This window comes from Phocoena phocoena, chromosome 2 (genome assembly GCF_963924675.1).
Source record: "Phocoena phocoena chromosome 2, mPhoPho1.1, whole genome shotgun sequence".
Classification (NCBI taxonomy): Eukaryota; Metazoa; Chordata; class Mammalia; order Artiodactyla; family Phocoenidae; genus Phocoena; species Phocoena phocoena.
In genome coordinates, this window is record NC_089220.1 from 1640675 (window position 1) to 1698190 (window position 57516).

The window sequence follows — 57516 nt, forward strand, 5'->3', positions numbered from 1 at the left end:
AAATCTTCACAAGCCAGTGCCCCCAGCTGTCTGCTCATTCGTCCGGCTGTGGCTGGTGGGCCCCGGGTGCGTGTGCCTGCGTGCGCACAAACAAGCAAGCAAGCAGCGCCTCAAGGGCCTCTCCACCACAGCTCTGGCTTCCTTTGTGTTTATCTTCCCACCCTGCACCACACTGTGGATCTGTCTGGACGGTAAACTCAAGTCTTCGGGTGTGTGTGCTGGGGTGAGGGGAAGCGGGGATGGGCCTGGGGGAGCTTAGAGCCCCCAGTTACCTGGATAGAAACCACCTCGAGACACCTACCGACCTCGTCCGTCCATCTCATCCCCTCCTCCTGCAGCTCTTCCGGCACTTTTTCCACCCAAGGACCGACTCGGACTCAGTGAAGAGAATCATCACCGCAAATCAATAGCCAAGCAGCTCCAAACGCAGCCTGAACATTTCTGGAAGATTCATCAACTCATTTTCAATGGCACGAAAAGAAATGACTTTCCTGGAAGACCAGTGAGGTGAGCTGAGTGTCAGCAACGAGGGTGGCTGTCCTCACCATGTGGGCACAGGGCACTGGGGCCATAAGGTGGGCAGGGCGGCCCATGCGGGCTGCTCCATCCCCAGGGCTGAGAGCAGGGCCTGGCGCGCAGCAGGTGCTTCTGAGCATTTGTTGAGTGAATGAATGAATGAATGAGCAAGGACCCCGCTGTCTTCACAGGACCCCAAACGGAACACCATCACGTGCCCTTTGCTGGAGGGCTCACCATTCTCGGTCTACAGTGCATTTGAGGCTCAGAGGGCTTAGATGCCAGAGCTGAGATGGCAAACAAAACCGTCTTCACTTGCTACAACATGGATGAGCCTTAAGGATGTCACGCTAACGGAAATAAGCCAATCACAAAAGGTCAAATACGGATGAGGCCCCCAGGGCAGTCAGACTGTGTCACAGACTGCTGGGGGCCAGGGGCTGGGGGTGGAGGCGCAGAGTTAGTGTTTCCTGCAGACAGAGTTTCAGATGAAAAAGTCCTGGAGACGGATGGTGGCGATGTGAATGTACCTTATGCCACTGAACTGTTCACTTAAAAAATGGTTAACTTAATGTTATGTGTATTTTACCACACATACTCACACAAAATTACTCTTCATTCCGTTTGGCCTCCGGGCCTTGTGGTATCTCTGAGGTGAGGCTCGTCCACTCCGAGAGGAGGGCACCCCGCACAGGGATCAGGCTTCCTAAGAGGGATGCCATAGAGGTGCGCCTCCCAGCAAGGGGTAGCGGGCACGTCCAGAGTCACCAGCACCCCAGCCTGACCCAACTCGCCTCTGCTCAGGTACAAGGGCTGCTTCCACGGAAGGTAAATGAGTGACAGGCCCTCTCTGGGCCTGGCCTGTAAACCCTTTGCTGCTCCTCCAGCCTCCCTCCTTTCCTGCGGGCACGGGGGGCAGTGCCCTGGGCCACTCGCCAGCCATGGACACGGCAAAGCTCCGTTCAGGTGGGCCAGTCTCCTGAGCAAAGCTGAGGGGCAGGCCCCCTGGGAAGTTTTTCTGGGGAGCCAAGTCTTGTAACACAAGCAAGTCTGCCAGCCAATCGGGGGGGTGAGGGCATTGTAGGCTGCGCCTGAGGCCCCTGAGGTCAGGACACGGACCGGGAGTGGGAGGTGCCTTCCTCGGCGAGCAGATGCAAGGTGTGGAGGGGACAGTGCCCTAGAAGGGCTCGCGCAGTTGTCTGTACATCCCCACTTGAAGTCCCGTGTTTTAACATTTGGCTATCCACTTTGCTGTACACTTGAAACTAACACAGCGTTGTTTATCAACGGTACTCCAACATAAAACAAAAAGTTAAAAAATAAAAAGATAAAAATTTGGCTATCAACTTTACGATGCTATTTCTTTGTGATACCAGCAAGAAAATATGTTAATTAACTAGCACTTAGATATAATTGCATTTTAAGGAGAGATGCTTCTGCAATGAAAGGAATGTAATTAAAATCTGTGGTTAACCTGGAATATAAACATGCAAATCAGATCAGGTGATTCCATTAAATATTCTTCACAGGTTCTTCATCACGTGACTAATTTTTTCTCCCACCTTACATCCTGCTAGTCTGTAAGCGCTGCAGCGGAAGCAACAAGTCCTCACCATCACAGCCCCTGTGCCTGGCACGGACAGGCACTCAGTATCTGTGGGATGAACGAGCGCTCCCACTCACCCACAGCCTTCGTGGGTGGGCAGCGTGCAGCTGGCCAAGAGCAGGCGACGTACGCCCGGGGCCCATGGGAAGCCCTGGGCTTTCCCAGCTGTGGCACATGCGACGCCACGATGCAAAAACCTTGGGAAGAAAGGGAGGCGCCAGAGCATGTATTCAGAAGGCCTGGAAGTCGTTAAAAGGCAATTACTTTGAAATAAGAATAACATGGGTGCAATGGAGTCTGAGAGGGAATCTAACAGGACTGAGGCCTCCCCAGTGGGCTTGGCCGCACCCCAGAGGAGGAGAAAGCACGGCCGGCGCCAAAACCCCAGCTCTCACCGGCCCCCCAGTCGGGCGGCCTTGCTGAACAAGAACGCACAGCCTCCCCTTTGGGAAACTGATTCCCCGTAAAGGAAGGCTGTTCCTTTGCTGTCTGCTCCTCCCTGCACCGTCCCAACTTTCTAACCAGAGGCATTCTTAAATTTTTAACTTAAAAATTGTCAACAGAATATGCCTATTTGTTGTTCTGTTTTCAGAAGCAGAATAAAAGCAATGCTAGTAGGAGAAAAAAAATCAACACACACAAAACTTTATCATACAAGTTCCCATGAGTTCTATGATCTCCCCACTAATCAGAAGTGTAAAATAGTCTTTGCAAACGTGCAGAAGAGGCCTGTTGTGCAGGCGCCTCCGTGGCTGTGCGCCCTCCTCCGGCGTGGAAGCCCTGCGCCGTGGAAGTGGCCTGAAGGGCTGGCTGGAAAAGGGCCCGCCAAGCCTGCGTCCTCGGGGGAGGGACGGAGGATCAGAACACAGCACAGAGCTTCTTGGCAGCCGATGCTGCGATGTTTCCTCCAGAGCCCGTGTGAGGTTGCCGGCCACAGGAGTGGTGTGCGGGCTCATTCGGGAGAGGCAATCCCCGAAGACCCCGTGTGCCAACTCCACCTACAGGCATCCCGCTTAAACTCCCACTGGTGCAGATGCTCAGCTCCCACTCATGACGGGCTGGCTTCCAGTCACCCCTCCCCCACAGAGGCCTTGAGGTGCTTGGGAACCAGACCCTTTGAATGTTATTAGTCACTAATTTCCCCATTTGTGAGGAGCCTGTTAAGTGCCGGACACTATCCGCGACGGGCACGTGGAATGCGCCCAGGGGTTCTGTCAGGTGTCATTGCGGCCAAGGAAGCCGAGGCCAGGAGATGGGCTTGGGTAGACCGGTCTGCTCTGGAAGGCTCCTCTGTGCAGGTCTGTCATAAAGACGCTCCTCTGGACCTCCCAGAGGCAGACTTTCCAATATGCTATTAGGGTTAAACAGCGAAAGAGGACTTCCCTGGTGGCATGGCGGTTAAGAATCCACCTGCCAGTGCAGGGGACACAGGTTTAAGTCCTGGTCTGGGAAGATCCCACATGCTGCAGAGCAACTACTGAGCCTGCACTCTAGAGCCCACGAGCCACAACTACTGAGCCCGTGTGCCGCAATTACTAAAGCCTGCGCAGCTAGAGCCCGTGCTCCGCAACAAGAGACGCCATCGCAATGAGAAGCCCACGCACTGCAACGAAGAGTAGCCCCGCTCGCCGCAACTAGAGAAAGCCCGCTCGCCGCAACTAGAGAAAGACGGCGTGCAGCAACGAAGACCCAAAGCAGCCAAAAATAAATAAATAAAATAAATAAATTTTTTTTTTTTAAAAAAGGGAGGGCTTCCCTGGTGGCACAGTGGTTAAGAATCCGCCTGCCAATGCAGGGGACACAGGCTCGATCCCTGGTCCAGGAAGATACCGCATGCCGCGGAGCAACTAAGCCCGTGCGTCACAACTACTGAGCCTGTGCTCTAGAGCCCAGGAGCCACAACTACTGAAGCCTGCGTGCCTAGAGCCCATGCTCCACAACAAGAGAAGCCACCGCAATGAGAAGCCCACACACTGCAACAAAGAGTAACCCCCGCTCACCGCAACTAGAGAAAGCCTGCGCACAGCAATGAAGACCCAATGCAGCCAGAAATAATAAATAAATAAATACATTTTTAAAAAAAGAGCTAGAAGGACTTCCCCGGTGATCCAGTGGTAAAGAATCCTCCTTACAATGCAGGGAATGTGGGTTCGATCCCTGGTCGGGGAACTAAGATCCCCCATGCTGCAGGGCAACTGAGCTCTCGAGCCTCAACTAGAGCCCACATGTTGCAAACTACAGAGCCCACGTGCTCTGGAACCCATGCGCCATAACTAGAGAGAGAAAACCCGCATGCCACAACATGTGCCGCGTCTAAGACCCGATGCAGCCAAAAATAAAATAATTAATTTTAAAAAAAAAGAAAAGCTAGAGAACTGTTCATGCCTCCGGGATCACTCATATGGAACCGGGGCCCAACCTGGTCCCCTAACTCTGCTGGCGTTCCTTTGCAGACGCACACAATGTCACATGTGCTGGTGACACGTTGTGTTTAGCAGAGGCAGTGGCATGACGCGTGAGATGGGGTTATTTCTGTGAAGCCTCGTGTCCCACGCTGCTTGGTGCACGCACTCCACTCCCTGGGGACCTCCATGGACACCTGGGTTAACAGCCCACGGAGCTGATGGACCGCACAGTGTTCGCCAGGAATCACGGCGCTCAGTGGCGCCCAGCGCTCGGCTTTCCTCTTCAGCATCACCCTCGTCCATCCGCGTGGCCCTGAAGAGCCTGGGGTGGGGTGGGGTGGGATGATGTGCTTCCTCTGGTCTCTGGAATTTCTCCTTGGAGATCATCTTCGGTGGTAGCAGTTTACAAGCCACAGAAAAACTCCAGCCTTTCGACTCTACTGTCACATCCCGTTTTGGAATAAAAACTGCTTGCCAAGCGGCTTTTGATAAAATCTAGATGTCTCATCTGTCCTCAGAGGACACCTTGTGCCCTGGCTCTGAAGGCCACTTCCCCGCTGCTCAGGCAGGTCCCCCCACCCCTTCCCCACCACGGCTCCAGGACACAGTACAAAGTGAGCCTCATCATTTTATAACCACGTAATCCTATTTCAAACAACGCTGATTTTATAAGAATTGAAGCAGAGGGACACGAGCCACAGCAAGCTGTCCTGGAAAACCCTGGAAACAGGCTCTGCCTCCCCGGAATAAATGGAGAGAAGTCCCCTGGGGCCTGTTGGAGGAGCCGCACCTGCTTCCGGGTCTGTGTCCGGACGCCTCCCAGGACAGCCGCGCTTCATCAGGGCCTGGACCCGGGGCCCTCCAATAACCAGGGCCCACTGGTCAGGCGAGGCCGTGGCAACACTCCAAAACATTCCTATCAGTAGAGTCCATTTTTTCAAGTGAAATTTTATTAATATCTTTATACTGTTCTCTTTCAAACTGGTATAATTCACAACAACAGGAAACAGGCACACAGTGCTTGGGTTTCATTTATTAACATCACTTCCATGACCAAGAGCCAGCGTGGAATCCACAGTCAGGACGGAGCCACATGGGCCACAGCGCACCAGGACCCGCATCCTCCCAGACTGCCCTGCACACACAGCTCTTAGAGCCCTCGTAAAACGAGTTCCTATAAGCAGCTGCTTCTCGTGGAAACTTAGACGCTGGGCGGGTGGGTCAGGGTGGGCTCCTAATTGCTGGTCTTCTTTCGTTTCAGTCTAAGCTTGTTCCAAATCCTCTCCAGGGCCACTTTTCCCATGAAGAAGGTGATGGCAAAATTACGCTTGTACCAGTCCCTGAAGAAGAACAGCACAAGCACACGTGACCCACGCTCAGGCATCCGACTGTCTCCTCTTCCACCCTTCCCCACCATCTCTGCCATTCCCCGCCCTCTTTAAAGGTAGACTGCCCATAAAAGCCTGCCTGCCTTCCACCTGGATTTTCATCAGGCTGATGTGCCCAGGGCCCCCCGACCCCGCTTTTCCCACTCCTGGAAGCTGCTGCAGCCTTCCTCAGTTTTTGCTAGAAGACACAGAAAGAGCTCTCGGAAGCCTTGGGGCCCCCAGAGCCCAGCGGCATTCTCTCGGAGACACAACTGTAGAGCGATGGGGGCGTAACCTCTCAGAAAAGGACTGGAGGCACTGCAAGAACTCAGTGGGGACCCTCCAGGCTTTGGCACCTTAATTGCATAAGAAGCACATGAAAGTACTCCATCTTGAGAAGCTAACTTATGGCAAGTGCCAACATCATCAAGTTTCATATCTTCTTTTTCTTGATGATCTGAACTTCTAGGTGACTTGTGTCTCGAAAGGGATATTCCAGAACTTCTCATACAAATACTGGGATGGAGTTACATGCTGTCATAGGCTCATTTGCCTGTGAATTACTCTACAGGACATGTCAGAACTTGCAAATTCACCACATTGTCAGCAGCTGAATGGGCAAAACTTGGCAAGTTTCCACAATGGAAAGCACACATTCCAGACTCTCAGTGCTGAGCCCCTGGAAGCTGAAATGCCAGCAAGTGTCAGTGCTTTTCGTCCAAATGAGCTAATGAGGGAACATGGAACTGCTATTCCAGACTGGACTCAAATGGTTGACTGGATCTCAGCATAGAAGAATGGAGAATAACCAAGGGCTTGAGTGAAGCAGTAGCAAGAGGCAAAAATGCCCGTTTCCTGGAGCCTTTGCACAGCTGGACAGAAAACCCCTCTCCACACGAGAACGATCCTTACGTTTCTATCCACTTCAATGATGCTATAAATGGGAAGCAATGCCCTAATAAAAAAGGCTTCCAGAAAAAAGAAAACTGGTATCCCACCGAGATTAAAGTTCTTAGGTTACTAGGGAAAAGCCAGATTCCACTCCACCAATACAGACAACCTGAACTGGGAGAGTGGAAAAGACAAACTAAGCTGTTCCCGCTTCCATAAGGAAAGCAGGGGCAGGAGGTGGTGCGGGCGCAGAGGGGGAGCGCGCAGGCTCCACTGCTGTCCGACCCTCTCTCTACTCTGAGTGCCACACGGAAAACATCAAGCTCACCGGAGAGGAAGCAAGATGCAAACATGCCGCGTCCACGCCAGAAATCAAAGGTCCAGGGAAAGCTAACTAATACTGGCCTGACTGAATAACTCAGCTAGCTCAGAGTGACACGTGACAGCATTAGCAACAGACTCTGGGCGCTGCAGGACTGGGCTTCATGCCTGAGTGTCACTCAAGAGCTCCTCCAGACTCCACGATCACCCCACTGTCTAGACCCTGCCCCACCCGCCCATCCGGCGTGGCCATTGCCCTATGAATGTCACAGCAAATCTCAAACGCCACGTCCTATCGTCACACCTAGGAATACACATCACTATGTATCGTCAAAACCTTTTTTAAAAACACCTAACCACAATACCATCATTGTATCTGATAAAGTGAACAATAACTTATCTATACAACCTAATATACAGTCACTGTTCAGTTTTCTTTGACTGATTGTCAAAAATACCTTTTTATAGGTGGTTTGTCTGTATTAGGATCCAAACATTGTCTACACACTGCATGAAGCCTCTTTTATCCTATAATATTAGCTCCCCCTGTGTAGAACCCACTGTCTACGCACTAGGGGTGCAAGCTGCTTTAGGGCTGCCATGCAAATAACTTTAAGCTGTCCTTTTTTTTTTTTTAATCCTAGTTACTGGTTGAAACTGGATCGTCTGTCTTACAGAATTTCCAACATCTGGGACTGTATCTTCAGGCTACGATTTAAGCACAGTCTCTGTGACCTGCTCTCTCCACCCCCCCAACACACCCTTTTATCTTGTTCCTGTAACCTGGTATTAGACCCGGAGGACTGCCAGACTGCAGTCCCCTTGTTTGGTGAGGACACCTCACAGAGGTGCAGGCAGGCCGCTGCCCACTCCGCACGGTGCGAAGAGGAACCAGGGGTTCAGGTGCGATCAGCCCAACCCGTCCATTATGAAGCGCCCATCAGCCCTGCTGCCGAGCGGTTAGCAGCTGCGGGGTGATGAGGCCCGGATCTAACTCCAGCACTCCCACGTCAGCTGTCATTCTTCTACCAAGAAAAATGCTCCTTCGTTTGGCTACCCTGGAATCCAGTCGGTGCAGGAAAGGCAGGAGAGGTGACTGTTCTTTGGAGGCGCTCCTTCACTAATGGATTTTCAGAACAATGGGTTGGCTGCCTAGCAATACCCCGCGGTGCCTGTGAGCCACTCAGTGTCATGATCGCAAAGATGTTAGTGTATTTGATAGATTTTTAATCCACAGCCGTCATTTTCTTTGTGTGGCTGCAATGGCTTCGCCTCTGGCCTACGGGAGCCCCGTGAGTCGCCTTCTGTGCTGTTCTCACACGACCCCGCTGGGCTCCGAGCTTCCTCTCTTTCAAACACAAGATGTCTCGACTCCTCTCCTGCTGCTCCTGCCCCAGACTGTGCTTCTCCGTGGAGTCCAGGCTCCTTTCAGCGGGAAGTGCTGTGTAGAACCCACTGTCTACGCACTAGGGGTGCAAGCTGCTTTAGGGCTGCCATGCAAGTAACTTGAAGCTGTCATTTTTATTTAAAAGTGCAAACACTAAGCTGATAGCAACTTCTACCTTTAATATAAACACAAATGTTAAATTCAGATAGACAATATGGTTGTGATATTCAAACTTTCAGGAAAAAAGCAGACACCCACCTGTTGTAATACATGTGCTTCTGAAAATTTTTACTTAAAAATTCCTTGTAAAAGTCAGCCATTTCTTCTGCATTCAATGTTGCTTTTTGACCTGAAAATTAATTTCAACTTAAACATTAAGACTTAAGGGGAAGGGTTCTCCAAACAATTATTAGAGTTAACAAATGAGTTCGGCAGGGTTGCAGGACACAAGATCAATATACAAATATCAACTGTATTTCTATACACTTGCAATAAACAATCTGAAAACAAAATTAAGAAAACAATTTCATTTACAACAGCATCAAAAAGAATGCAAGACAGGATAAATTTAAGACAGGAAGTATAAGACTTACACACTAAAAACTACAAAACATAGAAGTGAAGGACCTAAATAAATGGAAAGACATCCCATGTTCATGGTTTCAAAGACCTAATACCGTTAAGGTGGCAACACTCTCCCATAATGACATATAGATTCAACACAAACCCTACCAAAACCCCAGCTGGCTTTTTTTTTTCTCGCCCCAGAAATTGACAGGGAATTCCCTGGTGGGCCAGTGGTTAGGACTCTGCGCTCTCATTGCCGAGGGCCCAGGTTCAATCCCTGGTTGGGGAACTAATATCCCACAAGCTGCGTGGTGCAGCCAAAAAAACCCAAAAAACAAACAAAAAAGAAATTGGTTAAGTGGATCCTAAAATTTATATAAAAATGCAAGGAAACCCAGTAGCCAAAGCGACCTTGGAAAAGGAAATCATAGTTGAAGGATTCACACTTCTTATATTCAAAACTTACTACAAAGCTACAGTAATCAAGACAGTGTGATACCAGCAGAAGAACAGGCTTACAGATCAATAGAACAAAGCTAAACCCAAACATTTATGGGCAAGTGATTTTCGACAAGGGTACCAAGACAATTCAATGGGGACAAATAGTCTTTTCAACAAACGATGCTTAGGACAACTGGATATCTACATGTAAAAAAAAAACCAAGCTGAATCCCATCTCACACCATAAACAAAAATAATCTAAAGACCTAAGTGTAAGAGATAAAACTATACAATTCTTGGAAGAAAACACGTGCAAATCTTCATCACCTTGAATTAAGCAATGCATTTTAGATATGACACCTAAAGCACAGGCAAACAAAGAAAAAAATAGATAAATTGGATTCATCCAAAAAACTTTTTTTTTAATTTTATTTATTTATTTTTGGCTGTGTTGGGTCTTCACTGCTGCGCACAGGCTTTCTCTAGTTATGGTGAGTGGGGGCTACTCTTTGTTGTGGTGTGTGGGCTTCTCATTGCACTGGCTTCTCTTGTTGCAGAGCACAGGCTCTAGGCGCACAGGCTTCAGTAGTTGTGGCACATGGGCTCAGTAGTTGTGGCCCACAGGCTTAGTTGCTCCGTGGCATGTGAGATCTTCCCGGACCAGGGATTGAACCCATGTCCTCTGGGTTGGCAGGCAGATTCTTAACCACTGCACCACGAGGGAAGTCCAGATTTCATCAAAATTTAAACTTTTTGTGCTTCAAAGGGCACTACTGAAAAAGTGAAAAGACAACTTATAGAATGGGAGAAAATATTTGCAAATCATCCTTCTAATACCGGTCTAATATCCAGAGTATGTAAAGAACTCTTACAACTCAACAATAAAAAGAGAAATAACCCAATTAAATCCTTTAAAATAACCCGATTTTAAAGGATTTGAATAAACATTTCTCCAAAGGAGATATAAAAATGATAAATAATGGGCTTCCCTGGTGGTGCAGTGGTTGAGAGTCCGCCTGCCGATGCAGGGGACACGGGTTCGTGACCCGGTCTGAGAGGATCCCACGTGCCGCGGAGCGGCTGGGCCCGTGAGCCATGGCCGCTGAGCCTGCGCGTCCGGAGCCTGTGCTCCGCAACGGGAGAGGCCACAGCAGTGAGAGGCCCGCGTACCGCAAAAAAAAAAAAAAAAAGTGTGAATTTTACAGTACGTGAATTATATCTCAGTAAAGAAAAAGAGATTTAAGGGGGAAAAATACCTTCCTCTACCGTTGGACCCTAATGGTTACAGTGTAACTAGTTTTCTTCACAATTGATATACACATAGGTGTGGGATGTGTTTCAGCACACACAGGCCAATGGTTTCTGAAGTTTCTGAGTGGAGACTGTGAGCTACCAGTATATCAGCATAAGGGAAACGACGTGCTTTCTAAGTAGAACGCAGCCCGGGGCAGACAGCAGCCTAACCATGCCACTCCGCGTCAGTGCGCACACACTGAACCCGGTAACACACTAGGTGCTGGTGGGGACTGGCGACACACACGGACTGACCTGGTAGCCTCTGTGGTAGGAGATGCCAAACGTGACGCCCACCCTCAGGGCTGCCCCTGCCCTCCACACTCTCACGAGACTTGAAAGGCCACACAGGACAGGAACCACAGCGTGCCAAGCAGGCAGTAGGGCCCCTGTGACTCAGGATGGTACAGCAGGCCAGGGGCCAGCCTCAGGACACCCTGCAGCGGCTCAGGGGCGAATGAGACCACGGGGAGAGAGCCCTCTGGCTTAGAAGCCCCAAGCTCCAAACAGGCATCGCACCCAGAGTCCCTGCACTTGCAGAGCACCCCCATCCAGAGAGGCCCCCGCTCTGGCTCCCCCCGGGGTTAGTCCACTCTCTAGGACTCCAGACAGGGGCCACGTTTCCTGGCTGCAAAGCTGATGCTGGCACTTCAACCACACCAGGATTTTGGGGAGACAGAGACAGAGCTGGGAAGGTAACCCCAGGGCACATTTTTACAGAAACAGGAGGGAAAGTGGCCAACCCTGAACCCACACAGCACAAAGGCAAACGAGACCGCACAGTACAAGCGTGGCTGTCCCCCACGAAGACAGAAGGGCCACCTCCCAGCCAGCCTGAGCAGGGCCCCACGGGTCACCTGGACCCCCAGCGCCTGAGTGAAGAGCAGTCGATTCCACGTGTCCTCACTCCTCTGACCCGGCCTCCTGCTGGCCCTCGAGACCTCCATCTGCAAGACCCTCTCCCAACCTCCCCCGATGCCCCCGCTCTGCGAAAACGCCGCTCCTCCCCTCCCCCCGGTCGACACCCCGGGAGTGCAGAGTGCGTTCACCGAGCTGCTTGTCTGCTGGTCACCCTCCCGGCCCACGCAAGGAGGTCTGCTCCACAAAGGCGAGGCCGTGGCTCTGTCTCGTCCCCAGCTGGTCCCCAGGACTAGCCTGGGATGTGGCAGGTGTTCAATAAATACCTGGAATCAATCAAGGGGTGGATGCCGATCGGGGAAAGAGAGGGACAACCAGCTGCCTGCGGCGGGGAGGGAAGCCGAAGGCTCCCAGGGAAGGTGACAGCCAGCTAGGATTCCACAGGGCGGAGAAGGGGAGCAGCATGGGCAGAGCAAATGAAGGGTGTGGAGAGGCAGAGACATGGCTGAACAGAGTGAGGGAGGAGAGGGGCAGGCAGGGCTGGAGCGCGATGAGGGCGCCACAAACAGAGCTCTCGCTTCAGGGAGCGGGGCCAGCATGCTGGCCCCAGAGCACGGCGTCTCCTAAGCTGCAAGCAGGTTCCGCCGGTCCTCCAGGGAGAGGCGTGTGTGCACCCTCCAGCCGGCCTCCCCTGCCTCTCACACTGACGAGAGGAGCTGAGCAGGTGGGCTGTGTCCTCCTGGCCCCGCAGGCAGCGGTTCCACGGGCCGCGCTTCCGTCCCTCGCCGGCCCTGTGGCCGGGCTGTGGCTTCTCCGGGCTCCAGGACGCAGATCACAACAGCACACCTCGTAAGGCTGCTCTGAGACAAACCGAGTCGCGGTCAGGGCGGCAGGTGGGACGGGCCTGGCACAGAGAGGCGCACTCGTCACCGCTGCTGGCAGAACAGCAGGCGCCCCAGGGTTCTACGGACAGGTCGGGGTGCCACCTTCAGCTACTGGTCTAGTTTGGTGTCCTGCCTAAACATTCCCAGGTGGCGCTCAGCGTAAAGCAGACGCACCATAAACGTCTGCTCAGTAATTCAGGTCCCACACCTGTCGACACTGCAATGTGACACTGAACTTTAGTAACACGAAGAACGACAGGCAGAACAATCTAATCTGCTACACATTTACCGAAAAGCGAGTGGGTGCTTCTTAAATACCAGCTGACTTAAAGTAAATCCATCCTGATGGCACCCCACTCCAGCTGCATAAACACTTCAGCAGTAAAAGAAACTAGAGGCAAGAACCCTCCCACAGCACTGCCTGCCTTACACGAGATTTAATCTGGGGGCAGACAGCGCTGACGTCATGGCATTCTACCTTTCGCACTTGAAATTAAGTCAATAATGTCCCTAGACCGCTGCAGAATATTCCGGTGAACATCCAGCGCGCAGTGGGCCACCACAGCCTTATCTAATCTGAAGTGACCGGACATTTAGATACTTTCCACCGTTTGGCAATGGAAGACAACGCTGCAAGGAGCACAGAGTGAAGTCTTCCCATGTTTTCCTATAGGATGAATTCTTAGATATTCAGTGGTCATAATTTCCCCGCTTCTTGGCATATGCGTCCTTCATGTGACTGAATCCTTCTGGAAAAGGAGCTGGGAAAGCACCCTGAGCTCAGTGAGCATGAAACAAGGCCTAGGCGCCGCTCTAATACTCTGTGAAATTCAGCTGGAGGAGTTTTTTTCTTGTAGTCACATTATTCCTCTGCAGGTGTTTTGCTATTTCTACAAATTTGTTAAGGCTTTTCATAAAGTCCACACGCCTCTTCATCTCTGCCACAAACGCCTCCCGCCACCTGCCATTTACGTTTAATGTGTTTCCTGGACGCGGACCCCTTTGCCTGGCCCTCGGGTTTGCTGGGCACTGTCTGTGGAGCAGCCTCACTCCTTCAACAGAACCCCGCCTGGGCAGAGCCTCAGTCTGGCTACTTCCTTGGACCTGGGAGGTATAAACTGAGAGGTGGAAAAAGCCTGTTTACAGCAAGAGAAGGCTGAAGCAGTGGGGTAGAGAGGAGGTGAAATGAGAGGAGGGAGGATGTCCTGGGTTCCCTCTAGTGCCGGCGTCTGAGTGCAGGCCATGCCTGGGCCAGGCTCTCCCCTGGTCCTGGGTCTGAGCCACTTCGTGTCCCCTCAGCAAACTCTCCTTTCCAGGAGGACAGATCAAAGGGAGTCCTGACTAATCCAGACATTGTCAGTTTTCACGTTCCTGAATCTTTCTACCCTTACTGTCAAGCTCAGGGAATCATCACTCCTCCAGATAATGGAGGGTCACTTTTATTGTTAGACTTTCTACAACTAGGAGCGATGTACTTAACTTTTTACTCCATAAACAACTGATTTTTAATAATTAACTTTTTCACCCGTTTGGAATACATTTGTATTACAGGGAGCATGAATCTAAATTTATCCTTTTGGGCCTAAAATAATTAGTTTCTCCAACATCATTTATTAAATGAAACTCCTCTTTCCTGGGTTCTGTGAGACCCCTGCACTCAGGTATTACACATGCGTGCTCTGGCCCATGGGGGTGACACACCTGTCCCCCCCCGCATTTCCATCACTGCAGCCTGGTAACTGTTTAAACAGCTGACAGAGCGGGCACCTCCCTTCACAAGTCTTTTCCTCAGGATACTCTTTCCTGTTTTCTTACCAAACTAATCTGAAATCTAATTAAGGCCCATCTTTCAACACTCAGTAACGCCATCAGTAGGAACCCATGATACTCACAGAAGACAGTGGCCTGTGGGCCTCCCTGAGAACCCACTCTCCAGGTCAGGACCTAGGCCCCTCCACTTACTCACTCTGTGATTTTGGTCAAACAACTTGCCCTCAGGATCCTCATCTACAAAATGGTAAAAGTAACAGTACCTACCTCATTGGTTCACCATGGGAAATAAAACAGAACATATGTGCAAAGGGCACAGTCCTGAAGTCAGGGCTCTCATTCGGTGCTTCGGGATGAGAGCCTGTCCTCACCTCGATGCCCCGGCCCCCGGCCTAAGGACGGTGCTACCTAAGAAAGTCTTCCCCTCACCCCACACTTGCCTGCTCAGCGGCCAGCCAATTGGAGGAGGATTCAATGGGAGTGTGTAAATGGGAGATAAAATGTCTTGGTTGTACCTGTTTGTGGTTTAGCTTTGTATATAAAAAAAAAAAAAAAAAAAAAGGAAATAAACTTGAAAATTGTCTGTCACCATAAAAATAAAACAAAAATTAAAATATTTACTGCTCCCCCCAAAAAAACAAACAAAAAACAAACAAAAACTGATAGGACATAGCACCTTTTCCTGCTCACTCCTGCCCTCCCAGACCCTCAGTGGGGCCATGCAGCAGACAGCACACGACTGGGCCCAGCATGGGACTAACTCCATCCTCCCCAGACCTCTATTCTAATGAGCCCAGGCAAGGCTACCACGAGCAGGTAGAGTCACAGTGCTTTAGCCCAACAAAGACCTGGCTTTGGGGGTCAACGATGTCAGATTTTCCATCAGAATGTTCTGAAGTAGACGCCTGTTTAACCAACAGGACAAAATCTAATTCAGGCCAAACATCAACAGCGAGAGAAAATGATTAAAGGTTATTCTGAGCACTAGATTCTCCATCCAAAAGAAAGGACAGCACGGTAGGCAGAGGGAACTGAATGCAGTCTGCATCCCTGACACATGAAGCGCGTAGCCTGGGGAACAAGACACAAAACAGGTAAAACAAGTAAAACAGGCAGGGGCCGGGCAGGCCTCCAATCCAGAAGGAGGAGCACAGCTGTCACTCTGTCGTCACAGGAAATCTAAAAACCTAAGCTGAGTGGCAACTGTCAGAACTGCATTTGGGGTAGAACAGGCTGGCTACACTGCAAAGAATGGTTTTTAGGCATGAGTTGCTAAACTACAGCCTGTAGGCCAAATCTGGCCTACCAGCTGATTTTGTAAATACAGTTTTATTGGGACAAGTTCACGCCCATTAATTTATGTATTTTCTATGGCTGCTTTCACAGAACAACAGCAGAGCTGACCAGTTGAAGGAGAGACCCATATGGCCCAGAGAGACTAAACTATTTACTATCTAGCCCTTTACAGAAAGTCTAATGACCCCTGATTTAAAGATTGGGGGCCAGGGAACCAATTAGGAAGATACTGCAATAGGCAGAGAATTAACAAGAGCCTGAATTAAAGCCATGTTTAAAGAACAGGGAGTAGGGACTGCCCTGCTGGCACAGTGGTTAAGAATCTGCCTGCCAATGCAGAGAACACGGGTTCAAGCCCTGGGCCAGGAAGATCCCACATGCCACCAAGCAACTAAGCCCATGCGCCACAACTACTGAGCCTGTGTTCTAAATCCCACAAGCCACAACTAGAGGAAGCCTGTGCACAGCAACAAAGACCCAACGCACCCAAAAATAAATAAATAAAAATAAATTTATTAAAAAAAAAAAAAAAAAAGGACAGGGAGTAGCAAAGGTGCTGAGAAACACCTAAGAGGTAAATCTGAAGGATGAAGAGATGAAGGATGAAGGGGTGGGGAGGGGCTTCCAGGATGACTCTGCAGTTTCTGGCTCATGGCCAGTGGGACCATGAACTGCCATCAGGAAGCAGGGAAGAGAAGCCAGGGCAGAAGAGACAGAGGCTGCTGAAGCCATGGGACCTCGGATATAAGTCCAAAGGTCAGAAAGAGGTCATCGATCAGAATGACCCAAAATGACGAGAGGGCTGACCTCACCCGAAGACAGGAGAGGGAGCGGGAGGAGGACAGACGTGCGTCCCACCGAGGACACAGCCTCAGAGCGCCTGCCCCTGGAGCCACGTCCCACCGAGGACACGGCCTCACAGCGCCTGCCCCTGGAGCCATGGCCTGCCCCCTGAGCTTCTCTACTTCATTCAACATCCTTTCGTTTCTTTTTTTGGGGCTGTGCCGAGAGGCACATGGGATCTAGTTCCCTGACCAGGGGTGGAACCTGCGCCCCATGCAGTGGGAGTGTGGGTCTTAACCGCTGGACGGCCAGGGAGGCCCTAATACTCTTTCTTCACACCTTCTCGTATAGTTACTCAAACAAAACCAGTGTTGGCAGAAAAAGAACTCACTCACCTGATTCAGCTCTCAGTTCCAGGCCTTTGGCTTTTAGTCTTGAGTCAATAAATTTTTCTTTTTCCTAAAAGAAGACAGCTATCAGAATTCCCTTTCTTCATCTTTCCGTTTTTCCTTGGCTAGGACACAGCTCTCGTGTTCTGGAGAAATCTGGATGTGGATTTCCTGAGAAGTGGCCCATCTCAAAGCCTGTTTTAAACCATCTGAACTTAGTTAAAAGTTTCATGCTTGAAATAGGATTTGAAAATGAGATGTTTAATAACCTTTGGGAGGCACTGTTTGTTTATAAATCCACAGAATAAGATAAATGCAACTCCATTTGACTTAGCCTGCCCAAATGGATAAACATGTATCGCCTAAGTCTTTCTTCTGGATTAGAATATTTATACTCCTTTCTCGGAGTTTATTGATGAGTATGCTATTAAGAATCCTGAATTCTCAGGAAGAATGACAACACATCCCAGACACGCATAATTTCATAAACATACACACACACACACAAGTGTATATACATGTGGAACCTGCAGTTCTGGTTCTGGCTCTGCTACTCTCTTTACTTCCTTGAACGTCTCAAGATCCGTGATTCTGTGAATGATCAATATCTCTTCTTTACAGTTACATACTGACTTTAAAATTCTATGCATACATACACATATACATATGTATGGCGCAGAGGCAATGAGATGCTGCCAAATAACTGCAAGGCAAAGCAGATGCTAAAGATTCAGCACCCCCAAGTGGCCAACTGTATTATTTCTCATTCTGACCCGAAACCTAAACTTACCTTAAGAAAAGTCAAATTCTGGTTTGCCCAGAACTGTTGGTTCCATTCTTGTGTTTCTTGTCTTAATTCTCTTAACTTTTGTTCCAATGGTGATTCATTTTCAGGGATGTAGAAATGAACAGGTCGAAGGTTTGAATATTTATCTGGGGGTCCTATCCAATCATGGCAAGATTTTCTTGGAGGGCAGAATCTTGAGACCTTTAACAAAACGCATGGCGTTACTATACAACTTAACAAATCTCTAGTATTATAAAATGAACAGTCCAGATCTATTAAAGACCCTTGTCAGCTTCCTCTTTTTAAGACTATGTGCCAGGGAATATCCAAATTAAAAGAACTATAATAAATAGCATTCACGTTAATACCACACCAAACATGTTCAACAATGGTGCTGGAATAATTCAACATCATAAGGCGAAAAAGAATGTCAACCTGTGCTTTGTATCATATACAAAAATTAACGCAAAATGGATCAAAGACGTAAAATGTAAAATCTAAAACTATAAAACTTCTAAAACACTAAAAATTCTACAAGCTTGGATTAGGCAAAGATTTCTTACGTACACCACCAAAAGCACAATCCACAAAATAAGAAGTAGATGAACTGGACTACACCAAAGTTAAACTCTTCTGTTCTCCTAAAGACACTATTAAGAAAATGAAAAGACAAGCCACAGACTGGGAAAAAATACATGCAAATCTGTAAAAGGACTTGTTTCTAGAATATATATAGACTTTTCAAAACTCCATAATAAGAAAACACACAACCCAATATAAAAATGGGCAAAGGGCTTCCCTGATGGAGCAGTGGTTAAGAATCTGCCTGCCAATGCAGGGGACACAGGTTCGAGCCCTGGTCTGGGAAGAGCCCACGTGCCGTGGAGCAACTAAGCCCGTGCTCCACAACTACTGAGCCTGCGCTCTAGAGCCTGCAAGCCACAACTACTGAAGCCCGTGCGCCTAGAGCTTGTGCTCTGCAACAAGAGAAGCCACCACAATGAGAAGCCCACGCACTGCAACAAAGAGTAGCCCCTGCTCTCCGCAACTAGAGAAAGCTCGCACACAGCAACAAAGACCCAACGCAGCCAAAAATAAATAAATAAAATTAATTAAAAAAAAAAAAAAAAGGGCAAAATATTTAAATAAAAGTTTCCGAAGAAGATATATAGATGACAAATAAAAGCACATAAAAAATGCTCAACATCGGGCTTCCCTGGTGGCGCAGTGGTTGTCGATGCAGGGGACGCAGGTTCATGTCCCGGTCCAGGAAGATCCCACATGCTGCGGAGCGGCTGGGCCCGTGAGCCATGGCCGCTGAGCCTGCGCGTCCGGAGCCTGTGCTCCGCAACGGGAGAGGCCACAACACTGAGAGGCCCGTGTACCGCAAAAAAAAAAAAAAAAAAAAAAAAAGCTCAACATCATTAGTCATTAGAGAAATGCAAATCAAAACCACAATGGGATATCACTACACATCTGTTAATATGGCTAAAAAAAAATCTGCCAAAACAAGTGCTGTCAAGGACATAAAACAATCGAGTTCTTAAATATTGCTCATGGCAATGCAAAATGATACAACCACTTGGGAAAAAAGTCAGCAGTCCATTATAAAATTAAACACACACCTAACATACAACCCAGCAACCCCTTCCCAGGTTATTTATCCAAGATGCATGAGTTCACATGTTCGCACAAAAACCTGGATATGACTGTTTAAAGTGGCTTTATGTATAACTGCCAAAATCTGGAATTAGCCGAAATACCCTTCCACTGATGAACAGAAAAACACAGCACGGCATATACATGTGACGGACACTACTCGACAACAGAGGAGACTACAGGTAACACAGATGAATCTCAAAGGCACTATGCGGATTGAAGAGGCCACACCAAAGAGGCTGCACACTGGATGGTTCTATTCCCAAGACATCCTGGAAAAGACACGTGCTAGGGTAGAGGAAGGGGGTGACTACAAAGGAATTTTCTGGGGTGGTGAAAGTGATTGATACCTTGAATTGTGGCGCACATGTCTGCCAGGAGTGAATTTTCCTATATGTGAACTGGACTTCAATAAACCTGATATTAAAATAAAGAGATCAGCTGAGTGAGTAAAAGACTATCCATTTGTCTGTTAAAAGGTCAATGTAACCACAATCCATGGGGGGAAATAACATTCAGTTTGGAAATCTCTTATACCCTATTTTTAAAAAAGAAAGCTCTACCTATAATGGAAAATGTATAACTAAATCACTTTGCTGTACACCCGAAGGTAACACAACACTGTAAATTAACTGTCCTCCGATTTTAAAAGAGCAAAAGCTCTACTGAGCACGACTTCTACCTCCGGAACATCGGAGTGCCTCCCGCCAGTCCTCCCTCCAGAAACAACCAGAAAACTACTCAGCAGCACAGAAGAGTGAGCCACTGACAGGTGGAACACGGACAGATCTCAAAACTACAGAGCGAAAGAGCCAGGCACCAAAGAGGACGTTCTATGTGATTCCACTTATGTGACATTCTAGAAAAACTAACCAGATCAATGGTAGCCTAGAGTGAGGGGTGGAGGGGATTGGAGTGATGTTCTGGATCTTATTGGGGTGGTGATTGCACAGATTTACACATTTGTCACAACTCATCAAACTCGAAATGGGTGCACTCATTTTACTATATATAAATTATACCTCAATAAAGTCAATTAAAAGAGTGGTAAAGGGTTTCCCTGGTGGCGCAGTGGTTGAGAGACCGCCTGCCGATGCAGGGGACACGGGTTCGTGCCCCGGTCCCGGAGGATCCCACATGCCGCGGAGCGGCTGGGCCCGTGAGCCATGGCCACTGAGCCTGTGCGTCCGGAGCCTGTGCTCCGCAACGGGAGAGGCCGCAACAGTGAGAGGCCCGTGTACCGCAAAAAAAAAAAAAGAGTGGTAAAACTTACAAAGATAAAGAATTACTATATTGAACATAATTAACAGTTCTTCTGCATTTAGAAGGCCCTTCATTTAGGATACTTCAGTACTTCACTATCACCATTGTAAGCTGCAACTTCCAAGGAACTAAAAATAGAGATGCAGGGTTTGCAAAGTTTAAGATAAAGCAGCTCTTTTTCTATCAGGAAGCAGCTTACTTATAATTTCATTTGAAAAACGTAGCTTTACTAGCTAATCATTTCTCAAATTAATGCAGATAACCAGGTGCAGCTGTGTGCTTTGCAATGGCTCACTTGGCAGGAGCACCACGGGAGGAAAGGAGAGGCCAAGCAGAAGCTCAGCTTGGTGTACAATCCTCAGCGTTCCTCTCCCTGGTGTGGGTCTGACCATCTTCTGGTCCCTGGACTCAACCCTGGACAATTAGAGTAAAGAGCCAAGTGTAGACTGAGAAAGGAAACCAAGTCACTCTTCAGGAAACACAGTCAGTTAGTTTTCGCTCTGACGGCTGCCACTAAGCACCACCCACCTACACCAAGCATCCCAAGAACTTGGCGTTAACCGAAGGAGAAGGCTAAATGCAGCACAACCCGTCGGCCCTCTCCTTGTCTTGGATGCTATGACCTTCCTAAGTCTTCTAAATTCCCAGGCAGTCTAAAAATAGGAAGAATTTAAAACGTGACAAGGATAGCAGCGGGTTTGGTCGGGAAGTGGGTTACAAAGCTCGGTGTGGCCACCTAGCGGGGACAGTTCAGACCACAGAGAACACCTGAGGAGGTTACATCAGCTCTGCCATCACCGCTCAGAGCTCAGCAGGTCAAGTTATATTACAAAATATGCAGGGACATCCACTCATGCAAAAAGCTTCTCCTTACACCTGAGAACACAGAGTTTCTGAGTTATAACACGTTACAGCTCTGCCTTTAGGACAACACTGGCGTTTATAATATTTTATTAAAAATCTGGGGCATGTTCAGCTCAGCGTTAGAATGCTTACTATTTGGGGGCTTCCCTGGTGGCCCAGTGGTTAAGACTCCACGCTCCCAATGCAGGGGGCCTGGGTTCGATCCCAGGGTCAATTCCTGGAACTAAGATCCCACATACCTCAACTAAGCGCCACAACCAGAGGAGCCCAAGGGCCGCAACAAAGACCCAGCGCAGCCAAAAATAAATAAATATTTTTTTTAAAAAAGGAATGCTTACTATTTAGAAAATTATTTTGAGTCTAGAATAAGTGAATGAGCAGGAAATGCTGAAAAGTACATGTGATTCCCTCAGACTCTCAAAACATTTCTAGAAAAGTATCTTCTAAAAAAAATTTCAAAATTTTAAGGACCCTTGACAGATTAGGTAAAAGAATACAGCATTTTTTTTTTTTTTTTTTTGGTACGCAGGCCTCTCACTGTTGTGGCCTCTCCCGTTGTGGAGCACAGGCTCCGGATGCGCAGGTTCAGCGGCCATGGCTCACGGGCCCAGCCGCTCCGTGGCATGTGGGATCTTCCCAGACCGGGGCACTGAACCTGTATCCTCTGCATCGGCAGGCGGACTCTCAACCACTGCGCCACCAGGGAAGCCCAGAACACAGCATTTGACTGGGGAGAAAAAAAGACTGATAGAGGCCTTCCCTGGTGGCGCAGTGGTTAAGAATCCACCTGCCAATGCAGGGGACACGGGTTCGACCCTGGTCCGGGAAGATCCCACGTACCGCGGAGCAACTAAGCCCGTGAGCCACAACTACCAAGCCTGGGCTCTAGAGCCTGTGAGCCACAACTACCGAGCCCACGAGCCACAACTACTGAAGCCCGCACGCCTAGAGCCCATGCTCCGCAACGAGAAGCCACCGCAATGAGAAGCCCGCGCACCGCAACAAAGACTAGCCCCCGCTCACCGCAACTAGAGAAAAGCCTGCGCACAGCAACAAAGACCCAATGCAGCCAAAAAAAAAAAAAAAAAAATTGATAGAAAATGTCCAATCACTAAAAAGAACCTATGTAGTAATAATGACTTAAAGATTTGGTGACAAGTAGAATATGCCCTAAAATTCACTCAAATTTACACATCAGTAATGGAGCTTAAGAAACTGGAGGAGGTCCCAGGGGAATGCAAGGAAGGGTCCTTCAGGCCTGTTCTGGGGGGACATGACCACTCTGAGGGGGTGGAGAGGAAGAGCCATTCTCTGAGGCTGTGGCGGTATGGGGGCTGCAGGGACAGAGGAACGGGAGGAGGCCTGGGGACAGAGCCGCCCCCTGGGCAGTGGTGTGCCCATAAATGTTTAATATGGCTGGGGGACGCATGTGGTTATAACTTCACTGATATAAGGATGTGCGGCACACACTTTACAAATAATAAAACATACGATACCTTTCCTCATAAATTTTACATAGCCGATTGATTCTCACAAACTGCTTTCATTAATTTTTAACAACTTTAGTGATATATAATTCACATACTACAGGGACTTCCCTGGTGGCGCAGTGGCTAAGACTCCGCGCTCCCAATGCAGGGGTCTGGGTTTGATCCCTGGTCAGGGAACTAGATCCCACATGCCGCAACTAAGATCCTACACAGCCAAATAAATAAATATTTTTTTAAAAAACAGTATTACTATAAAATTAACCCTTTTGATGTATACAATTCAGTGTTTTTAGCATGTTCACAGTGCTGGGCAACTATTATTACTAATTCCGGAACATTTTCATCACCCCCGAAAGAAACCCCGTACCCAAGAGCAGTCACTCCCCATTCTTCCCCTCCCCCAGTCCCTGGCAACCACGACTCCATGCATTTGCCTGTTCTATATATTTCATGTAAATGGAATCATACAACGTGCTCTTTTGTGACTGGCTTCTTTCACTGAACATGTTTTCCAGGTTCATCCAAGCTGTAGTATGTGTTGCCAATACTTCACTTCTTTTTATGGCTGAGTGACAGTCCATAGTGTGGGTATAAACACATTTTGTTTATCCAATTATCAGCTGAGAACATTTGGGTTGTTTCCACTTTTTGGCTATTATAAATAATGCTGCTATGAACACTTGTGTACAGATTTTTGTGTGGACATGTGTTTTCAATTCTCTTGGGTGTATATACAGGAGTAGCATTGCTGGGTCATATGGTGACTCTGATTAACACTTTGAGGAACTGCAAACTGTTTTCCGAAGTGGCTGTATCATTTTACATTCCTCACCAACACCTGCTATTGTCCATTTTTTAAAATGACAGCCATCCTAGCGGGTACGAAGTGGTATCTCATTGCAGTTCCTTCACTGATTTTTGCTAAATTTGGTATTAATAGCCAAACCCTGGTTGCAGGTGACTAATTAGTAAGCGTATAATACTTAGGACACAAAGGTGATTTGATATTAAGAAGTAGGGTGGGGGCTTCCCTGGTGGCACAGGGGTTGAGAATCCGCCTACCAATGCAGGGGACACGGGTTCGAGCCCTGGTCAGGGAAGATCCCACATGCCACGGAGCAACTAAGCCTGTCTGCCACAACTACTGAGCCTGTGCTCTAGAGCCCGTGAGCCACAACTACTGAGCCGGCGTGCCGCAACTACTGAAGCCCGCGCGCCTAGAGCCCGTGCTCCGCAACAAGAGAAGCCACCTCAATGAGAAGCCCGCGCACCGCAACAAAGGGTAGCCCCCGCTCGCTGCAACTAGAGAAAGCCCGCGCGCAGCAACGAAGGCCCAACGCAGCCAAAAATAAATTATTTAAAAAAAAAAAAGAAGTAGGGTGAACAAGACCTACTGACCTCACCTATTTGTCAAGGACACAAATGATTTTCTTTTGTTATTTATTTATTTATTTTTGGCTGCGTTGGGTCTCCGTTGCTGCACGCTGGCTTTCTCTAGTTGTGGCGAGCTTGCCACAACTTCCCGGACCAGGGCTTGAACCCATGTCTCCTGCATTGGCAGGCGGACTCTTAACCACTGTGCCACCAGGGAAGTCCACAAATGATTTCTTTGATGAAATGGATAACAGCTTTCAAATACTGGAAGAATATTTTCTCAATTTGGTTTATTCACAATATGATGTCAACCGACAAGATACACTTTTTTTTTTTTTTTTTTTTTACTATTTATTTATTTATTTGGCTGTGCCGGGTCTTAGCTGCGGCACACGGGATCTAGTTCCCTGACCAGGGAGCGAACCCGGGCCCCTGCATTGTAAGCATGGAGTCTCAACCACTTGACCACCAGGAAGTCCCAAGATATACTTCTTTTTTTTTTTTTTTTTAAGATATACTTCTTAATTTAATCCACATTACAGTTGACCCTCAAACAACTTAGGGGTCGGGGTGCCGACCCTCCATACACTCAAAAATCTGCATACAACTTTACAGTCAGCCCTCCATATCAGAGGTGCCACATCTGCAGACTGAACCAACCTGAGAGTATACAGTACTACAGAAAAAAATCTGAGCGTAAGTGGATCTGCGAAGTTCAAACACGCATTGTTCAAGGGTCAAGTGTACTAACATTTCATCCTTCACTTTCCTAAGTCTGGACAATCAACAAAACAGTAAGTCAAGCCCTGATTTGGAAATTTTGCCAATTTCCATAGTGCAATGACTTCCACCATGGACAACTTCAAGCTAGCAACGTGATGTTACTGAACAAGGAGTTAGGAAAAGATGTGCAGAAATACCATTATATGTTATTTCTGCCATACAGGTATGGTAGAAATAGATGCAAATAACCTCAGAAGCAGAGATAGTTATAATCCAACTTTTAGTAAGGGAGGCAAACTCTTCCTCTCCTCTCTGAGAGTCTCTAAACGGGCCTGAGAGTCAAACTAACATAAAACAGATTAACAACTTATAGATTTTTTAATGTACACATGGGAGCACCCATAGGAAAATGAAGACCCCATAAAGCAGATAGGCCCAACTGCCTATATACCAGGCTGAACAAAAAGTAGCCACTGTGGAAGAGGGACTAAAATCTATGGGGAGACTAAAGGAAGGTAAGAGTTATTTTACCAAGACCCGTTTGCACAGACCTCTTTCGCTCTCTGGTGATAAGAACACATTTTGTTCCTGATTTACGAAAGGCAGCTTTCACGCGGGAGGTTTATCTCCTGCCTAAAGGAAGAAAAGGGGGCGGTCACAGTGCCCTTCTTGCACCTGCTGTCTTTCAAGTGCTTTTAGCTCAAAATAATCTTTATGCCAAAGTGGCCTATTTCGGGGTGGCTTATTTTGTTACCCTTTAGTACTATTTATTTATTTTTATTTTAAAAAATATTTATTTGGCTGTGCTGGCTCTTAGTTGCAGTGTGAGAGATCTAGTTAGCTGACCAGGGATCGAACCCGGGCTCCCTGCATTGGGAGCGCATTGCCTTAGCCACTGGACCACCAGGGAAGTCCCTTCTGTACTCTTTAGAGAGCTAAAATTTACACCATTAGTTTAACTGCCTAAAAATGTTTTTAATTTTCCTAAAGATATTTATGAGGATATAGAAGAAACTTAATAGAACGTCCAAAATTATCAACATAATAAAAAAAGTTTGTTTCCTGTAGGTATTGTCGCCTAGAAACAAGCAAATATAAGTGTGTGTGTATTAGAAAACTAGTAAGGAAAAGAAATTTTTAAAAATATTTTCTAAAATTCTCTGTGTGCAGTTTGTGCCATAAGAATTCTAATTAGCCTCATTTCTGAGCAATGAATATTAGCAGGCTCTGCTGCTTCCAATACTTCATTTTACTTTTTCTTTTATTACCTTCAGACTTCTGGAGAACGAAGCTGCTAGAACTAAAACCTTCTCCGTGCTTCATGCTAGCTTATTTCACGATTGACGCAAACATTTTTATTAAGATGAATTTTTCTCACAGCTGCAGAAGATGCAAGAGCCTACAGCTGATGAAAGTTAAAGGGAGTCAAGTACTAGCTTCTGAGAAGCCTTCTCCTCTCTGGCCCAGGGAATAAGTTTACAGATTTCCAGGCCCAAGCAGCACTTAACGCTGGCACCCTCCCACCAGGCCCTTGAAGGGTTCAAACAGCTGCACCTGCAGCGGCTCCGACTACCTCCTGTGCCAGCTGCCCCGGGCCTCGGGCCTCCGCGGCAGGCTGAAGGCTCCACTTCAGTTCTGCAGTCAGCTAGTGCGTGCAGCTCTAACTGCCCCCAGAGGCCCGCTCTACACCCACCGATTCTCCAGACTGCAGCCAGAGCGATCGCTCCAAATCATTCAACCTAACCGTGCTACTTCTTCCCTTAAAAACCGTCAGTGACTACTCATTACCCTCAGGCTAAAGTCTAAAATCCTCACTGTGGTCTAGCAGCCCAGGCCTGCCCCATCTCTGCTTCCCCGTCCACCCACCGGAACTTCCTTTAATAACAGGACAGCTGATTTCTGACCGTCCTCGGGAACTCTACTTATGTCCTCCCTGAATCCCTCTCTCATCTCGTCCCCTTCACTGGCTTCAGGCTCCATGGCGCATCTCCAGGGCATCCTGAGCCTCCTGGTGACGTGAGGAAACACGTGTTTCCCCCACTAGACTGCAAGCCCACGGGGGCAGAAACTGCATCTCTCTGGTTGTAACAAGCGCTTGTTGGAGGAATGTTCTTCCCAGTTGTTAAAAATCTTTCCTGTTCACTTTCTCTATGATTATGCAGAGAAATCCCTTCATCTTCAAAAAGCTTGATTTACATGAACGATTTGGTGGAGAAACATCTAGCAAAGTTTTTTTTAACATTTATTTATTTATTTTGGGCTGTGTCGGGTCTTAGCTGCAGCATGTGGTATCTTTCGTTGTGGCGCACGGGCTCCAGAGCGCGTGGGCTCAGTAACTGTGGCAGGAGGGCTTAGTTGCCCCGTGGCATGCGGGATCTTAGTTCCCCAACCGCGGATCGAACACGCGCCCCCTGAATTGGCAGGTGGATTCTCGACCACTGAACCACCAGGGAAGTCCCTAGCAAAGTTTAACTCGATATGGCAATCACTGATAACTAGCACCAGAATGCTGAGAAGTTCTGAGGGAGCCAGAAGCCATCACCGCCAAGAGTGTTCCTTATGTAACTGCTAGTTCTTGACGAGTTTCTAGGTTTTCCAGTAAACTCTCAAAGGCTGTATGATCAGAGAAGCAGAAGGACACTGAGTGGCTGAGTGTTCTGGAGTACGACTTACACATGGTGGAAGAACAGAGAGGCACTGTTGCAGGTGGACACGTCAGAGCTGCAGGGGAAGTGGAAAGCCAGGCTGACCGGCTGCTGGAGAGGGACAGAGGGAGACGGGGAGAAGCCTAGGCGTAGCTGTCACCTCTGCGTGGCCAGCTCACACTCCACACCGGTCTACTACACCCTACTGACTAGCTCAGCATGGCTGTTTCATTTCTTCCTGCAGACTCAAACATCTTTATCTTTGACCATTTTTACTTTTGTCTAGTTCTTCTAAAGAGTGTCTCTCTTGTTGTCACTGGGAAGCAAAGTTGAGCCGTAAGAGGCACAGCCAGAGTGGAAAGTTCTAAATGAAGGGCCAGCAAGTCCCCAAGAAGGGACTGAACTCATCCTTCGTGTGTGAAAGTGATAGGGCCCCACTAGCAGAAAGGCATCCTGATCTGCTACCTAAGACCTGAAACTATGCTCCTCGCCAGCAGGGTTGAAATACACTGACTTGATACTAGACTGACTTAAAAATCCTTTTTAGAAAGTAAAGGCAGGGGCTTCCCTGGTGGCGCAGTGGTTGAGAGTCCGCCTGACGATGCAGGGGACACGGGTTCCTGCCCCGATCCGGGAGGATCCCACATGCCGCGGAGCAGCTGGGCCCGTGAGCCATGGCCGCTGAGCCTGCGCGTCTGGAGCCTGTGCTCCGCAACGGGAGAGGCCACAACAGTGAGAGGCCCGCGTACCGGAAAAAAAAAAAAAAATGGCAGGACCGTAACACATAGACCTTTAATGTTTTATCCATCATTCTAAGAATAATATATGGTTACCACATTTTCCTTTTCTTTTAAAAAAGCTTTTAAGAAAAAAACCCTACTTTTCTGCAAGTATTTCTGGATTTTTCCCACACAGCCTTTGCATCTGTTGTATTCAGATATTCTCAGAAACTGAAGGTGATTCACACAAAGGGATCCAGTGAGTGGAGACAGAAACGGAGCCAGCCTGGGTCCCCTGCTGTGAACTTCTGTTGCAAGATGGGGTTCCTTCCCCTCCTCCAAGCTGGGGAGTCTGCACAACACCCCTTGGAGGTCAGCTCTGCCAGCAGCAAGGAGACAAAGGGGCAGGTTCCACCCTAACTGCACCTGTTTACCTGCCTTACTATCTCCCAGAACTGTACCCCATCTATTCTTACAGGTTCCCTATCAAGAAATGCTACAGGGCTTCCCTGGTGGCGCAGTGGTTGGGAGTCCGCCTGTCGATGCAGGGGACATGGGTTCATGCCCCGGTCTGGGAGGATCCCACATGCCGCGGAGCAGCTGGGCCTGTGAGCCATGCCACTGAGCCTGAGGTCCGGAGCCTGTGCTCCACAACGGGAGAGGCCACAACAGTGAGAGCTCTGCGTACCGAAAAAAAAAAAAAAAAGAAATGCTACAGAAGCCACCCCAGCTGCCCATGCGTAACAAGGCAAGCTCAAAGGAGCCGGGGTATTCAGTTACTTCCCCATATGCATCTTTTAGTTATTGCTTAAAACTACTGTACAGTTCATATGTGAACTCTGTGAACCAACTCCTTCAATCATCCTCAGTTTTCCACTATAATTTGAGAGACTGCATCTTCAATTACGGCAGAAGTAGTTCTTCTACTCTCCCCTATAAACATATATTCTGTCTTTGTTCACCCAAGAACTGCTATTTAAAAGGGAGAAGAAGGGGCTTGGGGGAGGAAAAGAAAGAACCCCTTCGAGGTTTGAATAATTACCATAATTTACCGTTCTTACAGCAAAGCATACAGCACAGCTTCCTGAGGCCTGGAGTGGCAGGGACGTGCGTGGGAAGGCGTGCTAGACCTGACAGTTCCGTGGAGGACCACACATGTTCTTACTGGTCACACTGAGTTTTCATTACTGGGGGGTGGGGTGGTGATGAACCTTCCAGTTTTTTCTCTGTAACTGTAAACTGCCAAGCTGGGCAGCCCCACACCAGGCCTCTCCTTGTTCAGCTCTGCAGGCCCAGCCTGGCTCTCCATCCCTTCTGCCTTGCAGCAGGCTCCAGAGCTCTGCCAGCACACTCCCACCCTGGGGCCTGTCCCTCTAGAAGCCGGGATTTGGAGTGGGAGACCTTTTTATCCAGTGCCTTCCTTCCCAGAAGTGCCTGTACACAACACAAAGCTCCTCTCTGAGTTAAAGTTTCACTGCCAGACACTGGGGAAACCAACGGGCAACAATGAAAGGAACAAATGTTGGCCAGATCCAGCGTTCTCGGCGTGTTTCCTGGTCTAGAGTCCTAACCCTCCCGGGATGGGAACTGAAAGCCTTTCCCTTCTGGAGAGGTGGAGCCCCCAGCCTGTCGTTCTAGGCAGACGCTAGACAAAGCAGCACACTGAATTCAGCAGTACACAAAAGGGCCACTGCATCAGGACCAAGCTGGGTTTATACGGGAGTGCAAGGCTGGTTTAACGTCCGAACATCAACAACCAATGAAGCAGTCTTCTCAGAAATAAAGAAGTCAAATCCACATGAGGTCAAGGCTGTAGAGTGCAGCTGTCTGTTTACAGGAAACACACAGGGCAGAGGACCACATTAAATTACACCATGGGAATGCAATCAGCAAAATCCAGACTCTGAGAAACTCCAAAGGACAGACTCCCCTCAGCAGCCCCAGACAGACTGCGTCAAAAACAGGAAGGGGACCGGAATCACAACTAACTGCTGGACAATCATCGACAGGAAGACACTGGAACTCACCAGAAAAGACACCCCACAACCAAAGACAAAGGAGAAGCCACAATGAGCTGGTAGGAGGGGCGCAAATCACAATAGAATCAAATCCCATAGCCGCTGGGCGGGTGACTCACGAACTGCAGAACACTTACACCACAGGAGTCCACACACTGGAGTGAAGGTCCTGAGCCCCACGGCAGGCTTCCCAACCTGGGGGTCCAGCAACGGGAGGAGGAATTCCTAGAGAATCAGACTTTGAAGGCTATCGGGATTTGACTGCAGGACTTCGACAGGACTGGGGGAAACAGAGACTCCACTCCTGGAGGGCACACACGAAGTAGTGCGTGCATCAGGACCCAGGGGAAGGAGCAGCGACCCCATAGGAGACTGAACCAGACCTACCTGCTAGTGTTGGAGAGTCTCCTGCAGAGGCAGGGGGTGGCTGTGGCTCACCGTGGGGACAAGGACACTGGCAGCAGCAGTTCTGGGAAGTACTCATTGTCATGAGCCCTCCCAGAATCCTCCATTAGCCCCACCAAAGAGCCCAGGTAGGCTCCAGTGCTGGGTCGCCTCAGGCCAAACAACCAATAGGGAGGGAACCCAGCCCTATCAGCAGACAAGCGGTTTAAAGTGTTACTGAGCTCCGCCCACCAGAGCAACAGCCAGCTCTACCCAACACCAGTCCCTCCCGTGAGGAAACTTGCTCAAGCTTCTGAGAGAGCCTCATCCACCAGAGGGCAGACAGCAGAAGCAAGAAGAACTACAATCCTGCAGTCTGTGGAAGAAAAACCACACTCACAGAAAGACAGACAAAATGGAAAGGCAGAGGACTTTGTACCAGATGAAGGAACAAGATAAAACCCCAGAAAAAACAACTAAACAAAGTGGAGATAGGCAACCTTCCAAAAAGAATTCAGAATAATGATAGTGAAGATGACCCAGGACCTCAGAAAAAGAATGGAGGCAAAGACCAAAATGATGCAAGAAATGTTGAACAAAGACCTAGAAGAATTAAAGAACAAACGCCTAGAAGAATTAACAAACGGACAGAGATAGACAATACAATAACTGAAATGAAAAATACACCAGAAGGAATCAATAGCAGAATAACTGAGGCAGAAGAACAGATAGTGACCTGGAAGACAGAATGGTGGAATTCACCACTGTGGAACAGAATAAAGAAAAAAGAACGAAAAGACATGAAGACAGCCTAAGAGACCTCTGGGACAACATTAAACACAACAACATTCAGATTATAGGGGTCCCAGAAGGAGAAGAGAGAGAGAAAGAACCCGAGAAAATATTTGAAGAGATGATAGTCGAAAACTTCCCTAACATGGGAAAGGAAATAGCCAGCCAAGTCCAGGAAGCGCAGAGAGTCCCAGGCAGGATAAACCCAAGGAGAAACATGCCGACACACATAGTAATCAAACTGACAAAAATTAAAGACAAAGAAAAATTATTGAAAGCAGCAAGGGAAAAACGACAAATAACATACAAAGGAACTCCCATAAGGTTAACAGCTGATTTCTCAGCAGAAACTCTACAAGCCAGAAGGGAGTGGCATGATATACTTAAAGTGATGAAAGGGAGGAACCTACAACCAAGATTACTCTACCCGGCAAGGATCTCATTCAGATTCGATGGAGAAATCAAAAGCTTTACAGACAAGCAAAAGCTAAGAGAATTCAGCACCACCAAACCAGCTCTACAACAAATGCTAAAGGAACTTCTCTAAGTGGGAAACACAAGAGAAGAAAAGGACCTACAAAAACAAACCCATAACAATTAAGAAAATGATAATAGTAATATACATATCAATAATTACCTTAAACGTGAATGGATTAAATGCTCCAACCAAAAGACACAGGCTCACTGAATGGATAAAAAAACAAGACCCATATATATGCTGTCTACAAGACACCCACTTCAGACCTACGGACACATACAGACTGAAAGTGAGGGGATGGAAAAAGATATTCCATGCAAATGGAAATCAAAAGAAAGCTGGAGTAGCCATACTCATATCAGATAAAACAGACTTTAAAGAATGTTACAAGAGACAAGGAAGGACACTACATAATGATCAAGGGATCAATCCAAGAAGAAGATATAACAATTATAAATATATATGCACCCAATATAGGAGCACCTCAATGCATAAGGCAACTGCTAACAGCTACAAAAGAGGAAATCAACAGTAACACAATAATAGCGGGGGACTTTAACACCTCACTTACACCAATGGACAGATCATCCAAACGGAAAATTAATAAGAAACACAAGCTTTAAATGACACAATAGACCAGAGAGATTTAATTGATATTTACAGGACATTCCATCCAAAAACAGCAGATTACACTTTCTTCTCAAGTGCACACAGAACATTCTCCAGGATAGATCACATCTTGGGTCACAAATCAAGCCTCGGTAAATTTAAGAACATTGAAATCATATCAAGCACCTTTTCCGACCACAATGCTATGAGATTAGAAATCAATTACAGGGAAAAAAAGGTAAAAAACACAAACACATGGAGGCTAAACAATACGTTACTAAATAACCAACAGATCACTGAAGAAATCAAAGAGAAAATAAAAAAATACCTACAGACAAATTACAACAAAAACACAACGATCTAAAACCTATGGGATGCAGCAAAAGCAGTTTTAACAGGGAAGTTTATAGCAATACAAGCCAACCTCAAAAAAAAAGAAAAATCTCAAATAAACAATCTAAACTTACACCTAAAGGAACTAGAGAAAGAAGAACAAACAAAACCCAAAGTTAGTAGAAGGAAATAAATCATAAAGATCAGAGCAGAAATAAATGAGATAGAAACAAAGAAAACAATAGCAAAGTTCAATAAAACTAAAAGCTGGTTCTTTGAGAAGATAAACAAAATTGATAAATCTTTAGCCAGACTCATCAAGAAAAAGAGGGAGAGGACTCAAATCAATAAAATTAGAAATGAAAAAGGAGAAGTTAGGGCTTCCCTGGTGGCACAGTGGTTAAGAATCTGCCTGCCAATGCAGGGGACACGGGTTCGAGCCCTGGTCCGGGAAGATCCCAGATGCTGCAGAGCAACTAAGCCCGTGTGCCACAACTACTGAGCCTGCGTTCTACAGCCCATGAGCCACAATTACTGAGCCTGTGAGTCACAACTACTGAGCTCGCGAGCCACAACTACTGAAGCCTGCACGCCTAGAGCCCGTGCTCCGCAACAAGAGGAGCCACCACAATGAGAAGCATGCGCACCGCAATGAAGAGTAGCCCCCGCTCACAACTAGAGAAAGTCCGCGCGCAGCAACAAAGACCCAACATAGCCAAAAAAAAAAAGGAGAAGTTACAATGGACACCGCAGAAATACAAAGCATCATAAGAGACTACTATAAGCAACTCTATGCCAATAAAATGGACAACCTGGAAGAAATGGACAAATTCTTAGACAGATATAATCTTCCAAGACTAAACCAGGAAGAATTAGAAAATATAAACTGACCAATCACAAGTAATGAAATTGAAACTGTGATTAAAAATCTTCCCACAGGGCTTCCCTGGCGGCGCAGTGGTTGAGAGTCCGCCTGCCGGTGCAGGGGACACAGGTTCGTGCCCCGGTCTGAGAGGATCCCGCATGCCGCGGAGCGGCTGGGCCTGTGAGCCATGGCCGCTGGGCCTGCGCGTCCGAAGCCTGTGCTCTGCAACGGGAGAGGCCACAGCAGTGAGAGGCCCGCATACCCACCCCCCCAAAAAAAAAAAAAAAATCTTCCAACAAACAAAAATCCAGGACCAGATGGCTTCACAGGTGAATTCTATCAAACATTTAGAGAAGAGCTAACACCCATCCTTCTCAAACTCTTGCAAAAAATTGCAGAGGAAGGAACATTCCCAAACTCATTCTGTGAGGCCACCATCACCCTGATACCAAAACCAGACAAAGATACTACCAAAAAAAAGAAAATTACAGACCAATATCACTGATGAATACAGATGCAAAAATCCTCAACAAAATACTAGCAAACAGAATCCAACAACACATTAAAAGGATCATACACCATGATCAAGTAGGATTTATCCCAGGGATGCAAGGATTCTTCACTATATGCAAATCAATGTGATATACCATATTCACAAACTGAAGAACAAAAACCATATGATCATCTCAATAGATGTGGAAAAAGCTTTTGACAAAATTCAACACCTATTTATGATAAAAAATCCCCAGAAACTGGGCATAGAGGGAACCTACCTCAACATAATAAAGGCCATATATGTCAAACCCACAGCGAACATCATTCTCAATGGTGAAAAACTGAAAGCATTTCCTCTAAGATCAGGAACAAGACAAGGATGCCCACTCTTGCCACTCTTATTCAACATAGTTTTGGAAGTCCTAGCCACGGCAATCAGAGAAAAAAAAGAAATAAAAGGAATACAAATTGGAAAAGAAGAAGTACAACTGTCACTGTTTGCAGATGCCACGATACTATACATAGAGAATCCTAAAGATGCCACCAGAAAACTGCTAGAGCTAATCAGTGAATTTGGTAAAGTTGCAGGATACAAAATTAATGCACAGAAATCTCTTGCATTCCTATACACTAACAATGAAAGATCAGAAAGAGAAATTAAGGAAAATATCCCATTCACCATTGCAACAAAAAGAATAAAATACCTAGGAATAAACCTACCTAAGGAGGTAAAAGACCTGTACTCAGAAAACTATAAGACACTGATGAAAGAAATCAAAGATGACACAAAGAGATGGAGAGATATACGATGTTCTTGGATTGGAAGAATCAATATTGTGAAAATGACTATACTACCCAAAGCAATCTACAAATTCAATGCAATCCCTATCAAATTACCAGCGGCATTTTTTACAGAACTAGAACAAAAAAATCTTAAAATTTGTAGAGAGACACAAAAGACCCCGAATAGCCAAAGCAGTCTTCAGGGAAAAAAACGGAGCTGGAGGAATCAGACTCCCTGACTTCAGACTATACTACAAAGCTACAGTAATCAACACAATATGGTACTGGCACAAAAACAGAAACATAGATCAATGGAATAAGATAGAAAGCCCAGAGATAAACCCACGCACCTATGGTCAACTAATCTATGACAAAGGAGGCAAGGATATACAGTGGAGAAAAGATAGTCTCTTCAATAAGTGGTGCTGGGAAAACTGGACAGCTACATGTAGAAGAATGAAATGAGAACACTCCCTAACACCATACACAAAAATAAAGTTAAAATGGATTAGAGACCTAAATGTAAGACCAGACACTATAAAACTCTTAGAGGAAAACATAGGAAGGACACTCTTTGACACAAATCACAGCAAGATTTTTTTTTTTTTTTTTTTTTTTTTTTTTGCAGTACGCGGGCCTCTCACTGTCGTGGCCTCTCCCGCTGCGGAGCACAGGCTCAGCGGCCATGGCTCACGGGCCCAGCTGCTCCACGGCATGTGGGGTCTTCCCGGACTGGGGCACAAACCCGTGTCCCCTGCATCAGCAGGCGGACTCTCAACCACTGCGCCACCAGGGAAGCCCCAGCAAGATCTTTTTTGATCCACCTCCTAGAGTAACAGAAATAAAAACAAAAATAAACAAATGGGACCTAATGAAACGTAAAAGCTTTTGCAGAGCAAAGGAAACTACAAACAAGTCGAAAAGACAACCCTCAGAATGGGAGATAATATTTGCAAACAAATCAATGAACAAAGGATTAATGTCCAAAATATATAAACAGCTCATGTAGCTCAATTTTTTTTGCGGTACGCGGGCCTCTCACTGTTGTGGCCTCTCCCGTCGCGGAGCACAGGCTCCGGACGTGCAGGATCAGCGGCCATGGCTCACAGGCCCAGCCGCTCCACAGCATGTGGGATCTTCCCAGCCCAGGGCACGAACCCGTGTCCCCTGCATCGGCAGGTGGATTCTCAACCACTGCGCCGCCAGGGAAGCCCCGCAGCTCAATATTAAAGAAACAAACAACCCAATCCAAAAATGGGCAGAAGACCTAAACAGACATTTCTCCAAAGAAGACATACAGATGGTCAAGAAGCACATGAAAATCTGCTCAACCTCACTAATTATTAGAGAAGTGCAAATCAAAACTACAATGAGGTATCACCTCACAGCAGTTAGAACGGGCATCATCAGAAAATCTACAAACAACAAATGCTGGAGAGGGTGTGGAGAAGAGGGAACCCTCTTGCACTGCTGGTGGGAATGTAAATTGATACAGCCACTATGAAGAACAGTATGGAGGTTGCTTAAAAAACTACAAATAGAATTACCATATGACACAGCAATCCCACTACTGGGCATATACCCAGAGAAAACCATAATTCAAAAAGACACATGCACCCCAATGTTCACTGCAGCACTATTTACAACAACCAGGACATGGAAGCAACCTAAATGCCCATCGACAGATGAATGGATAAAGATGATGTGGTACATATATACAATGGAATATTACTCAGCCATAAAACGGAACAAAACTGGGTCATTTGTAGAGACATGGATGGATTTAGAGACTGTCATACAGAGTGAAGTAAGTCAGAAAGAGAAAAACAAATATCGTATATTAACACATATATGTGGAACCTAGAAAAACGGTACAGAATAACCAGTTTGCAGGGCAGAAATAGAGACACAGATGTAGAGAACAAACGTATGGACACCAAGGGGGAAAGTGGAGGGGGGGTGGTGGTGGTGGTGGGATGAATTGGGAGATTGGGATTGACATATATACACTAATATGTATAAAATAGATAACTAATAAGAACCTGCTGTATAAAATAAATAAATAAAATTCAAAAAAAAGGAAGGGGATAGAGTCAAACCCTATAGACTGAAAGAAAACTAAAAGAATATTAATCAATCTCAATGTGTAGACCTTATTTGGATGCTGATACAAGCAAATTGTAAAAGAAAACATTTATGACATTTCTAAAACAACTGAAGAAATCTGAACATTGGAAATTTGCTGGGATTAAGGAATTATAATATTTTTAGGTGTGACAATGGTATTATGTCTTTTATATATATATATATACACACACACACATGTATATATATTTAAGTCTGTATCTTTTAAAGATACATACTGAAATACTTACAAATGAAATATGTCTGCTATTTGGCATAAAATTATCTGGGAAGGGGGACCTGATGGGGCTAAAGATGAAATAAACAGCCATGAGTGGATAACTGGAGAAGCAGGGTACTGGATACACAACAATTCTTTATATTCTTCTATCTTTGTACATGTTTCAAATTTCCCGTAAGTAACAAAAAAAGAAAATCAATAAATCAAAGTAATTCTCCACATTAACAGAACAAGGGGAAATCATGTAATTGTTTCAATAGGTGAAGGAAAAGCATTTGGTAGCGTTAGAACACTGGACTGAGTGGGAAAACACTGATTTCAATCCTGACTCTGCTCTGTGATTAGCAGGCAGTCACTTTACATCTCTGGGTCCCAATTTCCTCACCTTTATGATAACAGAGTTAAATTGCATGGTTTTTAAGTCCTCCCACCCCAGCTTTGTTTTCCAACTATTTATTGAAAGCCTTTTAAATACTAGAAATAGCCATGTTAACCTTAAAATTCAGTGACTGGCTCTCTCACCAGTTTCTCATTTATCCTGAGTTTCAACTTCTTCCTATGAGGTTTATTCCAAATCTAAACTTGGGGATTTTGGAGATCATTCTCCTTAATGGAAATGTAAGCAAAACGTGACACCAGTAGTTCCATTATCTGTTGTTACTTGCAAATATTACCTCTGTATGCTGAGGGCCTGTTTCTCTGTTTTGTTCATCTAAAAATTACTAGAAGAAAAATTTTAATTCATTATCCTTTGGATAAAGGAACTATAACATGTATATTCCTTATGTGCAAGCATTATGATCTTGAAATTGTTTAATCGTACTGTAAAAGTAAGTAATTATTGAAAAGTAATTATTCAATCTCATCTGTAAAATGGGGATGATAAAAGCACCTACTGGACATAATTCTGAGGCTTAAATAAGGTAAAATATGTAAAGTTTTCAGAACAGTGCATGCAAGTGCTTGATAAATGTTTACTATCAGTATAAACGTGAATGGAATTCAGGACTATAGCAAATATTAATGCATATGATGTAACCGTGGTTCCCTAACTTGTGAACTTATTGGACTTGCCCTTAAGAATCCTGATGTTTGGGGCTTCCCTGGTGGCACGGTGGTTAAGAACCTGCCTGCCAACGCAGGGGACACGGGTTGGAGCCCTGGTCCGGGAAGATCTCACATGCCGCGGAGCAACTAAGCCCGTGCGCCACAACTACTCAGCCTGCGCTACAGAGCCCACGAGCCCCAACTACTGAAGCCCACGCGCCTAGAGCCCGTGCTCCGCAACGAGAGAAGTCACCACAATGAGAAGCCCGCGCACTGCAACCAAGAGTAGCCCCCGCTCGCCATAACTAGAGAAAGCCCGTGCACAGCAATGAAGACCCCATGTAGCCATAAATAAATAAATTAAAAAAAAAAAAAAAGAATCCTGATGTTTGGACTTCCCTGGTGGCACAGTGGTTAAGAATTTGCCTGCCAATGCAGGGGTTCGATCCCTGGTCCAGGAAGATCCCACATGCCACGGAGAGCTGCGCCACAACTACTGGGCTTATGCTCTAGAGCCCTCGAGCCACAACTACTGAATCCCACACACCTAGAGCCCGTGCTCCACAACAAGGAAAGCCACCGCAACGAGAAGCCCACACACCACAACAAAGAGTAGCCCCCTCTCGCCGCAACTAGAGAAAGCCCACGCACAGCAACGAAGACACAACACAGCCATAAATAAATAAATTTATTTATTTTTAAAAAAATAGTAGCCAGGGAATTCCCTGGCCGTTCAGTGGTTAGGACTCTGCGCTTTCACTGCTGAGGGCCCAGGTTTAATCCCTGGTCAGGGAACTAATATCCCGCAAGCTGCACGGCATGGCCAAAAAATAAATTAGTAAATAATAATAATAATAAACTGGTAGCCAGAGATTAGAGAGGGAAATAAATTGTGTAGGTCCTAAAAGCAGGTCTCCTTAACGCAAGTGAAGAACAAAGAATGAGGAAATACATAGGGTGAACTAGAAATACAGGATTAAAATATATCTCTTTAGATAAAGAAAACAAAAGGTTTAGGACCTGTGACTTTTAAGAAGACCTTTAAAAATATTTAAAATCACAGCCTGAAAGACAACAATCTCCCTCTGCTGTAGGAATTTAATTCCCTGGAGAACCGGCTGCGTGCTCAGGAAGCACACAAAGATGGGGCCAAATACATAGGAAACACAAACTGCCCTGAGGAAAGAACCGCTCTTTAACGTCCCATCCAAAACCTAGCGTAACGCGGAACACATTCTAAAAAACAACAACAAGGGCTTCCCTGGAGGCGCAGTGGTTGAGAGTCCGCCTGCCGATGCAGGGGACGCGGGTTCCTGCCCCGGTCCGGGAGGATCCCACATGCCGCGGAGCCGCTGGGCCCGTGAGCCATGGTCGCTGGGCCTGCGCGTCCGGAGCCTGTGCTCCGCAGCGGGAGAGGCCGCAACAGTGAGAGGCCCGCGTACCGCAAAAAAATAAATAAATAATAAAATAAAAAACAACACAAGTCGTAAGGCTAGAACGGGGAAGGTCTGACTCATGGGTCAGCTGCTCCACTTTCGGCCTCATCGGCATCATCGCCTTCACAGGTGTAGGCAGTCCAACAGCTACGCAGCACTGGCTCCTTGTCACTTGGACCGCAAAGGGCAGAGGTCTCAGCCCGAGGATCAGACCCACAGTAAGACTTACTTTAACAAAAGGCTGTATGTCGACAGAGAAAGCCCTGTGTGGGTGCTGTTCTTTTTTCCAGCACTTGTTCACAAAAGAAGCTGGGCGAAGTCCTCACCGTGGGGGCAGCTGTTGGCTGATGTTGTTTGCCCTCCCAGAGCATTTTCAGATACCTGTTGAGTATCTTTCTGCCCAAAGACTGAGATGCTGGCGGGTTTCTGTGTTCTAGGAACATAAGTCAGGGCTGCGGCCACTGTATGAGGGAACTGAGCCAGAGGCTTGGGGTCTAGGCGCCCAGTTGCCCTGGTAACTCCCTGTTTACACTGTAAACCAGACAGAACTTCAAAGCTGCATTTATAAAAGCATGCTAATAGCAACAGACCAAAATAAATGAAAATTTACAGGCAGGCACGTTTTGGAATTCTTAATAAGCTCTTTTTATCCTTCTTTAATTATCGTTTAAAGGATGCTTGCCAGCCTCGCTCCTTAGCCTGCTGGCAAATGAAACGTTAGTTTTTGTATGCTTTTTTTTTTTTTTTTTTTTTGGTGGGGGGCGGGGGCAGGCTGCACAGCGCGGCATGCGGAACTTCCCCGACCAGGAATAGAACTCGCATCCTCTGCAATGGAAGCGCGGAGTCTTACGCACTGGACCGCCACGGAGGTCCAGTATTTTTAGGCTTCGTTTAAATATTCTATCTGCAGTCCATTCCACACCGTTAGTCCAAATTTTCACGTGACAGTTGGAATGAAGGCCTACGGCTCCCTCAAACAAAACATCCTGCCCCAAAGCAGTGCAGTTTATAAAAACTGCTCGCCACCCCTTGCTGCTAAAGATATTCATCTTTGTGCATCTTTGGTCAGTAACACGCATATATGCACACACAGTTTCCAAACCAGAAAAAGCGTTCAACGTGAAGTCCTACAAGATATGACGATAGTTTGTCATCACTTGACGAAAAGCACTAATAATTTGAACGAGGCCAAGCGCGCGCGAACACACACACACGCTGTGCTTATCAACAGCTCTTTAAATGTAAAGACTAATTACCCTCGACAAGAAATAAGGTACGTATAAACTTCCTAGCTGACTCTGCTCTACTTAACAGAAGTTCTGTCAACAGCCCCGGGGTGGCGGCGACGCAGAACACTTGGGGGCTCCGGGGCCTCCCGACTCTCCTCCACCCGCCCGTCCCCCCACGCCGCGTACGCTGCTCCGCGCCAGGCCCGTGCCGGCTCGGGGACCCTGCTCCCGGGGAGCTCAGCCGAGGCCGCCAGTGCGGCAACGCAGGTGAGCGCCCACGTGTGTCCCTGAGGTGCGCGGCTCGGGTCTGTCGCCCCTCGCGGTCACTCCCAGCCCAACCTCTCCGGGAACCACGCTCACCCGGCTCGGCGCGGCATCCCTGCGCTCACCGCCGCGCTCAGGGACGCGCTGGCAGCTGCCGCCGGAGAAGGCGCGGCAGAGAGGAAGGAGGAACCTCCTCGGGGGTCGCAAGGCCGCCATGGCTGCCGTCCGGCGGCTACCGCACGCACAGCGGAGTCGCGACGGTGCGAGGGGCTGCCTTACGGCACGGTCGCAAAGTCCGCGGGAGGGGACGACTCGGCCGACCATGGGCTTGCCCGGCATGTGACAGGCTGCGTAGGCGGCCGAACGGCGCGAGCGCGCCTGGGTGGCAGCTCCTCGGGCGCGGGCATTCCAGGGGATTGCGCTAGGCGGCTAGCGGCGGGCTCAGCAAGGGTCGAGGTGCAGCGCGGACGCCGGAGGACGTTTTCCCAGGGCGGGGGGTGTTCGGCCCGGGGGCGGGGCTGCCGGTCCCGGCGACTGCAGGACTGAGGGGCTTTGGCGGCGAAGCTTGCGATGGCGCAGGCTGCGCAGGTGAGCGAGGGCGGAGGCCTCCGCGGGGGGGGGGGGGGGTGGGGGGGGGCGGTGCGCGCGGCCTCCCTCGGCGCGGGCTGCCAGCGGACGACCCCTGTCCTGTCAGACGCCGCCGGGCCTGGTTTCGGAGCCGGGCTCCCCGCAGCCGGCCGGGCCCGAGTTCCCTCCCTTCTCGCCTGCTCCCCTGGCCAGGCCGAGCGCGGCCGTCCCCTCCCCCCACGGGCCATTGTGAGGTCAGGCCGGCCGGCGCGTCGTGGGGCCGGGGCGAGACGCCCGGAGCGGCCGCTGCGGCCGGTAGCTGCCGCTGCCACCGCCGGCCCCTTCCCTGGCTGCCCCGTTCAGACCTAGCCGGGACGGGGAGAGAGATGCAGCTTGGGGCGCAGCTCCGGTGCCGCACCCCGTAAAGGGTCGATCTTCCATCTGGCCACTTCACCCCCAGGAAGCCACGACCGACCCAGCTTAGACCGCTGCTGGGTAAAGTGCTGGGAGGGCCGGGCGAGAGGGGAGGAAACAGCAGAGGCAGCCTGCTCTTCTGGGCTTCCAGAGGCGTGTTCTGGGCTCGGCCACCCACAGGGGATTAGTTTCGGTTGAGCATCCATCCCCCTCCCGTGAAAGAGCGTAAAAAAAAAAAATGCGTTAAGCCCTTCTGGACCCTTAAAGGGAGGCTGGTGAATGAATTAGTCATAGTTGTCTCATTCTCGTGGGGTGTGGTTTGGAGGAGGAGAGGAGCATGATAGGGCCCAGGGGGTACTAGGCCTCCGAAGCCCAAGGTGGTGCCTTTAACGTAACCCCAGTCGCCTTCCCTGTGGAATTTTATCCCTGTGCAGGGAGGATTTGTGAGGTGTGAAAAGGGTGGGGCGAGAAACAGGCTATCTTTACACAAGTACTTAAAGGGTGGAGAGGAAGTAGAAGCGGGGACTTTTGGGAGTGTCTGCGAACCCCTGGTGTTTGTTTCAGTGGCTCAGCTCCTTTTGTTTAGTTTCTTTTCCTGAAACTAGGCATAGCACTTTGGCCTGATGGGGTTGCTTCAGTGAGCCCATGTCGTCTGGAAGGTTAGGAGAGCTGCTGTTTCACATCCCGCAGAGGTGCCCTGCTCTTGCCAAAAACCAGCTTCCAGTGTTAGGACCTAAGGTACTTGTGCTTTTTCCAAGCTGATGGTTCAGCCTCGTGGCATACTTATGAAGGCATATGCCGTTTTCTTTGATGACTGAGGAAACTGAATTTCCCAGGTCCGGAGCTCTGGCTCATATTCCCCACGGCAGTAACCCTGGTCTCAATCACTGTCATGTTTAGGTTGTTTTCAGGAGAGGGAGTTGATTAGTCACTCTAATTTCTGTACTCGAGCGTGACTGTTCTTGGGATCGGAATAACAAGCCGTATTTCTTAAGCATATCTTTGTAGAATGAATTAATATATGATTACCATTCTGCAGGCTTTGTGGTGTAATAAGTTATCATGTTTGTCATCTTTTAGTGCTTGTGAAACTGAACACAACAAAAGTATGGAGATGGGAAACCAACATCCTTCTATTACTAGGCTTCAGGAAATCCAAAAGGAGGTAAAAAGCATAGAACAGCAAGTAATTGGTTTCAGCGGTCTGTCAGACGACAAGAATTACAAGAAACTGGAGAGGATTCTAACAAGACAACTATTTGAAATAGACTCGGTAGATACTGAAGGAAAAGGAGATATTCAGCAAGCTAGGAAGAGGGCAGCACAAGAGACAGAGCGTCTTCTCAAAGAGTTGGAGCAGAATGCAAACCACCCACACAGGATCGAAATAGAGAACATTTTTAAAGAAGCCCAGTCCCTAGTGAAAGAGAAGATTGTGCCATTTTATAGTGGAGGCAACTGTGTAACTGATGAGTTTGAAGAAGGCATCCAGGATGTCATTTTGAGGCTGACACACGTTAAAACTGGAGGCAAGATCTCCTTGCGGAAAGCACGGTATCACACTTTAAGCAAAATCTGTGCAGTGCAAGAGATTATCGAGGACTGCGTGAAAAAGCAGCCTTCCCTGCCGCTTTCTGAGGACGCGCATCCCTCAGTTGCCAAAATTAACTCTGTGATGTGTGAAGTGAACAAGGCCAGAGGCACTCTGATTGCCCTTCTTACGGGAGTGAACAGTGATGAGACTTGCAGGCACTTATCTTGTGTGCTGTCGGGGCTGATGGCCGATCTGGATGCTTTAGACGTGTGCGGCCGCACAGAAATCAGAAATTACCGGAAGGAGGTCGTGGAAGATATCAACCAGTTATTGAAGTACTTGGATTTAGAAGAGGAAGCAGATAGCACTGGTGCGTTTGACCTGGGGCAGAATCATTCCATTTTAAAAATAGAACAGGTCCTCAAGAGAATGAGAGAAATAAAAAACGAACTTCTTCAAGCACAGAATCCTTCAGAATGGTACCTGAGCTCCAAAACAGAGCTGCAGGGTTTGATTGGACAGTTGGATGAGGTAAGTCTTGAAAAAAACCCCTGCATCCGGGAAGCCAGGAGAAGAGCGGTGATCGAAGTTCAGACCCTCATCACTTACATCGACTTGAAGGAAGCCCTCGAGAAGAGAAAGCTGTTTGTTTGTGAGGAGCACCCCTCACACAAAGCGGTCTGGAATGTCCTGGGAAACTTGTCAGACATCCAAGGGGAAGTTCTCTCATTTGATGGCAGTCGAAATGATAAGAACTACATCCGGCTGGAAGAGCTGCTCACCAAGCAGCTGCTTGCCCTGGACGCCGTTGACCCACAGGGAGAGGAGAAGTGTAAGGCTGCCCGGAAGCAGGCAGTGAAGCTTGCACAGAATATTCTCAGCTATCTCGACTTGAAATCCGATGAATGGGAGTACTAAAACGCCAGAGAGCCCACGGTTGATCATTCTTATTTTGCACTTTATATATATGTCTGTGTATTTATAGAGAGCTTTCAGTTTGTTGAGCCTGGATGTGATTTATACATGCATATCTCAATCTCAGTATTTATGATTTAAGCAAATTCAGTATCTCTGCTGCTTTTGATGTTGAAAAACAAATATTACGACATACTAACTTTTCCATTTGGATCACTATGTTGTGGTGTGGTTTTCTGTTGTTTTTTTTTAAATCAGAAAATGGAATAGGGGCAGCTTTTAGAACAGTTTTAATAGGTTGTTCAAGCATTAACATGCAGATGTTTCAGAATCTAGAATAGACATAACCTTACATAATAAATACCAGGACAGTTATGAGGAAGGGGGAAATTTTTGGTTAAGTGGAAGTAAGGTCCAAGCAGAGACACAGTACAATGAAATGTTTTATTATGCTAAATAAAGCAGAAGGATTTTTTTCATTTATAAAACCCAGTTGGTTCCACCCAATTTAATAGGGTGGGAGTCTTCTTGTTTTTTTGGATGGTGGGTTTTTTTATAAACATTTTTTGTTTGAAATACAGTGTATTTTCTCCTGTACTCTGCATTTAGAGGGGGAGTCTTATTCTTGTGTATGACATAATAAAATTATGAAAACGAATAGCAAAAACACCTTTGAGACTGCATTGAAGAAGGGATAAAACACCAGCTGATACCTTCAAGTTGTTTTTGTTTGTAAAATCTAAACTTAGAATTTCCCTTAGAAATTACTAAGGATGGGAACATTTAAATGAAGTTAATGGACCTTGGAAAAAAAAAAAGGAAACACCCACACCCATGGTAAGATAATGAAAAGAAGTGAAAATTACCCATCATCAGGTTATGCTAAAATAAGCAAAAATGTCTGCATGTAGCACGTAATGGGCTTCTTCTGTCGTTCAAGGCGGCATAAGGGACAAACTTGTTAAACATTCCCGATGCTGTTTTACAGTGTATGGGAGCAGAAACTGTCAGCAGCCCTGCAGGACCAGCTCTTTGAGGCTGGTTCAGAGGAAGCGAGCATCAGCTCCCTGCGCCTGCAGACATTGCACTCCGGGCACCTGCTGCATTCCTTAGCTCATGTTATTGGCACATGGATGCTTCTCTAGTGCCTGAAAGGGCCAGTAAGGTCTGTCAGTGCAAGAAATTTTTTTCTTCTGCTAAAGGGTATACGTATTTCTGTACGTACTTTTTGAGGATGCAAGATTACCAGTTGCCTGTTAATGTGAACAAAAGAATTTCCCAGAGTTCTGAAGTGCCTTGAGAACTTGCTGCCCCAGTATTCTAACTAACAGACCACTCTGTAGTCAGCTCTCACAAAATAATCGTACTAGAGTACATCTTTTGAGCTCTATAGTAATTTGTTCTTTTCTTTCAGAGATATTAATTTGATAACTTTGGAGACAGCTAAAAATAAGATGGATAAAGGAATAGCCCTAAATACCTAAAAGATTATAAACGTGTAGCCCTAAAAATTTTTCATTTTGTCTCAGTACTGCCCATTGATTAAAAGCCCTTGATATGTCTTTCCTACTAGAAATGTTATAGATTCATCGGACAGTGGGGTCAAAGGGCAATCAGAGGTCTTCGGGCCGTGAGCCTTCCCCCTGCACATCCAGCGGCCTTTCAGAGCAGCTTATTGGTAGCTCACGCCAACCAAAGTCGTTCCAGGATTGCTATTCTGTGTCATAATTTTAGGGTGCTCTTAAAATCTTGAGGAGTTTTTAAGTTCGAGCACTGTTGGCGTTATATCACTGGGCAATCAAGGCTGGGCTCTAACGCACTTCAGACGTACACACATCCTGCACCAGGCCCCACTGCTTCACGTTAATTTCAGATTTGAAAGGTAAATGTTAGCCTGTCCTTTCAGAGTATCCATTGTTGTTTGAAAGCAGTTCTTCCTCTAGCATTCGTTTCCAGCAGTGTTTTCCGTGACTCGCAGAGATGGCTCAAACTGTTCCATCTTTGTGCATCGGGGCTGAGCATAGGACAGTGAGCCCACCCACGGTCACGTTGGATCTCTCACGGGGATTATTTTGGTCATTGAAATAATCAAATCAGCCTTCAGTGCCGAGGAGTGACGCTCCCTGTCTTCAGTCTGTTCTAGTTCCTTGTACCTGATGATTCGGTTCCCAGGATGAGCCCTAGCGATCCTGGCTTTAGCTGCTACTGTCCCTCGCTGGGAGGCATGCATTTTGGGTTCGTCACTTTGTATTGTATTTTTATGATCTCACTTGAAGAGAATCTGTACCGGAAGTAAAACCTACCCCCTAAAAATGTTTGGCCTTGGGTCTGCATTAAACTGTATCATCCATGTTCATGAAAAATTGGCTGGGAATGTTTGCTTTCTTTACCTTCCATTCAGTCAGCGTTGCTTTCAGGTCATTCTTTATCCGAACAGGTTAATCAGCCTACTGTGAGGTAGTTAAGAAAATAAATATAATGACCATGTCCACTAAGTACAATTTAATGCTTTATTTTGCTAAACTGCCTGGGTATAATATATTTGACATAATTTAGTATATTTGAAAAGTTGAACCAGTTTTTCTCATCTGTTTTACTTTGGAGGGTCTAAGCTTATCCTGTTCACACAGGTTTTTTTAAGCAAAGCTTTTTAGCTTTTAACTCGTGCAGTGTTTTTCTCAAGAATAATTGGAGGACAGTTTGCCACACTGATTTTGATGTATAATTCAGGTGTGTCATTCCAGCGTGTTGGTTCTCATCCCTGCCCCATGAACTGTGTGACTACTGTAATACCGTGTCTTAAATAATTCAGCATTATTTTGAGGTAGACATACTAGTATACCCTTAATTATTGATGAAATAAAAAAATCTCTTAGCTTCTCTTTGCGGTGGAGAAAGGACGTGAGTCTGAGGTGTGAGTCCTGTCGTCATGTTTTCACCTTTGGGTACTGTCTGACTTGGGTGCCCCTGAGCAGGCCAGGCCCGGGGGAGGGCTCCTTGGCTCCAGTCAGGGGCAGCGATGTGAGGGGGCCGCAGCGCAGAGCACAGACGGGGATCCAGTGGCGGGTGAAGGGGTAACTGTGCCCCCATAAACAACCCAGGAAGTGGGGGGGCCAGGGAACCTGGAGCAGATGTGGCCTCACGTGCTGCTTCCCTGGGGAGGGTGCCCGCGGGCCAAGCGCACAGGAGCTGCCCTTACTCGCAGGAGGGGAAACTCGAGGCGTTCTGGAAAGGTCCTCTCCCCGGAGGAAAGGTTTGAGGTAAGGTGTTGTGCTATTGAAGCTCGTCTTAACGGAGATGTTTTTCTGGCCACTTGAGAGTCTCGTGCTCTGCCACCTGAGCTAGTCGGGCGGTGTGTATCTCTGACCATCTAGTCCTTCCAGCATTCCCAAAATGCTCTGCTCTGCCTCGGGCTCCCTCACCCACCTCGCAGCTCACCCTCGTTTTGGCAGTTGTCTGTCACAAACCCATTACCTGGTGGCAGCAACTGGTTTTGCCTTTTCCCCGCCTCCTCCTACAGGCCCTCTTCTGTCTTCTCTGCCTGCGTGTTCCGGTGATCCAAGTGGAGAAGCAGCGCGGCCAGCCCCGCCGTGCAGGTGTGTGATGCGTAATAGGCCAGCCGCCAGGAGAAACAAATCGTACAGGTTAAAAAGACAGGAAATTTGACATTTTTAATTCTCTGCCACCCACCAAGATGCGCTCTGCCCCGTTAGGCTTGGGTTATTTACGCACGTTAGAAACTTCTCAAGGACTTCCCTGGTGGCGCAGTGGTTAAGAATCCGCCTGCCAATGCAGGGGACACGGGTTTGAGCCCTGGTCCGCGAAGATCCCACATGCCATGGAGCAGCTAAGCCCGTGCGCCACAACTACTGAAGCCCACGCACCTAGAGCCCGTGCTCTGCAACAAGAGAAGCCACTGCAATGAGAAGCCCACGCACCACAAGGAAGAGTAGCCCCGCTCACTGTAACTAGAGAAAGCCTGCGCACAGCAACAAAGACCTGATGCGGCCAAGAATAAATAATTTTTTTTAAAAAACTGTTCTCAAGCTCTTGCTGTGCGCTCAGGTTGGGAAATGTCCATCCTATTGTGTCTCAACCAGCGTGGAGGTGGTAAAGGACACGCTTGTCCCGCATCCGTCTCGGGCATAAACTCCAGGATGTCAGGAGAGCAGGGCAGGTCCTCCGTGAGCGCTGGAGAGAGACCGTGAGTGCCATAGGCCGGGGAGGCTGAGGGACAGGGCTCAGGGACCCCCCGAGGCTGGTCAGGAGCAAGACAGGAGAAACCCCAGCGCAGGGCAGCGACGTCGCACAGGGGCTGAGCAGCACAGCACTGGCAAACTTGGTTCTTCCTTCCAGGGCGCAGAAGCGCTAACTGGAGGGCGAGCGAGGCCCGCCTCAGGGCCCGGATGCAGGTCAGCGGGTGCCCGGCTGTCAGAGTGTGTCTGACGCGGGGCGGGGGGGCGGGGGGGGGGTGGTCCTACGTTGCTTCCGCTATCATTTAAACATTTTTCAAGCCATCGTTGAGTGAACGTTCCTGCGTGCCAGGCCCTGGGCGAAACGTCTCATGAGCATGTTAAACTCTGCGAACCATTCCACGGCAGGTTTTGGTAAGTGTATTTCACAGATTTGGGCTCTACAGCAATCACTTGCCCAAGGCACTGCCCGAGGCCGCATGGCGAACCGGGAGGACAGGACAGCCCAGTAGGGTACATGCAAGCACAGGGTTTACCTGGAGGGTCCCACCCGAGGGGCTCTGATTTCATCAGCATGGGTGCAGGCTGGACGGTGGGAAGGCGTCCAGAGCACTCAGGGTCGGAGAACTCGGCCAGTTAAAGTGTAGTTGGCATTTCCCCCGCTTAGGATTCACAGACCTTCGGAGCTCCAGGCACCCGTGACTCCCAGCTGGAGAAACACCGGAGAAACACCAAACCGGTCACAGCAAGTGGCTGACGTCGTCTGTATACTAACCCTTTGAACTCCTGAACCACTTCCCTGCAGCCTCCACCTGGTCCTCACACCCACGTGATTGTCCCGCCGCATCCTCCGGAAGACGCAGGATGTGGAGTTGGGTGGAGGGGCGAGCCACCATTGGTGGGTTCTGTCACCTCAGCCCCACCCCTGAGACAGCGGGCGTGGCCTGGTACTGGCCCCCTCCCCTGCCGCATCCCTCGGGGCCCACGGGCTGGTCACTCCCACGCCAGGCTTTGGTGCCTTCCGAGGCAGAACCTTCTCCTCATCCTTGAAGCCTCAGGCCCAGGCAGCAGTAGGCGCTCGGATACCCTCTGGCTGAACTTCTCTTTAGAAACAGTGTCCTTGTCTCCTGGCACATAATACATATTCCCCAAAAAACTTGCTGCATAAGTAAATGGAAAACCTCAGACCTTCACATGGCTTCACAAAGTGTTTAGAATCAGGGAGATTCCCTGGCGGCCAAGTGGCTAGGACTTGGCACCTTCACTGCTGACGACACGGGTTCAGTCCCCGGTCGGGGAACTAAGATCCATGTGGCGCGGCCAAATAGTTAATTAAATAAAATCAGCGGCCCTTTTGCTCATCTGGATCCAAAGAAGCTTGGTCTACTGCACCTGCAGCCGAAACCCTGCTATCCCCATCAGGAGGTCACCTCACGCCCACCTCGCCCGCTGGGTGGGATCGGCAGCGGCCGTGCCCAAGACCCGCGTGGCAGGAAAGCCAGCCAGGCTGGCACGTCGCCACCCTCACCTCTGACTGCACTCGGCCGAGCACCCGGCTGGGTGAGAAGCCCAAGGGACACGTCAGCCCCCACATAAGGGGCCCTCAGGGGCACGCACTGCGGCCTCCTCCCTTGGTCACCTCGTCTTGCCGGCCAGGCTGGCGGACGAGTCCAGGGGAGCGGGTGCGCATGTGCCCTGAGCTCCTGTGCAGGGGTCTCTGAGGATGCTCTAGGGGCACACCCTTTACACGGAGACCCCCGGGGTGGGAGGGCCTCCCAGGTGAGGAGGCATCGGACATAGAGGCCCAGAGTCTGGTGCCAGGCGTACCTGAGGGCCTGGGAGAACCTCGGCAGGGAGCAGGGGTCAGAGCACGGGTGCCGGGGGGCCCTGGTGAGCCAGGGGAGGATTTGGGTCTTTGGACACGAGGGTTTTGTTGAAGGCTCACCCCGGTGGCAGATGTAGGGACTGAACTGGGAGCAATGGGGCCAGGGCAGCAGGGCCCGGAGGGAGGGTGGGGCAAGAGAAGCTGGCAGAGGGAGGGACCCAGGGGGAGGGTTTACAAGGACGGTGAGGGTGGCACCAGGGGATGGGGGCTCCCAGGGGTCTGGCCTAACAGCAGGAGGGTCTACTCAAGGGGACAGGGTCACATAAGCAGTGCAAGAACCCCCTGGGTCTAGCTAAATAACAAAATGAGCTGGTTATTAAAGGTGCAAAGAGGGACCTCCCTGGCGGTCCAGTGGTTAGGACTCCACGCGCTCACTGCCAAGTGCCTGAGTTCAATCCCTGGTCGGGGAACTAAGATCCCACAAGCTGCACGGTGCGGCAAAAAAAAAAAAAAAAAAAAAAAAGAAAGAAGGATGCAGAGAATTTAACAGGCCGGCACAGAAGCCAGCCATGTCCCATGGGCCTGGCTCCTGAGCCTGAGGTCTCGGCGGCACCGTCCACAGCCTCATCATGCTGCCCTCCCCCACAGGCCAGCTTAGGCAGGCCCAGGCCACTCTCAGGGTCCCATATGCCTTATTTTCTCTGGGAGGCCCAGGTTCCATCTTTTCAGAAAAAGGCATCTTTTGGCACTCATCCCCGACCCAGCCACTCAAAAGAAAGGCAGGTGTCCCAGGGCCAACTTGGACCAACAGGGTTATCCGGGTGGCCCAGGAGGTAGGGGCCATGCGAGGGCCGATGGAAGAATGTGAGGGCAGACCAACAGCTGTGCAAAGGCCCTGAGGTGCAGCAGCTCCTGTGGTTGTAGCCGGGTGAGAGTCTGCAGGGCTGGATCCCACAGGGCCTTGCTGGCTATGGGGGGAGCCATGTGTGCCTGGCAAGGCAGGATTGCATCCTAGACCAGAGGCTCCCCAAAAACAAGAGAGCCAGGTTCAGGTGGCCTTCTGGGACTGGGTGCTTCTGGGGAGACCCTGCCAGGCCCAGCCCACAGCAGCTCCACCAAGCCAGGCCCCGTGACTTTTGCCATGGATGGCCGTCCAGGTGCTAGGCCTGTGCTTGGGCCAGCTTGAGAGAGCGCCCCTTGTGGTGGTGGTGGGGGGGTCCCTCCAGATGAGATCCCTAGGGGCCTGTGTGAGACCCACTGTGCGCGGGGCCTGCCCGGCTGGGTGGAAAAGGATGACCTAGTTAGACCCGCCGCACGGCCCGGCCCTCCGCATGGCCCGGCCCTCCGCATGGCCCGGCCCTCCGCATGGCCCGGCCCGCACTGTGGCGCACCTGCTCCCACGTTGGGCCCCTGACCTTGGAGGGCGGTCTTCCCCTCCGCGGCCCGCCCTCCGGTCTTGTTTTGCTGTGCGGCCGCCAGGCGGCGCCCGCGGCCCAGTTTCACGGAGCCCAGGACCCGCCCCGGTGGAGGGAGCAGCAGGCAGCGGGCAGGGGTGCCGGCCGCGCAGCTGCCCTCGGGATGCTGGACAGGTGGCCGCGGCGCCATTGGCTGCGGCTTCTGCCCCCGAGCTGTGCGTGGTGCTCGTGCTGGGTGCCATGACCCATCACACCGCGACCACGCGCTCTGATGGGTCCTTGTGGAGGCCTGTGGATCTCGCTTCTGACTCACCCCTCGGAGTTGGGGGTCCAGCAGGACCGTCTCAGGCCGGGTCGGCCCACCTGCCCACAGCTCATGTGGCATCGCACCATCAGGGTGGAGCTGGGTGGCCTGGCAGGCAAGGCAGCCCTGCAGTCCGCCCCCATCTCTACACAGGCTGGTCCCTCCCTCCTTGGGCAGTTGAGCTCCACCTTCACGTCCAAGCCAAATGCCACATCCTGCCCCCTGCCCCGAGTGCTGACCCTCTGGGCCCCAAGGCGCTCTGGCCTGGGACAGATACCCACCCCCCCGCTCCGCCGAACTGGCTGATCCTAGCCCCATCCTCTGTTCCCGGGCCCCACTGGGGCTCCTGTGTTTTGAGGTCTAGGGCAGGAGGGGCGAGGAAGTCAGTGGAAACCGAAGAGAAGGGAGGAACTGGAAATCAGTAGCAGGTGGGCGAGCCCGGGCGGGGAGTCTGGGCCCTCGGGGTCAGGAAACACTGCTGTGGGCAGTGGGAAGGGAGGGCTGGTCCTCGCCCTGCCTGGGCCTCCCCCGGTGCTCCCGGGGCTCAAGGAGCCCTGTCCTTCTCCAGGCCTCCGTTCCCCCCTGCAGGCCTCCCAGGGCCTGTGTTGGCAGCAACCAGGGCAGCTCAGGTGACGTGCGCCAGGCAAAGGCCTCTGCCCCCGTGTGAAGCAGGCCTCTGGCCCCATGCCACCTGCAGCAGCAAGGTGGGGCAGGTGTGAGGGCGACCGCAGCAGCTCCAGCCATGGGGCCTGGTGGGTGGCCCAAGGTGCAGGGGTCCCTCCCGGCCTCCAGCCTGGCCTGTGCCCAAGGCAAGCCTCTGTGCCACTGTCACCTCAGCGCCAGGAGCAAGATCCTCTCCCCCGCCCCCTGCCCCTGATGTCAGACGCCTCCTGCCCTTTCTCCCTCAGGACCCCCAGCATGCTCCCAGCTCCGGCCCACCCACTCGCCCCTCCACGAAGCCCCCTCTCCCCCTGCTGCCCCTCCACCACGCCCCTGCCCAAGGAAGCTTTTGGGGGCCTCTCAAGAGCCCCTCTCCTCTGCCCTGAGCCAGCTCTAACTTTCGAGCACTCCCTGAGCGCCTCACACAGCTTCACGCGCTGCTGGCCGCTGGGCTGGGGAGGCTGCAAGGGGCGCAGAGGCAGGATCCCCATCGGAGAGCCTCGGCCTCCTGGGCCCGAAGGCCGTTGTGCTGAAGGGCCCCCGCTGCTAACAGCTCAGGGCCTTTCCCCGGGCCCTTGGGATTCTAACAGACAAAGCGCTCACCCCAAGGACGCGGGTGCCCACGGGGCCACCGCCACCGCGGGACGCAGGTCGGAAGGACGCAGGCCCTCCTGTTGGCGAGGAGCCAGCGCCTGCACAGACAGCGGGCGGGCGTGAGGACCCCTGGCGTCAGACTGGGAGCGGGGAGCTCACAGGGCCCAGCTGTGACCCTGAAGGGCGGCCCGGGAGTCCTCCCGGCCCCTCCCACCTGGCCTCCCCAGGGAACTCGGCTCCCGTGCCCCCTCCCCGCCCGCCCTCGCTGGGGTCCTTGCCGTCTGGGCTTCCGGGACCCTGGGGTCAGCCCCCTCACCGACGCCTTGACGTCAGCTGACGTCGGGAGGGAGGCGGGCGGGGCTCCGGCCATGGCGGCTGCCCACCAGGGCCTTCCTGGGCCCCTGCCTGTGCAGCGGGCGGTGAAAGCCGATTCATCGCGGGGCTGAGTCCAGCAGGCACACACGGGGCCCGGGGTGGGCACGGCAGCCGCCGTGGTGTGTGGGGGAAGCCCAGCGGGGCCCAGAGGCAGCCCGAGCCAACGCGCTGCTGCTCGGCTCAGGCTGCCCCTTAGGCCCAAAGAGCCCCGCCCCTCCCCGCTCCTTGAGCAGGGCAGCCAGGCTAGAGGAGGCCCCTCGCCAAGGCCGCTGAGGCCCAGCTCCGGGCTTCGCAGCCCCTCGGAGTCCGGGGGCGTCTTGGAGCCGAAGCTCTGCACTGCAGCCCACCTCCCACTGTGAGGCGGAGCTCCTGCAGTTTCACCTTTACCGAGTGCCTCGTGTGGCCGCGCGTGTGTGCTGTGAGTGTGTGCACAGCTGTGTGTGCCGTGTGTGTGACGAGGTGGAACAGACGCTCTGCCACGGCTCCCCCCGTTCCCCGGCAGCCTGCGGGTGGGCAAGGGGCCCGGGGGCAGAGGAGGGCTCGGAGACTGGGAGCAGCCCCTGAGTGGCGATGGGGCCTGGCCGGGCTGGGGAGGGACGCCTGGCAGCTAGCTCGAGGTGTCCTGGGAACAGGGCCCAGAAGGAAGCCTGCGCAGCAGCGACGGCGGCGCCATAGCAACGCTGCACAGAGCGCTGGCCTACTTACACCCCGCCCCCGCTCTGCTCGCTCTCTGTTCCAGGGAGTCGGTGAGGGGCTCCTGCAGGCTGCGCCCCAGCCTTTGGGGGCTCAGTGTCCTGGAAGCCTCAGGCCTCCTCCTGGTCTCCTCCCCAGCCACAGAGACTCAGTTTCCTCATCCATAAATGGGGGTGATGGGAGGACAGAAATGTCCAGCACCCAGTCTGTGCTCAGTTGCATAAGTTTCCTCCCTGTCTCCTGCTGGGCTCTGGCCCCAGTGGTTGCAAAAAGGCTTTGGGAGTTTCCGGACCAGGAATCTCTGTGCTGCTGGAGTGACTGCAAGCCCCGAAGTTCTCGGACCCCAACCAAACAACTCAGGCCAAGTCCCCCACGTCAGGACAGCATCTGGGTGAGAGGCGGGGCCAGGAGCCCTGGGGACAGAACCCGGAGCTGGTGCCCTCCACACGCTCAGACACCCTCTCGGCCTCTGTGCTCAGTGTGGACAGGATGCAGGGCCAGATCCTACTCATGGCTGGTGGGGGAGGTGGGGAGGGCTGTCACTCTTTGAAGGAGACCCCCTGGGTCTGACATAGCCCTGCTGACAGTACCAGGTCTCCTGTGCATGCCTCCTGGACCCGGCCTGACACTCAGGGCCATCTGCCCTGTTGCCTCCGCCTGCAGGAAGCCCGCCCGGCCTGGGGCCCTGGTGCACTCAGAGCCTCGGGGATGGGGGCAGGTGTCTCCGATGCCCAGTGGGGCTCAGCAGGCCACAGAGGAGATCTGGGGCATCCATGGGACAGCCCAAGGGGCGCTCTGGGTGACCTGTGCCGGCCGGGCACTATCTGTGATGTCGACATGCCCTGCTACCACCGGCCACCCTAAGCCACCTGACCCAGCAAGGCCTCACCCAGGGGTCATCTCTGGTGCAGGGGAGGTGCCCTGAAGAGGGAGGGCCGCGGGCCAGCAAGGCAGTGAGGATGCTTGTGGAGCCCTGGGCCCCACAGGGGGCGGATGTCACCCGACACCACTGATCTCATTGAAAACCAGATGTCTTCCTGACCTCACCTGGGGAGCTGGCCAGGCTGAGAGGCTGCTCTGTGACCTCAGGCCCGGCCACCTGCTGGGCCTTGGTTTCCCCACAGGGACAGACAGGCAGCTGTGGGTGTCCCGAGCACCTGCTTGGATGGACTAGCTCCCTGCTCAGCCCTGGAGCCTGGGGACCACAGTGACTGGCTGTCCCAATTCCCCCTCCAGACTGGGAGCCCCAGCCATCACCCGTCCATTCACTCCTTCCTCCTCCGGATGCTCTTCTGCGTCCCCAGGGCCAGTGCCCAGTGGCCATGTGTGGAATGAAGGAGTAGAGATGAATGAATGAGCCTCGGAGGGGGGCAGCTCGTGCACCGGTGTGCGGCGGGGGTTCGGTGGCCGTCTGTGCGCGCCTTCCTCCAGGCACCAGCTGCAGCCGCCCTGCCCTCCCCTCCCCCACTTCAGCCCCCCTAATTTATGCCATGGGGGGGGCCAGCCCCTCACTGGTCCCCTGCCGGGCAGCCGCTTTGTCCCCAGGCAGATTCCCAACGGCCGCCTTGGGAAGAAAGGGCCCTTCTCTGGGCTGCGGTGAGGTCACCAGGAGGGGCCCTGTGCTCACAAAGGCCGAGGCCCCCAACCCGCCCTGCTGCCAGCTGTCTCTTTGTCCTCAGCTCTGGCCTAGAAGAGACCCCGAGGGGCCCCTGCTCGGCCTTGGAGACGCCCAGGCTGCCTCCCTGGGAAGTGGACGGAGTGGGGGAAGGGAGGGGAGCGGCCTCTCCCCTGGCTTTGCTCCTGATAAGCGGCAGCACCTGTTGAGGTGCAGACTCCACCCCGGACGCCTCGCTGGGCCCAGGCAGCTCTTGCGGGGGGGGGGGGGGGGGGGGGGAGCGCGGGTCTTGGCCTGGTGTGGGAGGGTCTGTGTCCAGCTGTCTGTCTGGGTCACAGGGCAGGCAGGCAAGCTTCAAGGATGAGGGCTGCAGGAGGGGGAGGGGAACCATGAGGCCGGCATAAGGAAGCACCCTGGGGTGGGCTCGGGCATGGGGGCGGGCTCGGAAACTACTATCTCCCTGGATCCCACGACGCCTAGCACGTGCACCTGTGCATTCATCTCTGTGCATGTGTGTGTGGTGGGGTGAGGGGCTTGCAGGCCTGGGCACATCCCTATGCGGGAAACCGCCTAAGCCCAGCCAGGGAGCTCCTGGGCGTACCGTGTTCCACAGGGGGTGGGGGGCTGAGGCTCAGAGAGGGCAAGTCTTTTGCCCCAAACCACCCAGCCCCCAGCCGGTAGGGCTGGGAGAAACTCTCACCCTTCTGCCAAGCGTCCACAGTGAGGGTGATTCACCCCCCTCCAGACTGCACTGGGCACCTCCTCGGGCAGGGGCCGGGGGGCCGGCCCGGCGGTGGGGTCAGCAAAGACAGGGTAGCAGAGAACAGAGACAAAAGCTGAGAAAGTGCAGATACGGTGCCTCGTGGACTCCGATGCCGTAACTGTGGCCGCAGAGCTTGGACACGGTCGGGCCCACTAGGACAGTGCAGTATATCTGGGGCCCCGGCACTGTGCAGGGGGAGACAGGCCTGGGTGGGGTCCTGGGATGTCTGCCCTCGGGGCTGCAGGGGACCCGG

The 57516-nt window shown here is 50.1% G+C and overlaps 2 protein-coding genes across 3 annotated transcripts; one reads left to right on the forward strand and one right to left on the reverse strand.

Annotated features, from left to right (window-relative positions):
- Positions 1 to 5542: 5542 nt before the first annotated feature.
- Positions 5543 to 41635, reverse strand: COA8 (cytochrome c oxidase assembly factor 8). 2 transcript variants are annotated; one of them, XM_065870938.1, is made up of 5 exons: positions 41493 to 41635; positions 17565 to 17762; positions 16781 to 16844; positions 8752 to 8842; positions 5543 to 5867 (listed from the first exon to the last, which is right to left on the reverse strand). In XM_065870938.1, exons 1-5 carry the CDS (start codon positions 41610 to 41612, stop codon positions 5762 to 5764), a joined length of 579 nt encoding a protein of 192 aa, XP_065727010.1. In that variant the 5' UTR covers positions 41613 to 41635; the 3' UTR covers positions 5543 to 5761. The 2 variants fall into 2 exon arrangements, with proteins under 2 accessions (XP_065727010.1, XP_065727011.1); XM_065870939.1 differs by having other exon boundaries at positions 5850 to 5867; positions 8748 to 8842; positions 41493 to 41612.
- Positions 41636 to 42250: 615 nt separating this feature from the next.
- Positions 42251 to 45039, forward strand: BAG5 (BAG cochaperone 5). Its single transcript, XM_065872259.1, has 2 exons — positions 42251 to 42458; positions 43458 to 45039. Exon 2 carries the CDS (start codon positions 43486 to 43488, stop codon positions 44827 to 44829), a length of 1344 nt encoding a protein of 447 aa, XP_065728331.1. The 5' UTR covers positions 42251 to 42458; positions 43458 to 43485; the 3' UTR covers positions 44830 to 45039.
- The last annotated feature ends 12477 nt before the right edge of the window (positions 45040 to 57516 follow it).

Bases quoted from the DNA above. Each gene is read 5' to 3' on its own strand.
- COA8 (XM_065870938.1), bottom strand. From the start codon at position 41,612: ATGGCGGCCTTGCGACCCCCGAGGAGGTTCCTCCTTCCTCTCTGCCGC. The intron at 17,763-41,492 runs GTGAGCGTGGTT...GTTTTGTTAAAG, and splicing joins GGGATGCCGCGCCGAGCCGG to GTCTCAAGATTCTGCCCTCC. The intron at 16,845-17,564 runs GTAAGTTTAGGT...GTCTTCTTTTAG, and splicing joins AGAATTTGACTTTTCTTAAG to GAAAAAGAAAAATTTATTGA.
- BAG5 (XM_065872259.1), top strand. From the start codon at position 43,486: ATGGAGATGGGAAACCAACATCCTTCTATTACTAGGCTTCAGGAAATC.